Here is a 60948-nt window from a genome sequence, read left to right as displayed (position 1 = left end):
CATATATATATATATATATATAAATATGTATATATATATATATATACATATATATATATATATATATATTTATATATATATATATATATATGTATATATATATATATATATATATATATATATATATATATATATATATATGTATATTCACATTGCATCTGAATAAAGTCAAGATAAAAAATAAATTGCGGATAGCTCCTCCTCCTCCTTTCAATCTCAGCAAGAACGCAAAACTGTACAATGTCTTCCGGAAAAGGTAAAAAAATTAATATGTACAGCTGTAAAAAATGCTGGTATGAACTTGCTCTGCCGCTGTCTTGTTACAAAAGAGTATTTTTTTTTTAGAAATTTGCACAGTGTCGGTGGTGGCTGTGGATTCCACCTGAAAAAACACAGAGAGCCATAGGTGGGTCGCCTGGCAGGTTCACCTGGCGATATCATGGCGGCGACAGAGAGTCCAACTAACTCTAGCCGTCTTTCGCAGAGCTGCACGAGGGGGGTCGGCTTTCCGCTCTTCTGTTTTAATCAAAAATCGTTAGTGGGCCCGGATATTTGTGCGCGTGTTAACGAAAGACGTACATAGAAAAACTTTAAATTCTGACCTTAAGAAAAACAAAAAAAAGATCATTCTTGAAATGTGGCCCTGTGTAAGAAAGCAAGACTGGGGGTCGTGACCTCTGAGACTGTTCGCACAGGGATTTACAGAACATACAGTACAAGTCTTTGTACTGCAGATAACAACTCTCACTCGCGCGCGCACACACATACCCACTCACACACACACACACAGACAGTGTTTGAGTGACAGGTCTGTTGTCAAAAAGTCTCTTTTACTGGGTTTTTCTGAGTTTATCGTGGACTCTCGTCAGGTCAAGTTCCTTTTTAACTCAGTAGTTGGTCCTTAAAAAAAAAGAGAGACGAGAACAAAAAAAACAAAACGTTGCGGATCAGGTGAGCGTCAGTTGACGTAGTACAGCCAGTAGATGACGTTGAAAAGCGAGAAGGAGAAGGGGAATATTATCCGTGAATATCTGTCGATGGCGTTGACATCGGTCAGGTCTGGGATTTTAATCTTCAGCTGCGAGGAGCGTCGGCGCAGGCGGCTCCTCCTCACATGCGAGTTCCTGTCCACGCTGAGGCGGCCGACCTCCCGCGCCGAGCTGGACTTCCTGCACTGGAGCCCCGGCGCGTCGAACATCGTGGAGGAGGAGGAGTTGTGGCTGTCGCTCAGCGTGGTGGTCACCTCGTTGCCCGCCGTCTCGTTGTGGATCTCCAGGGTGGCCAGCAGGATGTTGCCCTGGGAGTCCACCTACACGCAGCCGACAGCGAAGGGGAGGAGTCAGAAAATAAAGGGCTTACAAAACTGGACCTGAGTAGGGGGACTGACAGCAGAGGTGTAGGTCAGTTTAATCAGAATTGGGCCACTTTTCTTGACTGCAGCATGTGAAAGGTCACACAAGACAATTTGGGCCGGTGAGAGAACCTAGAGATTCCCTCTCTGGAATCTATAGATTCTCATTTTCGGCTGTTTATTTTCAACGTCTAGACTTGAGGAATGTTTTCTGGGGGATTTTTCCAAGATGGACGTGAATACATGAAGAATTCCACCGAGTGAGGAATATCAACAAGAAATTCCACCAACTCATAGGTTACTCCCTGAAATAGTTTAGTGTTTAGGTTCTTTGCTCATCTAGAGTCATTTTTCAATCTAAAAAAGTAGAAATTATAATAAAGTTACAAAACTTACAGAAACATTTATTTCCTGAAAACTATTTACACATTAGGACTTTCACGTCTTCCTCTCCTCTCTTCCTGTAACAACATGGGGCAACCCACAAATATTGATTATCCTTGTACTGTGTGCGACGCCCCCTGGGGGCCACTTCTTAAAGAGGGATTACACGAAGCACCACGACACCTCTCCTCCTCCTGCCGCCTGCCCTCCCTCCAAAAAACTTCAATCATGGCTCATACATCAGCTCAAGGTTGGAGGTGAAGGTTTCAGTACCAGTCAGTCTCACACACACACACACACACACACACACACACACACACACACACACACACACACTGAAAGGTATAAATTAGAACAGAAAATAACAGCGGCAAAGCAGGACGTCAGTGAAGGAAGAATGCGGCGTGATGAATATTCACTTCCTGCTCTCAGTGAGACTCCCAGGATGGTGATGATGATGATCATGGTTTTGAAGGGGGAAGGGGTCAGCGTGTGTCAAGGCTGCGACCACAGAAGGGGCTGTTGCTGAGATGCGTCGGCGTTAAAGGGACAGTTCACCACAAACTGAAATCTCAGCTGTTTTTTCGAGCCCACCTGTGTGTCCCTACAGGCTTCTGATGCACCGAAGCCACTCCGGAGTTTCACGGAGGGAAGGAATTCCACACAACGAACACAGGCCATCGTAATGTTTTTTTTAACTACTAGAAAACGACTGTGGAAAACTGCTAGTGTGGAAACAGTCGGTTGCTAAACGGGTGAAAATCCAATTATGGGTGAACTCTCCTTTTTAAAAGCGCTAATTTTTCTATTATTATTTTTTTAAGCAATGGGACAAGACAAACACTCACCGCTTGTGAGTGACGGCGGCTCTGCACCTGATTGGACAGTTTCAAGGACGACGTCTTACAATTGTCGCCCTGCAGAGACGACTGGCCGGCAGAAAGAGAGCAAGATTGGAAATCAGGAAATGTTCACAGATTTGTCACCAGGCTCATAGAAAAAAAATGTAAAACTCAAACAGAGAATATTTCAATATGCTCTTTAGGGTGAAAACTTTTTTTGATTCACTGTCTGATTATTGAAATTTAAGATATTTACATTGTATGTTTGAATAGTCATTTCCCTGCAATATCTCTTGTGCAATAAAATATTTTGTATTTTGTAGTCCTCTCTTCTGTAATTATATTGTAAATGACGAATTGTGAATGTTGTGAAATAACATTTTGTTTATTTTATGCTATTTTATTATATTGCTTCATTATTGTATTTTTTTTCCTCTCCTACACCTTAAATACTGCTGTAATTAGGCAAATCGCCCCAGTGTGGGATTAATAAAGAAATCTTATTTTTATTAGTTACAGTTTATATTCTTTGTAGTTTATTAAAAATATAATGGTTTAATTAATTGAAACGCAGCATTGTGCCCACTGTTTTTTCTTACATGATATTCTATTTTTCAAAATTCAGTAAATAAATGCACTACGATTTTGAGGGCATGTGCTTACCTAAAGAGAGCTTAAAGAATATATATATATATTCTCCTCACCTTGGCTCTGTCAAACTTCTCCCGCTCCTCGATGGCCTTCTGCGCCTTCTCCGCCAGCTTCTTCTGCATCTGCGGCCCTCGGCCGAAGAAGATGTAGTTGACGAAGGCGTACTCCAGCAGCGCCAGGAAGACAAAGACGAAGCAGCCCATCAGGTACATGTCAATGGCCTTGACGTAGGGGATCTTGGGCAGCGTCTCCCTCAGGTGGGTGTTGATGGTGGTCATGGTCAGCACAGTGGTGATGCCTGGAAGAGGGACGAAGTGGGCAGAATCAAATAGCAAATCATAACAGAAAATACTCGGAATCAACTGACTCTGTGCGTCAAAAGCCGTATTCCCCAATGGCAACGAAGAGAAAGCTACAAAATTATTGTATAAACTATGAACATCATGTGAAAATCCAATAAAAAAGACCAACGATGACGGTAAAAAAAAAAAAAAAAAAAAAAAGTGCAGTCAGATTTATTGAAACCACAAATGAACTGTGAAGATTACAATCAGAGCAAAGCTGTAGGTGTCATTTCTCAACAAAACCAAATTCTTCCACACGACATCAGATTCTAAACTGGACGGCGGATCTGCTGTTTCTCCCCGGCATCGTCCGCCACTTTCGCTCTACCGCTAGATTTTAACAAGTGGACATGGTGTGCACACACAGGCTGATGGTAAATATAGCTCACACTTACCTCCATGCCGCTTTGGCTGCAGCTGAAAACAAAAAATCCTGACACCTTTATTTTTTTGTTTTTGCCCAGAAAACTCAGTTGACATGTGGAATTATTTCAAAACAACATTGTGGCCTTTTTTCATGCTCAATTCTGCAAAAATATAATAGAGATAGATCGCTAGTCTAACATGAACTCGCTAAGGTTGAAAGTCTTATTCAGTATATTAATAAATTATGTTATCTTTTATCCGTCCATCATGAAAATAATCTTGGACCGGACCTGCAGGTTGCCAGCTTTAATTCCTCAACACTAACTGTCTACTGATAAATATGGAGAGGATGGATGCTGGCCTCCGACTGTAAAAGTTCAGGTGATGAGCACAAACAGCTCGCGCAGCAGCTCAAAGGCTGAACGGCTACAGGTCAAAATAAGCTGAGCTGTGATTCTCTCTGCGCTGCAAACCATCAACACCTCGTGTGTTGTTCTCTGTGTTTCGCCAGCCGCGGACGCTCCGTCTATTTCTGTTGACTCATGCTTACATAATTGCGAAAAGAGAAACGTAGCGGCATTCGGCGGCTGCATCCGGCATCTGTGTGCGTGTGTGTGTGTGTGTGTGTGTAGGGGGTGCTAAGAGCGCCATCGACGCTGCATCGATCTCTGCAGAACAAAGAGAGCTGCAAGAATCCCAAATGTCTCTCTGGGCTCGGAGGAGAGCGTTACTCAACAAATCCCAGAAACGCTGTCAGTGCAGTGTGTACAAAGAAAAAAAAACAAGAAGAAGCAACAACAACAGGAAAGAAAAGAGAGACTCAGCCAAGGTAATAACAGGTGATGATTACAGGGAAAAACAGAGGCTGGTCTCAGCAAATTTGCCACTTGACCGGTTTCTTTTTTCTCTCGCTTTTCTTACAAGAGAAGCCTCGGCCTCCTCAGCCTACGAGCAGTTCAGAAGATTCTATGTTCATCTGCTGAGCATTTTTTAATCTGCGTGAAACACGTAGGGCTACGACTTAGCTAGCTGGCGAGCTGCAAACGAAAGATATCGTGGTTCATTGTCTGCTGTGCGTTTCCCTTGCAAAAAACAAAACAAAAAAAACAAACAAATCCAAACTGGGACTGATGGTGGCGCTGCAGCTGTAAAGGCAAACGTCCCTGCGTCATACCTAATGCAACTCTGGCAGCCGAGGCATCGTAGTTTATCCAGAAGGACACCCAGGACAAGATGGTGATGAGAATGGAGGGCATGTAGGTCTGCAGGATGAAGTAGCCGATGTTTCGCTTCAGCTTGAAGCTCAGCGAGAGTCGAGGGTAGGCACCTGGACCGGGGGAGGGGTGGAGAAAGACCACGTTAGCTCAGCAAAACAGTGCAGAGCTAATGAAAAAACATTCTGGACGATTTCAGATCTGTATTTTTTTTTTTTTTTTTTACTTTTATTTTTTACGTTTTATTTTTTTCATGAGTTCACCTGTGGAGAAGACCACATTCCTGGAAACCAGTTTATAGTCCACGATGGAAAACTGGGGGAGCTCGATGCGCGTCACTCCGGTCACAGCCGTGTCGCCTCCTTTCCAGTGGAACTCGATGTCGTCCGTGGTGTAGCCGTCTGCGCACAGGGACACACAGGCAGTGAGGCACAGCGACACAAGTCTGGAACTGCTTGTGGGGGAAACATGGTCCCAGCAGTGATTGAGACCGATAGTAAACATGCTTAAATAAAATATACGAGCACTTTGTTTTTGCTTTTTCATTTCTAGAATAACTTGATCAATTACAAATAAATTGGTTGTTTTGTTTCTAAATGCTCAACCTTTTTTTAAAACGGGTGAGGAGGATAATGGGGTGGGTGGTGGGGGGTGAACAGATTTTCAGTCATGGGGCCTAGAATTGCACGTGTCGCTGCTGATCTCACTGAGACGATTTACAAGAACCCGCGATTAATCGTACGGCCTCGGGCGGCTCTGGGTGCTGATTGCATGAGGTGGTAAATACTCATGGCAGGTTTATACGTCGCGCATGCAATGAATCCATAACCATCGGCGGGTTTTTAGAGCAGACGGCTTAAATACGTGCTCATGACCGGGGCAGGGCAGACGGTTTGCTCGTTAATGTGCGGCAAGATCTCTCCTGATAGAGCCCAAGTCGTCCGTGACGTACGACGTCTTCATAAACCCCCCACCCCCCAAAAAAGCAACTCAGCACTTTTCTCTCGGCTGCAGCCGCCAAGTGTGATCTTCTTCCTTTTTTTTTTTTTTTTTTACGAGAATCACACCGTTGCTCAGCTATATTTCAGCCAGCGAGAACGAGCAGCAGCCGCTTCTCTCAGGGCCGACGTCGGAGCCGCAACTTACAGCTCTCTATTTCCAGGGTGCAGTTCTGCTCGTCCAGCGGGTACCTCCTCAGGTCCATCATGCAGGCCGCCGTCGTGGTGATTCTGGGTCCACAGAAATAAAGGAGGGAGGAAGAGTGTTAGACAAAAAAAACAAATAAACAAAAAAACGTGAGGTTATGCAGCTGATGTGTAAATGTGGGGCCTCCTGCAGCTGCCGGTGCTTTCGGAGCTGCAGTGTCGCTGCACAGAGAAATAAAGCAGGACTGAGCTGATAACAGATCTGCTGCGTCGGCAGGCGGCATCCAGGAATTAAAGCTTCAGTAACCTCGACAGAAGAAACAAATCTTCAGGCCGCTTCGCGTGCACTGACTGGCTCTGCCTGAGCGAATGCAACACACGCAGCAGCAGCAGCAGCAGCAGCAGCAGCAGCAGCAGCGGGTGTTGGATTGTGCGGCATAATTTTTTCCCTATATATTATTACTATTATTTATTTATTTATTTTAAACAGTGGGAGTTAAAGTGAAAGGTTGTATAAATGCATGGTTGAACCAGATGCTTCCAGATTTTTATTCACAAAAGAAATCATTCAGTATAATAGTATTATTTGCTACTTATGTTGGTCTGGGCCCATCTTAGTAGGAGGCTGTAAACAGAGGGCTAAATATGCTGTTTCTTTCTGAAGACCCCTGGGGCGTTTTAATCATGATAATTAATCATATGATGCTGCTCCACTGGAGTCTGGGGCTAAAAAAAAGAAGATCCAAAAATAGTCTAAATATAATCTGGGACCTGTGAGTGAACATGACACAACAGATGTTATGTTCCCTAAAGCCGCTGGATTTATCTCACATGTTTATCTGGTGAAGATTAAAAAGTTATTCCCCTACCAAAAAAATAAAAAATACATTTAAAAACCCCTCTGTCGGTGACTGGCTCAGGCCACTGTTTATTTCACTCAAAATGGACCAATCACATTCCTGACCTCCCTGCAGCCACACCGGGAGTAACTTCCTGTCCGTGTCACAGATAAACCAAGACGCTGCGCCTCTCACTTTGAAAATTTTGATTTGATTGATTTCATACTTCTGCACTAAACCCACAAAACGCTGCTGACTTCCTGTGTTCCTTCAGAATACAGTTCCCTGTTTGTTGCCAAATTATTTTACTTAAGGTATTTTCATCACTGCATTCGCTGGAAGTTTCCGGAGCTTCCCGGCAGCAGCAGCAGCAGCAGCAGCAGCAGCAGCAGCAGCAGCGGCGGGACTCACCGCAGCCCGTAGAGAACGGTGCCGTCCGGGTGCAGGCGAATCATGCGGTTCTTGACGGTGACGCCGTGCACGAAGGACTTCTTGTCGTTGAGGAAGTAGGTGTCCGGAACCCAGAGCTGGTCGGCCACTCTGTTGTCCAGGGTCAGGTTGAGGGGGATCCCCACGTAGGCCAGCCGCTTGTCCCTCCAGTACTGCTGGAAGTACATCGTCAGCGTGTAGTCCTGCAGGTGGAGGAGGAGAAAGAAAACAGCATCATCAAAGTGATGTAAAGACGTTGCTTTGTGGCAAAAAGAATGTGAATTATAGATTCTCTCATCAAAAAAAGACTTCATGTTGTTCGTCCAAGCTGAAAACATAAATTGTCGTCTTAAAATTAGAAACATTCAAGGTCAAAGTGGCTTTAAAGTTTACTTTGAGGATATAAACTTCATCTCCCAGGTTCATTTGGTGAGACAACAACTTCTAGTTTCCACATCAGCAGAAGCTGAGAAACACACACTAAAAATCGCTAAGTTTTCACGAGTTGAGAAAAGCTATGAACCAAGTTAATGTAATAACCTGATGATGTTTGACGTTTATCAACCGTGTCACCCTAACAGAACCACACATGCTGTGGAGTCTGACACCTCTGAACTCGGCTGACGCTTCTGCACCTCACATTTCCAACTCCAGCAGCGCGCCGCGACAAAATCGCGCAAAGTCGGATGGATGAGATCATAATTCCAACATCACTTATCATAACCGGCATCCAGACACACGTGCAGCCGCAAGAAGCCACTTCAATAATTCATGGCTCCGTTTGCAGCCGAGACTGCTGAGGTGGACGACATCACGACACAGAAGCTTTTCTTTTCTTTTTCTTTTTCTCCAGCCCTTTAATGGAACACTTCAGCCGCTCACTCTGCATTTTCTTTCCATCCTGCTGACTAATGCGCTCTTAAATAAATAAGTAGCAAATAAACAAAAAAACAACAACTCCTGAAAACCGCCTGCCAATGTCACGTCTCCGATGGCTGCTTGCAATAAAGAAGTTGCCCAGGCACCGGAATCCCTTTAGATCCTCCGATCAATAGCACCGCTACCTCTCTCTCTCTCTCTCTCTCTCTCTCTCTCTCTCTCTCTCTCTCTCTCAGGCTGGACTTATTATTAACAGCGTGTACGTCTTCCTGATAAAGTGCTGATTTCACTCTAACGCGCAGAACAACAACAACAAGGCATTTTTTTCAGTTGATTCTGCCGTTACGTCGCACAGAGAAGCTGCGAAGCTGCGAGCCGTGTTTTGTGTTTGGCCTGAATTTCCACCATTTAAACCGACCAACTGTGTAACATAACGACCAATATCGACCCCAGAGTGGATGAGTGTGTTTCAGACCTTTTGGACAACTTTACCAACAACAACAAAAAAATCTAATCAATGATGAAAATTTCTCCCAAAAAACAAACTGAGAAGTTTTCATAATTACGGCAAAAATATAGGGCAAAGGGAATAAAAAATTTATTAATTAAAAATAAATTAAAAATAAATTAAATATTTATAGATTTCAAAAGGAAAAACAAGATCTTACATCTTATGGACAGTTGGATTATTTACAAATTATCTACATAAAACTGACATGTAAATAAGTGTTTTATAAAAGCCCCATCCACAAAGATCCAACACTGTTATTGAGTTTTCACAGGAAACTTAATTCATTTCTTCAGAGATGTATTCAGCCTCCTGAGTCCCCCCACACCGCTCCTCTTTTTCTTTTTTTTAGTCCCACCATGTGAACAGTAGATGCCCTCATTACCGTCCCACTCGCTGCCAGTGCAGGTGTAGGCTGGGTGAATCAGCTGCTTTACACAACAGCTCCATGTTGCCACCGAGGGACGCCACCCACCAGCCCTCTCACTCAGCGTCTGGGCCGACAACTATTTCCGTCTCGGTTAAACCCTCGGATCCCACCTAAGACGATCTAAAGGGCAGCTTGGCACCACGGAAGTCTCGTCTTGGCTGCGCACGCTGTCGTGCAGCGGCCCGTTGTTTGACGCCGGCGCCGGGGAGAGACCTGCTGCGCCCCACAGGGCTGTGTCCCGGGACCTGATGCACGACTCAACTAAAAATCATTAATGTCACTTTTGAAATGTGTCCCCAGAAGAATTGTTAAAAGTCTTTATTTTCCATCTTGGACAATTAAATAACATCCAAAAGTTTACCCCTCTGTTTACGGCCTTCTGCAAAAAAAAAAATGAAATCTCTAAAAAAAAGTCTAGCAAGATATAATTCTAAAATTTTAGAATATTAGGTGTTAAGGAACCTTGGCTGCATTCAAGGATTTTTCCAGACTCCAGTGGCACAGCCCTGTGTGACTCATCTCCAAAAAAACCCAGCACATTTAGCCCTCTGTTTACAGCATTTTGTGGAAGATGGTTCTCTCTAGCAGGACTTTAATCCAAAATATCAGACCATGAGCGAACTGAAAACTACTTCAAATTAAATGTGCCTGCATTCAAGGGCTCTTGTATTTGTGAAAAACTGAATTTTAATGGAACCAATGCAATTATTATAAACACCAGAGGGCTGCAGGGTTCACACCACTAGTCTCGAACTCTTTAGATAACAGTACAACGAGTCGAACTATAGCGGTCTGCATCTTTTCGGCATTTGAATTTTACACAACAGCGGAGCCGGAATTGAAAAAGCCACCAAGAAAACTCCTCGTTGAGATGCGCTGTGACAGCCAGGGATCTTGGCTGCAGCTGCTGCTGCTGCTGCGGCGGCGGCGGCGGCGTGTTGTCAGATATCTGCACCACAGGAGGCGGAGAGAGGGCTCGCTCTCAGCACCGGTGAGTAAATGAGTCCCAGTGGGAGGGAGTGGTGGAGGGGGTGGTTGGGAGTAGTAGGCGGGGGGAGGGGACGGGGAGGAGGAGACCGTCGTGTCATCCTCGGCTCGCTGGCGGCGCGTACCGTCTCATGTTCCGGATGCGGTTACGGCGTGCCAGTCAAACACGGCGTGCGTCAACTTAACACGGGCACGTCTGCTGGGAGTACAGGAATAGAGCAGCCGGCGCCGCTCGGCCCGTGCCAGCCAGGCCCCCTTTCATCACTCCGCCAGACAGCTAAACACTCCCAGCAGGATTCAAGAGTGCGTTTTACAAAGCGTGCATTTAATCACATCAGTTATCCTCCCACTCGCCGCATCGCCACATTCACCCACCGCAACTGTACCCCCCCCTCGCCCCCCCCCCCCCCCCCCCAGTGAAATATCAGCCACATGGCAGGAAGTGTTTTCTCCAGAGAAAGTTGCAGGTAAGGTTTTCATGCTTGCTTGGTGGTTACGGACAGGGTGTACGGTGCCTTTAACACATTTTACTGGCAGAACAAGTTGAGATTGAGAGCAACAGCAAATAAGTTTGTTTTTTTGTTTTTTAGAGATTTTTCAGAATTCTCACTTTGAATGGGCAAAAATTTGTTTAATATCGTCATAACCTGAGAAGAAAGGGACACACTGGCCAGAAAATGTTTTTTTTCTTTTGCCTTACTACAACTCAACTTGTGTTCCAATGAGATGCATGTTTTGATGGAACACTTCCTTAATCCTTTTGGCTCTCACATGTCCAGCTGGCAACAAGTTTGTAGAAAGTGTCTGTGAAAGGAGGACGTAAAACTTGGAGGGATTAAAATAACCCTCACATTTATTTAAAGAGGGCCAATAAGATTTTTTTTCTTAGCATTATTATTGATTTATTAAAAAAAAAAAAAAAAATCTTTTTTTTTTGTTGAAAAGCTGTGACAAGAAGACAGAAGGGTACGGACCTAAAACTGTGGTGCTGCGGGTGCATCAGCTGAGTTTATCGGGAAACTTGCAAACTCACCATCTTTCCAAGGGGGTGATGAAAAAAAAACCTACTTTCTGCAAGTTAAAAGGTCATCCCAACTTTTGCACCATAGTGAGCAATTTAAAAAAAAAAAATTTAATTATCTGACCGTAAAGAACATAAATCACGAGTGCTCTGCTACAATCAGCTCTGCCTGAGTGAGTGGCGAGTGCTGCGATTCTGCAGCGCCTGCGATTTGCAGAGTCGCAGCGTGGCGGCGGCGACATGCAACGCCCGACCTCAGCAGCGTTGTCGCTTTAGGAGTAGGAAACAATGTGTGTTGGCGTGCACAGAGAAGAGAACCGTGGCAGAACTTACATCAGTCAGTAATAATAATATCATACTGAGGAAAACCAAGTCGAAAGAACTTAGTTTGTATTTGGTCCTTGACGCCTAGTAGTTAGATTATTATTAGAACGTTATTTTGAGATGGACACTTGAGCGTCGCTTGTTGTTTTTCATTTTTTTTGTTGAATTGCCTGGGCCCTGCACCTCTTTAGTTTTTTATTTGACAGTGCGGGTTTTTCTACTGACTAGTATTTACAGCTGTACCTTGCGAGCTTTGGCAGCTCAGGTAATATTAAAACTATTGTAGGATAGTAGATACAGTAAAAAAAATACAGCTATAAGCACGACCAAGCAGCATTAAATGTGCAGATCTAAATGCTGCGTGTCTGCATATACGAAAAATAAAAACCTTCCCGACTCCAAAACGAAGCTGTTGGAGGCAGGTGAAGGAAGTGAAGGCAGAACAGCAGCCTTGAAACAGGCTGCCAGCAAGAATCAAAGGTCCTTTTTTTTTATTTTTATTTTTGGCAATCTTCACTATCCTCCTCAGTGATCAGGTGCAGGGTTATTTCGGCTACAGCCGGGAGCAGTGGCTGCTTTAAGCTCCGTGCATGAGGCTCTTCCAATCGATCCCATCGCACACATCACAACCAGCTCCTGCATCGCACTTAGTGACACCAGCAGAGTCTGATGAACTGGCTGGAAACCGCCGACTAATGGATTGGAGATGAGGGCGGTCGGTCTCTCATCGTCCGTCCCTGAGATGAAGCGGAGCGGCCAAAGTTGTGAGAGGAAATATATTAAGAATCAAATCAAACGAGCTCCGCAGCCCACTCAGGCTGCGCCAGGCCAGTTCCTGGTGCGGCTGTTTGACAGGACGTTTCAAAGGATGCCGCCAATACGTTTGCGCTCTCCTCCTTTGAGCGTGAGGAGAGGTTACGCAGGGCGTGCAGGCCGCTAGCAAGCGCCGACGTCTGCACCACACGCGCGACAAGACTGGTGTGAGTTTGAAAAAAAATTCATCACAAATATGTACATGTGTGCACAGGAACATGCGGCTTATCAGGAAATCTGTGTCCCAGCAGCGCCTTCTGATTATCTGGGTCTTCTTCTGTGTTTTTTTTGCAGCAGTCAGTTCCTGTGGATGGGTCATGGAGTACTAAGTCTAACTGAAAAGGCCTCCGATTGGTCTAAATCTCTGGTTTGAAATCTTAGCACTGTAGCGGCTCCTCGGACTCAGCACGCTATTTGCTGTTAGAAACCTGGGTACATGTGACAAAGGGAACTTGGAACATGATTGGATGAAACTCAGCCAGATAGCTGCTATTTCTTTTGCAAGAATCTTTAACAAGGTCAAAGCGAGGACGTGTCCAACCAAAAGTCAATGACTCTTCTTCTTCTTAGTCCTTCATTGTGAAAATTCCGATGAAAGTAGGGCTAAAAATGAGAAGCAGCTAGGAGTGTAGGTAGTGTAGTTCTGCGTTTTTGTGTATTCGTCTGTGGCGTTTAAGGGACTGTTTTGCAGCAGCTGCCTACCGACCACAAGGAAGCCGAGTTAAAACTAGGAGACAGGAGAAAAAAATATTTTCATTTGGAACTCAGCCAGACCGGATTTCAAATGTGAAATCTTGGCGATACGGCCGCGCAGGGCCAGAAGCACCACAGCAGATGGCTGCGATCCAAGAGACATTGATCATGGCTCAATAGTGGCTCCAGTTTCTGAAAGCGGCGAGTGGATGGATGGAGGAAAAAAAATTCCAAAGGGACACAGTTTCCCTGGCGGAGTACTTCATGTGGGAGAGTCGCACTATGAGCAGGACCACGGGGAGCGAAACCAGAAGAGACAAGACTGCACTGCAGATCCAGTCCGTCTCTTTACACACACACCTACGCACAGACACACACACCTACACACACTTAGACACACACACACCTCTTAAAGCGCAACTCTAAACTGGGCGCCGACACCTGACAGTGATTTACTAAATGTAGTCTCTGATCCTTTTAACAGATTAAAAGTTACTGCAAATAACACACACCAACATACATGCACGCCTACGCCTCCGCATACACACACACACACACACACACACACACACACACACACAGAAGGAGAGGCAACCAATCAGAGGCTGAGGACGTGAGGTCCGGCTGAGAAGTCGTTAAGTGCTCAGCAGTAATGGAGGATCGGCTCTTCGGGTGGAATAATTGAATTAAAAAAAAAAAAACACACACACACACAACGACTGTATCATGGTTTGTGTGGCTTTGTCTGCTACAGTGACCCAAGTGTTTTGCGTCAAGCCGAGAAGCAAATCACCAACAGTCAGAGTCAGTCATCAGACTCAGACAGCAAACGAGAGGTCTCCGCTCTCCACTGATCTCACAGGAAGAGGGAGTCGCCACTCAACTTGGGCCACCGTTCATCATATTTGATGACACAGTGACGTGGAAGCTGCTCCGCATGTGTCACCTTTTTATTACCAGATGTTCAACCACTATATAAATATGTACACACACACACACACACACACACACTACATTAACCGGAAGTGAAAGATAGATATTTACTAATGAGGCTGCTGAGTTGAGTTTCATTGAGGGTTTTTCTCATTTGTTTCTCTTGCTCTTCTGTCAGTTCTGTCAGATAGAAATGGATGGAGTGGAGTCACTATTATGAAGCTTTAATCCTGTTGTTTTTTGGGGGGTTTTTGGTTGTTTTTTTTTTTTATCACAATCTTCCATTTTGATGCATGCACCCTGTCGATGAGAGATTGTCCATAGGAGCCAGCGCCATAACTAAACCAGAATTGCTCTGACCACTAAGCCCCACATCTTTGTTTTGCATGTTATCATTTTGGCCTGACCCAGTTCTTGGAGAGGCAGCGGCAAAGGCTGAAGCTGAATGATGTTTTCCCAGAGCCGGGCTTCAAAAGATTTGTCAGCAAAAAATGCAGGTATTTCTGACATTAAAGGAAATTGAAAATTCAACCAAAGAGTTCTGTAATTGTTTGCACTCTTTCTTGGAGCAGTTTATCATTAAAGTATCTTTGGTGTTAGCACACTAATGATAAGACCACAATAGTCTTGAGTACGCTTGAAATTTATCAGCCAACTTTACAGAAAAGCGTATCACTTACAAGTGTTTGCGATAAACCTGAACTCTATTTACTCAACACCGACTGAATCCTAACAAGAAGTTACACCGTAACAAAACATATTCATTCACACCAGTTTCGCACTAGGGACTGTGTGCTAAATCTCAGTGGATGTGTGTATTTCCTGTGTGGGTCACACTCTGCCGCTCTGTGCGGAGGCGCATTAGAATGCTCTGCGTGTAAACGTCCTCACACATGCTTTTCAGGGACGATTCCCTCCGACTAGCATGTGATGGGGCTTCCAGCTCTGTCAGCACTTCGTCCCAATGACAGATGGCACCCAGGCAGCGGAACCCAGCGGACACCCCAAGAACCCACATGAATGCATGAAGGGACCAGCACGGAGAGTTTGGGGGGGGGGGGTTAGTGACCTTGTATTGTGAATATGATCGTCAGGTTGACCATCTCAGGTCGCAGGGTCACCGAAGGAAGGAAAGGAAAAAGGAAAAAAAAACTTTTGAATCGCTTTACTGCTTTTTGTAAAGAACGTAAAGAACATGTTCGCAGAACCAACAGCTCAAATAATTTCGTCAGAACTGCCGAATAAATAAAAGTGATGAAAGGTTTCCGAAGGTCATGGACCTCCTAATATGGTGGCTGTTCCAAAAACTGTTCGAAAACCAGAAAAACTTTGATAAAGGGAACAGAAAGTCAATTTTTTTTCGGTTTCAATTTCAATTTTTATTGTATCTATTTTATTTTGGTATTAGTATTTCTTATTGGTATTATTGATTTCAGCAGGAATATTGTTGTTATGGCACTAAAAAAAAAACCAACCAAATTGATATGAGAATTGCCCTGTACATCACTATACACTTTCAGTTTAGCTGAAAACTCTACTCTTGCCATTCTGTTCCATCAAGCAACACAACACCAAACAAGACATACACATGAGTGCATTTCGATGACACTCACCATGTTGACCTCTGACACCATGTCTATACTGGCCACATCTATGCTCATGCCAACTGCAACTGGTGGACCTTTAAACAAAACAAAACACAAAAAAAAATTGGTCATATTTGAGAACACACACATACACACACACAATCGCACCACACTTAAACACGGAATGTGTGAGTGTCCAGACTGACCTCCAAAGTCTGGCCGCAGCCGGATGTCGTATCCTTTCAGCAGTTTGTCCACAGTGTCCTTGACGAAAGACATGTTGCCAGGCTCGTTGACGCTGGAAGACACAGAGTGACACACACACGGGAGCGCGCCGTCAACACAACAAAACCCCAACAACACCAACTCACCCTGTCCCGCCTCGGACTCTCGTTACCTCTGCGCGCCGCACAGCAGCGCCACGAGCAGCGGCGCGAGGAGCCCCGCAGCCACGGAACCCCGCATCCCTTCAGGCGGGCTGTCCTCACGCGACACACAAGTGCTCACGCCACGCGGAAAGTGAACTACAGTGGCCCCTCCATGTGGACGCCGGCGCGCGCCACGCTCAAGGTGTCTTCACGTCACGTATTCACGCGGCGGCGGCGGCGAAGGCGCACGTCCGTAAAGGCGCGCGCGAGCCACCCCGTGGAGCCGACCCGCGTCACCCTTCTCATCCTCGCGCCCTCAGCTCCTCACGCGAATCCCCCCCCGCCCCAACTACCTGCTCTGCTCTTTTCCCGCCTCCTAGCTGAACGCGGTCGTTACGGCACGCGCGCGCGGCAGGATGAGGTGAGTGCGTGCATCAGGCTGGGGAGTAATGACGACAGTCAGACTGCGATATAGGTTACTAGTTTATCACCGCGGCTGCCCCCAAACTGAGCGGCTGCCTGGGCACGAGTTCAGAGTCCAAGCTATTATAACTCCTACGGAAGAGGATTAGGGCCACATGTGGGTTGTGTGTGCGCGCGCGCGAGTGTGTGTGTCTTTTTTTCCCTCATAAATCTGACCCTTTTCTGAAAATGTTTACTTTTCACCTCCTCCTCGCCTAAATTCTGATCCCAAACAGATTATTCGGGACACATAAAATGAAAAGGGAAAGTGCATGTGAGAAATAGCAGACACATCCTCTCAGTCAGTTCCCCAACTCTGATGATTTCTGATAAAACAGGAAAGGAAAGACCAAGATCCAGCTCTGGCCCCCAGCTCATTTTTTCCTAAAACAGTGGTGGGCACACTTTATGACTGGTGGGCCACACTGGGTTCTAAAATTTGACATAGGTGGTCGGACCAGGCGCAGATGGACGGAGTGTTTTGGTGACCAAACTCATAGGCAGTGTTGGCGAGTAATCCATTACTAAGTAATCCACTACTGTAATTCAACTACTTTTTAAATAACGGAGTACTGTAACGGGATTACTGTGGCAAAACTGTTAATTATATCATATTTACTTCATCAAGTAACAGAGTCCGTTACTTTTCCGAAATATTTTGCAAGCTAAAAATGTATTATTATCCACAAAATGTCTGAAATTTAGAAAGACAACCCAATACAACGATGTTGCAACAATATGGGCTGTGCAAAAGGCCCTACTGCTGTACATGAGTTTGTTCTGTGAAATGTGCATGTGTTTGTGTTCATAGAGCAAACATTCATTCATGTTAAGAGGACAGAGGCAATATTTGCAATTGCAAAATTAGCACTTTAATAAAGTTCATTCCAAAGCACTGAGCAACTGTCACTTTATCTTTTTTTTTTAAAAACTTAAGTAATTAGTAATTGATTACTTATGAAACAAAGTAGTTAAAGAAGTAATTATATTATATGACTTTTTAAGGAGTAATCAGTAGTTGGATTACTTTTATGGAGTAATCCCAACAACACTGCTCATAGGAGGAAAAAATATATCATGGGATGCGTAGAAATCATGCTTTAATGTCTATAGAAAAAGGAACAAAGGTGTTACAACAAAATATGTGTCTTTGAAGCCCCACTGTATTTAGCTCTTTATTGAAATTACTCTTAAAACTCCTCGACGGCCGCATATGGCCCCCGGGCCGTAGTTTGCCCATGCCTGGCCTAAAATATTATCTTCCTATTCAATCATTCGTTCATAGCCAGACTATTTTGTCGTGACAGAGGGACTGATTGTAATCACAGATCAGAGGCTGTCTGGCAGCAAAGCTCACTTCATGTGTGTGCTGCGTGTGTGGCACGCTCACCTCGTGTCGTAGATGGCGTACAGCTTTTTCATTCCATCCACCGCATTCCTGCAGAGAGAGAGAGAGAGAGAGAGAGAGAGCGAGAGCAGGGGGTTAGTCTGGTCAGCGCTGTTTGTGTGAGATTGCACTTTCGTACAGGTATTTTTCATCCTAGGCCCCGCTGGAATAACTCCTATTTTTCCAGAGATGTTTGCTCCAAGAAAACATCTCTGGAACATATTTAGCCCGCTGTTTGCAGCTCAAACTGATGCTTTAATTTTCAGGGTACAATGAGAAGGCAGTCCCAAAGGACGGAGCCAACACATTTAACTAAAAAAAAAAAAAAGAAAATCCTTGTGATCCAGTAATTTAAAAAAAAAGAAAATGCAAAAGTTTCCACCCAATTTGTCGTCTCGAAGTTTTCAAGCAAACTGAAAATGTTTCACTTCCTGCTAAATCTGATGCTTTGTTGCACATTTCAGAGGGTGGAGCCAACACCTGGCCCGGGGAGGCCCTTTGTGACATCATTAAGACTGCAAAGATAACAGAATTTCTTTTTTGTCATATTTTGCACATATAATTCAGCGCCAACAGTAGCGACGTCCGAGTTGACGTCGCACCTGTCACAGCCCGTGTGACTGAAAATGCAGGTGAGCCAGATCAGGAATGACCCTCCTGAACTGCATCAGAACCTCTTCAGCAGAACTCTGACCTCCTCCATCCTAATCTCCCCACACATCTCTCCACAGCATTCCTCCTCCTCCTCACCATCCACTTCCTTTTCATCTTCCTCCTCCATCCACTCATTGCTCTTCACTTCAATCCACCGCCAAAAGTCTCTTTGCACTTCCCTCCCATTATTTTTTCTTTTTTCCTTCTCTTTTCGAGTAACAGTATTGGATTTTCTGCAGAGACATCCACACTCCCCTTGGGAGCCGAGCGAAGGATGGTCAGTCAGCACAACTGTTGGGAAGCCTTTATTTTCCCCGCTGCCAACCTTTTAATATCCCCAGGGCCAAATAAAACCTCGCTGACAGAGAAATCACACCCCGCCTCCCCTCCCGCTCTCTCTCTCTCTCTCTCTCTCTCTCTCTCTCTCTCACTCACTCACACACCCTCCTCCCTCCCTCCCTCCTCCTCTCTCTTCCCTCTTCCTCTCTTTCTCCGCCTTGCTTCATTCGTGAGCATCGTGCGCAGATGGAGGTGACGTCCCTCAAACGGCGAGAGCTGCCATCTGCGTGAGAGAGAAGTTTGTCGGTCTCGCGTGGTGAGGAGCTGCTGCTGCTGCCGCTGTTGCTGCTGCTGCGGTGCCGTGTAGGCCAGCGTGGGAGGTGAGCACCAGAGGAGGGAACAGCCAACAGCCTGCTGTGCTGCGTGGAGGAGCTACTGTAGCTGCTGCTGCTGGAGGAGGAGGAGGAGGAGGAGGAGGAGAGGAACTGCACCAGGAGGACCGTAGACTCGGTGGAAGAGGGGTAATCACACTTCCACTCCGGCTGAAGAGAGAGAGAAGGAGCGAGAGAGAGAGGGAGGGAGGTTGCTGCAGGGAGCTATTAGAACCAGAACCAGCAGACAGGGTGAGAGAGGCTGCTGGTTTTACTGGTGGGATGAGGGGAGGGGGTGGTTCTGCTTGCGGAGTTGATGGGGTTTTACTGGGTTCCAGCGGTTACTGAGCTTGAGAAGACCGGAGGAGGAGGAGGCAGTGAGTGAAAGGGAGAGGGGAAGGAGGATGACCAGCGAAGGTGTTTGCAGGAACTTTGCAGCATCACTTTAGCGCTTGTGTGGAAGATCTGCTGCTGCTGCTGCTGCTGCTGCTGCTGCTGCTGCACACGTTGTCCCGTGGTACTCCGTGGAAGCGGACTCGCCGCAGTCCCCATGCTGGGCGGCTGCCTGCCATGTGCTGCAAAACATCATCTTGCAAGTGAAGTTCGCCAGTTGGAGAGCAGAATGTGTGCGGCGCTGGGCGATTAGCTGGCAGTTACAGCTCGCAAATTTGTAATACAAAAAAAGGATTTAGTCTATTTGGTCTTGAAGCCAATAAGGAGGAAGATAAGGGGGAGTCAGCTGTGAATGATTTGATGGTTTGGGGGGGGTGGTGATGATGGTGGTCTTCAGCTCGGGTCGGTGTCGTTTCCAGGGATGGGCGATGGAATGTGCCACAGCTTCGCAATGAGACGACTGTGGGTCTGCATCCTGCTTGTGAGCGTCACCTGCAGTCTGAGGTGAGGAACTGACACATCTTCTGATTTTCTTTGTCCCAGTTCTGTTTCTTTGAGCAACTCCCTTTCTTACAGTTATTTTCCTTCATTTCCTTCACTCACTGTTTTTCTTCCCAATACCTTCCTTCTTCTTCTGCAGCCTCTGCCAGGACGTAACCGGAACGCCCAAAGAGGCAGAGTTAAACGACAACATCACCATCTTCACACGCATCCTGGATGGGCTGCTGGATGGCTACGACAACAGACTCCGCCCCGGACTGGGAGGTAAAGCAAGCCGAGACGTTCAGGCGTTCATTCTGCCAATTTTCTTTGTTGGGAAAACGCCTTGAGGAGAGGTGTGGACAAAGGAATTTTTTTTTAGATTCTGACTATGGTGTTCAGCTCCACAGCCGAGACATCAAGGTGGAATCTGTCTATGTCAATAAAACTACAGCACAGACAGAGACAGAGAGATAAGCGGATGTTTGCAGCGCGATATCACACTTCTCACGGTGAAGGCGGGCCGAAGAGATCCGCGCGCTGCTGTGACCTTGGGGAGAACCACATCACCCTCCTCGCCAACAAGAAGCAGCAGCGGCAGCAGCTTTTTTTTTTTTTGTTCAGAACAGATGCAGGTCTAAGTAGCCAGCGGTGTGAAAAGTTCTTGCTGTGAAAGAAGCGAGAAGAATAAAAAGAATAAAAAGACAAGATACAAGAGAAAAATGCTGAGTTCAGAGTGTTTCTCCTCTACAGAAGAGTGATTTATGAGCAAAGAAGATCATTGTGTGTGTGTGTGTGTGTGTGTGTGTGTGTGTGTGTGTGTGTGTGTGTGAGTGTAGATGTAGCTCACATGATTCTAAAACCAAACCTCTTTTTTTGGCTTCTAAAAATCCCACATCTGATATGTGATGTCATGACAGCCTGTATTTCTTTTCTGTTTTTCTCTTTTTTTTTATCAACTGCGTTTACAGAGAAGGTGACGGAGATCAAAACCAACATCTTCGTCACGAGCTTCGGTCCAGTCTCGGACACAGAAATGGTAAGAAGCCCCTCCGATTTCCAGGCTGCAGCCTGAGAGAATCAGGATGGATCACACTGAGGCTGCAGTGCTGCGTCTCCACTCTACACATGACTGAGCCAGAGTGCACGTCACCAGAAAACAAGGCTGATAGTAAAAACGCAGCCCACTCACAATCAGCATGATGCAGTGAGGGCGTGTGGTGAAGGTATGTTAGGACAAGAGCATTCCATCAAAAAGGTTTGCCAACAACCTCATAAAAGGTGCTCCAGTTTCCAGAAATCTGCTCTAAAGCAACATATGGCCCTTTGTGGGTACTGGGTATTGGGGGGTACCAAAACCACTGTAAAGTCCCTGGTCTGCTGTTTGCTCTGCCTGCAAACATATTTAAGGTGAGACAAATCACCACTTTTAGCTGGAGGCTGTAAACAGAGGGCTAAATCTGCTGCTCTTCTGGAGATCTGTAGATTGGAGTCCAGGATAAAAAGTAGAATATTAAAACTTGTAACAACCATACCAGTGTAAAATTTAAGGCAGGGAAAAGAAAATGCGCCATGCACTCCCCCTACTGGCGAAAAGCTTTGTACAAAACTGAAACGTTTTCAATCTGCAGAACAAGTTTATGAAATGGGTGGAAACATAACTACCAAACTGGTGCAAAAAAAAAAAAAAGAAGTATGGTATAGTATTATACTGCTACGCTTGTTTTTCAAAAGCTTGTGTTTCCTCTGCGCAGGAATACACCATCGACGTGTTCTTCCGCCAGAGCTGGAAGGACGAGCGGCTCTGCTTTAAAGGCCCCATGGAGATGCTCCCCCTGAACAACCTGCTGGCCAGCAATATCTGGACGCCCGACACCTTCTTCCTCAACGGCAAGAAGTCCATCGCGCACAACATGACCACGCCCAACAAGCTGCTGCGGCTGAAGGACGACGGCACGCTGCTCTACACCATGAGGTACGGCAACGCATCGATCCAAATATCGATAATGTCGATATCAACGTTGGTATCGATCGATAGCAGCGTAATGACAACGATACTTTGGATTTGAATCTAGATAATGTGTTTGTATATGTTGATTGCTATATTTCGACTAGAAAAAAAAACAGGGCTGCCCAGTAGTTGGAATAAAACATTTTTAGTTCATATGAAATGATTGTGACAAAGCAAAATCTAAAACAGTGGAGGATAAACTACAACGTTTTGCCCAAATTCTATCCTGGTTATCAATGAATTAATAATTCACAAGGGAAAAAAACAATTAAAGGCCATGAAAATTCATTAAGATTGAGTAAATTTGATGAAGTCCGCCTTAATTCAAAAGTATTGGTATCTGCGACACTGCCACTGTATTTACTTGGTATTGGATCAATACCAAATCTTGCAGTATCACATGCCGCCGAGGTACAATACTGACGTTAAATTGCCGCCGCCAATCGACATTTTCCCTCCTTTTCATCTTCCTCCTCAAGCAAAAGCTGATGATGAGTGAGTTGTGTAATCCAGTTAGAGGAGGGGATGGGGGGGCATGAGGGGACGGAGGGAGGAGCCAACTAAAACATCGCATCAGCTTGTAATACTTCTTCGCTAATGGTTTTTGAGACCCCCGCTGCACTCACACAGCCCCCCCCCCCCCACACACACACACACCTCGGCGGCCCACCGGTGCGTAGCCGCGGAGGTCAGATGGGCCGCCGAGGTGTGTGTGTGTGTGTGTGTGTGTGTGTGTGTGTGTGTGTGTGTGTGTGTGTGTGTTGCCCTGTTTTCCCTCCTCCTCTGCGGCCAATGAGAGTCCCTTCACCAAGCAGACCTGCGCTGCTCTGACAACAGCAACAACCTGCTGCTGAAACTGTAGCCGCGATCTGCAGCACACCTGCTCCCGCAAGCAACGCATATGGAATGCATTATTAGAGAGTCAGCAGAAGAGTCTCGGTCGGTTGCAAAGTTGTAAAATAGGTGCCATGCTTGTGCAGAAAAGTTTTGTCTGCATGCGGATGTGAGGAATGATGAGGAACTTTGAGGTGGTAACTCTTCATGGCGGAAAAAGGCGATGTGTTGACGTTTCTGCAATTAGCAACAACTTTTCCTTAACCAACGATTTATTCTCACCTAAGGATGAGAGTCCTCAAAAACTCATCACATCTAAAAATTACTTTTGATATGATAACATCTGCCCTGTGATGAACTGGCGACTTGTCCAGGGTGTCACCCTGCCTTCGCCCAGAGACAGCTAGGATAGGCTCCAGCAGACCCCTGTGACCCTGAATAGGAATAAGCGGGTATAGAAGATGAATGAATGAATGTATGAATGAATGAATGAAAACATCTTCTGATTTATCAAGTCTTTCTTCAATAATATCATATCATGGAAAGCCAACGTAATGTGTCGTTTTCCGGTCAGTGAACTCATCAAAAATAATAATGATAATATTAATAATAACACATATTTAAAAATGTGTCTTACATATACAACAATAATAATAACACACGTCCCCAGCTGCTTTGTTATGTCCCCTTCCAGAGGATGTGGAAGGTCCCACAAAGCATCAGCTTTAACAGGAAAGTTATTTTGTTTTTTGGATTTTGTAAACAAAGGGCTGCATATGCTTCTTTTTGTGACTGTTTGGTTGTCGTTTTATAATTGTGCACACCTGCTCAAATGGAGTCTGGTATGAAAGTTTCAGATTTTATTATAAAACGGGCTGCATATTGGGCCGTGGACTGATGAATAAGCAATAGAGTTAGCCTCAATTTTCAAGCTGCTAATGTTTCTGTCGTATATACTGTATATTTACGGTGCATCTATATAGTCGCCATCTCCTGCCGTCAATGCAATAAATCCACCAAATTGAAGTTGGAGGAGAGAGAGGTGCATGTCAGAAATCATTACCAATCTGCTGACTTTGGATATTGCGGCTGATTCAGCAGCGAACACGACTTCAATCTTCAGCCTTTCGTGATCGCAAAAAAAAAAGAAGAAGATGAGAGCAGCATGATATTTGCTCTCCAAACAAGTCGCCGCCCTGGCTTGGTGGAGCATGGAAATATCTCTCAGAGGGAAGACTGTACAGGATCAAAATAAATCCCCATGAATGTTAAAAGGTACACGTGTGGGATAATGAGGTGGCGCTTTTATCGTCCCGCCTGGTAATTCATCTGCTTGCTGCATTGTCCTTTTTGGTCATTATGATTTATTAAAGAGCCGCTGCAAGATATATTTGACTTTTGCTAATTAAAGCAGTTCAACACAGCCCGTTAACTTTAAAGTCCCCATGTGCATATTAGTCACAGTGCTGCTGCTGCTGCTGCTGCTGCTGCTGTTGCTGCAAATCTATCTGAACCAGGCCAACATAGCAGGAATCACCTGAGCATCATAATGGTGAAGCAGAATTATGCACAACAAACAACATGATCGTTGTATAAAGAACTCACCACTCAATAAGATAAAAAAAAAAAATGCTGTTGTATACGCTTGTTTTCCAAAATAAAAGCCCGTGGGGGGTTTAACTCAGCTGCTCTCAGATACAAAAGAAGGCTGTGAGTGAAACCTGGTTGGCCAACTAGTGTGTGATAGGGACCTTTAAATAATTGTCAGCAATGGATAAACTGAGCATCTCCTCAACTTCACCACTGACTGAATTTACAGAGGAGGAAACTACTCAGTGATTTTCCAGGAATTAGAATAAGGTCCCCGGAGACGACGTTTAAATGTCTGTCAGTGGGTCACAGTCCGGTTCTGTCCGTCAGCGTCTACAAGAGCACTAGTGAGATATACATGTGTCCAGCAGAGGGCAGCATGTGACAAGGTTGTGCAGGCCCTGCAGCCTCTGTGTGTTTGTACACACCAGTATGAGGACCAGCGATTCTAACCAGCATTTTTGCAGCTTCTCACTTTTTATGGCAGCTTTATAATTAAAGCAGAGGCTGAAATCTCCAGATAAGAACTGAAGCTATGTGATGGTCAGAGTTGGGCCTCACAAAGACGTCTGCTTTTTTTGCAAGCCAGGATTTGCCCACCTACAGCGATTCTGCGGCCCACTTCTGCACATGAACAGTTATTGGTCGTCACTGTGGGGCCTCCTTGTGGCTCCGTTATGTAACTGCACTCTCTAACTCATCTGAATAGCACCAGTGAAGGAATCCATATCTTCCAGGCCTCAAAACAAAATGAAGGCCGACCTAAATGAAAGACACTGTTTCCAGCAGAGGGCTGCAGCGGGCGGGAGGTGGTTGGTGGGGGGGTCGGGTGTATTTCTAACAGCTGGTGATCAAGATTATGACAATAATATCTCATCTGGCACGGCTGTGTTCCCTCTCCTCTCGCAGGCTGACCATATCAGCAGAATGCCCCATGCAGCTGGAGGACTTCCCCATGGACACCCACGCCTGCCCTCTGAAATTCGGAAGCTGTGAGTAAACGCGCTCATGAGCCGGCGCCTGCTGTGCTGCAACATTTGCGCCGGCACACAGACTCTAAACATTACTGCACTCCAGATCGATGGCGCATCCTCTCCGGTGTCTTCACCTGTGTGGATGGATGCAGGGATGGAATTGGTTTGTGTGTGTGTGTGTGTGTGTGTTTGTGTGTGTGTGTGTGTGTGTGTGTGTGTGTGTGTGTGTGTGTGTGTGGGTGTGTTTGACGGGTTGTGTCCCGCAGGTGCAGTGCTGTTGTTGCTTGCCGGTGCAGTGCTGCAGACATTGACACACTGCTCCTGATTAAGCCATTAATCAACGTGTCAGAGCTCCTCTCCTGCATCCCTCCTCCATTTACTGGCAAATATTCCAAGCGCATGGAATCGAAAGAGCTAGAAATGAGAACACACATGCACACATGCACACATGCGCGGGCACACACACTCACTCACACACAGTCAGACAGTCGTGCTCACCGCCAAGGTAACCTCTAAAAATCCAGCCCCTACAGCTAGCACGCGCTAAACCGCGCTCGCGCCGAGACCTCTAAGCCATTTAGGCCGCCTCACACCCCTCTCGGAGCGCTCAGGACGACTGAAATATCTGGGGAGCTTCCGTCTAATGAGCTTAAGATTTGCCTCTCAGGTCTACCCTGCCGCTCCAGTGCGTGGGCCCCAGGAGTCACAGCCACAGCCGGGCCACTCCCACGCCTGCTTTGTTCACCTCAGACCTCTAGCGGGCCAGGGATAATGAGCGCGGCCGCCCAGGCCCTCGCTCCTCGCACCCTCGGCTGAAGGATGTCCGTTAGCTCGTCAGGTAGCCCAGAAAGGCCCAACCTGCCCTGAATTGACTTATTGGCAAAGTTTAAATACCGATCTTAACCCGGGTGTCCTTTTGATTCGCCGTGACTGAGATTACTGGGACGCTTAAATTCAATTAATTTCAGTCCAACTTTATTCATCCCTGCGAGGGTGACTGAGCACAACAGCTGGTAGCTGAGCAAATAAAGATGAAGATTTAAAGTACAAACAAATTTTGAAAACAAAAAAAAAACAAACACCAAACCTTCTGTTCAATTAAAGTGATGTAACACGTTACATAAACAGATAAAATATAATCATTTTCTTTTAATCCTGACATTAATTTGACTACTTTTCGAAAGCTCAACAAAAATAAAACTGCAGCAGAGTGAAAACTATATGCAATGAAAAAAATATGTTTATCAATAACTTAATATAATTTACATATTTTATTGATATTAACATGTATAATCTATGATAATCACAACTATAATAACACAAGGATTTTAAAAAGACCCCAAATTAAAAAGCATTTTAAAATTTTAGTCAGTTGATATGGAATTTCGTGTCACCCTTCCTGGTGAGCTCGCCTGTATTTCACTCTCAATAACGCACTGAGCACCACGCATCGCGTGCTGTTGAATGGTGTAGTACAGTATAACATGGCTCTAAAGATCTCTGTCCACCACAAAGTGTTTTCTGGACACATACAGTCGATGCAGAGCAGAGCCGTGTGAGCTGGACGAGCTGCTGGAGTTGCTGTGTATCCTGTTTCCCGGGGACTCCATTAACCCAAGCTAATCCTCTGAGCTAATGGACCCAGCAGCTGAAGGCTCTCAAAGCTACCTGTTCCTTTGCTCTTGCGTTAATCACCTCACATGGCCTGAACTTCACGAGCAGCAGGGCTGTAAAGGCACAGTCGCATCCTGAGGAGATCCTGCGATAAGTCTGACTGGGACGTGAGCTTTGAGAGGAACAGTTCAGATGCTGTCAGCTGCTTGGGTGCTCACCAATGTAGCTGCTCACTGCATGAAAGTTTGACGGAAGAAAAAAACAAAACAAAACACAATGGCACACGTAGATTGACGTTAAAGCCTCTTTCTTTTAAGATTGTTTTAAAAGGACACACATACTAGGATTTACATCCTCTGCATTTCCATTTTTGGCATTTTAATGTTCAGCCTGTAGCAGCTGTGAAGTTTTTCTGCAGTTGTTCTGACCTTTCAGCAGAGAAAGCTTGTCAAGTTGATGGGTGAAAATGCAAATTGAAAGGCAAATGAACAAAGAAAAGACGCCTAAACATCAAAAGCCTGTCTGTTCACGATTCATGCACAGTTTGGCGGTGAAGCAAATTCCGAGAATGTGAGCGAGAGTCACGTCTTGACAGAAACAAAAAACAATTCAACAAAATTGCATAAATATAACACATTTTGGGGAAAAAAGAAAGTGGAAGAATTACCGACAACTGGGGAAAAGGTATATTTAATAACGATCCGCATGTGAAAATATCAGCCAATGTTTTGGTTTTTAAAAAAATAAAAAGTTTAGAGCTTTATTCCCTTGTTGTCCAGCTAATGCTGCTGAAAAAGCACTGGGACGCTACACTTTTTAATTAGACCACCGTTGACTTTTTGTAAGAGCAGCAGCAGGCCATCATTCTAGAGAACAAAACAACAATGTTATTTTTCCTCAGCTGGGAGCATAAAACAGTGGCTTTATTCTGTGTGTGTTTTTCTGTGTGTGTGTGTGTGTGTGTGTGTATGTGTAAAGATTCAGCGACGGAGCACAGGGCTTTGAAAAGCAAACAGTTGTGTTGCTGCCACTGATTTTGTTAATTTAATGCAACATAACCTGTGCAGCCAACATAAGCATCAAAATGAGAATATATTCTCTGTATATATTCCATTATCGTCCCTTTTCATCTCCACATCTGCATGTCTGCAGAGATAACAAAATGGTCACATGCACAAAAGACAAAATCAAACATTGATGCAGCTACAGCTGGACACCGCAGTGTCACAGTAATAATACTCACACATGCTTGTGATGGATTCCCGTTTCTACCTCCAGTGTTGTGCGGTATCTTAGAAAGATTCTTGAGTATCTTGTGTCTTTAACTGTACGCAGCACACGTGATACCAAGACAAATTTCCCGATGGGGCAATAAAGTAAATTGTTCCATATTGTGTCGTATCATGTCTTCAAGGTCAAGGACCAATTAAATCAGCCTGAAGTAACTTTTTATTTTCAAAAACCTGTTAATGGGTATTTTAAATGTTCTAAAAACAGGCAGCCAGAAAAGACTGTATAAAAAAGGGGGAAGGGCTTAGTGGGGCTTGGGTGATTGACCAGTGAATCCAAGCACCAGGTTCAAACGGTAGCATCAGCTCCACTATAAAGAGATTGAGGGCAACGAAAATGTCGAATCAGCCCTTTAAATAACAGAGAGACTAAAAACACTTTTCCACAGTCCACATCTCCAGCTGGCAGGCGGGGGGAAACACTGAAAACAGCTGGACAAAGGGGGAGGAATTTAACCAGCAAACGATTATTTGAACCCTCTGTCTGTCAAACCCAAGCGGACCAATCAGAGAGAAGCAGTGCAGAGCAAAGCAGAGCAGTGCAGTGCGGCGTTTAGCTAAAATCTGGCCAAAACATCTTTTAGCTTCTTCCGCTTTGTGTTTTTAATTAAAGTCAGTGACGCAACTGAGATTAAACTGATCCCTCCGGCCCTCTATATTATTTCACTCACCAAGAGGCGATGTAATACACATTCTACCTGCCTAAAGCCTTTCACCAGCTGAATAGTCTGGACAGACACTGACTGGCTGCCTGGTTGCTTCGTCCGTTGCTGCTGCTGCTGCTGCTGCTGCTGCTGCTGCTGCTGCTGCTGCTGCTGCTGCTGCCGCTGCTGCTGCGGAGGGGGAGAAACAAGCTACAAATCCACGCGGCCGTGCGACGTGGCTCGACAGGGACTGCTTGGAGACAATGTTGCGCGTCTTTGAGATGATAATCCGCAGACTGCTTGACTGGGGTCACACTAAATTGCTGCGAAGACTTCTAACACCACAGTCGCTGGATTAGTGCAATACTGTCGGATTGGGCCGCCGCGCTCTGCAGCACAATCGAGCGGAGCAGAAAGAGACGCACAAGCACGCACCACATCGGTACACAATCGCAGATTTTAGGTTGTCTGTTTGCGTCAGTATCGAGTTTTGTGTTGTTGTTATCGTTGTTGTTGTTGGACTTTGCAGGAGTAGCTTGATTGCAGAGCGAAAAATGCATCGCCACAGCCAAGAATTTCACCCTTCACACACACACACACACACACAAAGACATTGAATTATCATATTTCAAAGCAGCTGGAACCGGGACCCATCGGCGCCACCTATCCAGCTGCTCCCAACACGTCGGCATACACGGAACCATTAGCAACATCTGCACGGCGTGGCACGCTCGCATGCCGTGATTACATCAGCTCCCAACACGAGCCTCTCGCCACTGACACCAAGTTAATCTCTGCGTAATGAAGCAAAAGTGGGTGAAGGGTCAAGTGTTGTGTCACACGGCCGCGCGACGTCTTCCGTCTCAAGGCCCGGACGTGGCGACGGCGACGTGTTTTCACGCAGCGTGACCTTCCGTGCACGACTTCTAGAGAAGGAAGTGACCGTCGTGTTCGCGCGTGTCAATCTCCTAGCTCAAGTATCAGATTTAGCAGCAGGCTGTAAACAGAGGGATAAATATGCTGTTTGCTGTATTTTTTTTTTGGGGGGGGGGTGGATTCCTCGAGAGGTTTTCAGAAAAATTAAATATGTGAGGCTGTTCCACTGGAGTCCAAAATGAAAAAAAAATAAATAAATAAAGACCTAAAAGAGGATCTAATATGGGAACTTTAAAAGTCACTTTGGATTAGTCTTTAAGCCATTTAAAAGTTATTACAACATGAATAGTCGGACCAAAACATAAACACATCAAATTACTTCCTGGACAGCATGAAACCGGAAAATCTGGTCACTCTGCATGCAACCTCTTGTTTTTTTTGTGAGCTTGTTTGGGTGGTTTCTGCTGTCCTTAATATATTAATAAGTAACATATTTAAAATATGACATTTTACATGATTTTTAAATGATGTAACATTTTAGTCACGCTTGTTTTCCTGACCTGGTCATGTGCAATGTTTTCTGCCAGAGGACTTGGAGATAATAAAACCACTGACATGGACTCCCATTTGAGATTATGAACTCACATAGTTTTCTTTTTAGTCCTATTGTGATCTTTTGAACTTTTTCCCTCTCTCTGCTGCACATAGAAGGAAATGTACCCTAAATTTCTGAGCGTGCTCACAACATCAACATCTGACCTTATTCTTGAACTGCAGCTTTAGCAAAAACAAAACATAAAGGTTCAACATCTATCGTTCTCAACCTGTAGTCGCATGAAGCAGTCATGTACAAACAAAACAAGACCTCCAAGAAAAAGCTCACAGATCTCATAGATGTCATCCCCAACCCCAAGCTGAGGGTGCGGTAACAAACGTGGAGAGGTACCAGTGCCCTTTATGACATCACAGAGAGCTGATTTTTAATAATTTTGCCTTAGGACACACTTTCTGCAAAGTGAATTTGGCAAAAGGGTAAAGGATGGACATTCAGTTTAAACACAGGCTAATGTCCAAAGGCAGTGTGAATGAATCAACCTCCTTCCTCTCAAAGCGGTTGATCTCTTGTTTGCGTCATGTTTGTGACTTGAATTCCATTTCAAAAAACCAACCAAACCGTTCTGCTATCTTGCCATGGCAGATGCCTATCCGGTCTCGGAGGTGGTCTACACGTGGACGCAGGAAGCCGCCAAGTCAGTGGTGGTGGCGGAGGAGGGCTCCCGCCTCAACCAGTACCACCTGATTGGTCAGACGGCGGGAACGGAGGACATCTACACCAGCCGAGGTAGCGACGCGTGACCAGGCCTGGGATTAAAGCCAGCGTGCACTATCAATCCATCCACACCTCAGCTACAATGCCTGCAGCTTAATCCCGGCGTTATCTTATATGCTCATTTACCACACCACTGGTATGCTAGCTTGATGGGAGTGGGGGAGGGGGAGTAGGAGAGGGTAGAGAGGGTGGGCGGGGTTTAAGCCCAACCAGCTACGTCCACCATGCTAGCCCACCAATCCACCATGCTACGTTGTTATTATTATAGTAACGGTCTGAAAGACGCTGTGAGAAGGTTATTCTGTTATTTTTGGGACCAAATCAAGCAGGATAGAGACAATGAATGAATTGCAGGGATTTGAGGATGCCTCCCACACATAGCCAGCTGTCTCTGGGGCAGCCTGGGAAGAGAAGGAGGGGCAGAGGGGGCAAAAAAAAAAAAAATCACTTATCCTCCGTGGTCTGAGCCATTGGGTCTGGAGGGTTAATCCGCATGCAGGCCCATCAGTTGTGCTTTTACCGAGTGACGTCACAGCTCAGGCACAGGCTGCTGCCACGGAGACACCGGGAGAGGTGGGCGGGGCTTAGGAGGGAGGGGGGGTAGGGGTGGGACCAGGGAGCGGCATCTGCTTAATTCTGTTATGTAAAAGAAGTATGATAAAACATTTTCTGCGGCTTGTTGCTGCAGAGAGTTTATTGGCGGTGGAGGGATGTTCCGGCTCAATCTGCTCCAGCCGGCCGTGTCGTGTGTCCGACGTTTGCTTATTACAACAAGCCTCTCGCTAGAAACACTCAGCGAGCTTGCGTCAACGCAGCACATAGCTGAATTATTATTGTTGTTGTTGTTTTTATTATTAATAATATTTTTTCACCCACCCACTGCCGTCCGGGAAGTCTTTCCCAAACAGTTTGGACCACAGACACACCGACCCAACATGGCCCTGATTAGCATGTCTAATCTGAGGCAGAAACCCTGTTTAACTTGCCAAGAATAGCTCGGCAAAGAGCTCACGCTGGACACAGGTGACCTCTGACCCCGCAGGTTAAGCCGCAAGCGGATAAAAATACGGCCGCAGGAATTGAATTGATGACCGGCGGAGCTTGTAATATCAGCGTGTTTGACATCAGATCAACACACAGGAAGCGTCAAAGCTCAACAGATGGTTGGCCTCCCCTCCCCTCCTTCCCTCCCACCCAGACCTCCCTCAGCTTTCCAGATCTCCCCCCCCCACACACACACACACACACACACACCCGACACACACACACACACACACACACACACACACGACCATCTAGACTCACCAGTTGACCATCATCGCAGCATTGTTCTCCGCTATGAACGGCAACTCGCCGCAAACGCTCCAGAATCCAACGAGTAGAATCCACCACAGCCGCATTTTCACACTTTATCAGGAGACGTGCGGCCTCGTCTGGGCCCCGGCGGGCGGTCAGATCAGAGTGTGGCTGGCCCGGCGGCGGTGCCGGCACCGGCACAGAGCGATGTTGCTGGCCAGTGGTCCTCGGCCAGCGGAGAAGGCAACCCAGGTGCCCTTTTCTTCAGAGGCATGGTGCTTTCCGCCGCATTGCACGGAAAGAAAACCTTCCCAAACTTTTTTTTTCTTCCTTTTCCTCCCCTTGTTCTGCTCCAGTCCCTCTCAGCCAGCCTCTGCCTCGGTCATGTGTGCTGTTGTGCCCCGGTAGGCTGGTAATCACCGCTGATCCAGGTCCGTTTTAGCGGCGGAGCTCAGGCAGCCAGGCAAGGAAAGGAAGGATGTCCCCAATCAAGAGTGGCCCGGCCCGACAGAATGGGATGGACTGTCTGTCACCCTCCCGCATACACACACTCAGTCTCGCGCGCAAACATACACGCACACAGACACACACACATGCACACGCGCATGCACACTCACGTAGAAAGAGAGTGGCAGAGAGCGAGGGAGAGAGAGAGAGAGAGAGGCCGAGAGAGGGAGAGAGAGAGAGAGAGACAGAGCGAGAGAGATATACAGGATGCAGATTGTGACAAGGGATTAGTGAGACAGAAAAATCCGATTTTGCCAGGAGAAAGCAGCAGTCATCTGTGGATTTTCTATAGTTTATCAGACTCTCCGCCTCGACAGGATTTTTCTCTCTTTTTTTTAGAAAGAAATCTTGCAAATGCAATCTTCACTTGATTAATAGGATGTGATGATTTTCCCACCATCCTATTTTTTTCCTTTTTCACTCCATTTTTTTTTATTTCTATTCAGAGGTGGTTCTCTAATCTGGAGGTTTTCAATTTTAAGTTCATTTGAAAATCCCTTAATCACACCTTCTAGGGACGACACAGCAAAACCCAGTGACTGAACATAACACACAGGGTTTTTTATGATGGAGAAAAGACCTAGACAGAGAAAATTCCTCTGGCCAAAGATTGAATTTATTTATTGCAGTTACTTATGCAAACGGTGTTATAAAAGTAACAAAAGTGCATGATCTGCGTGGAGTGTAATTTGGATCTTTTTTTTATTTTGGCATTCGGTTTCAGTCAAATCCATAATGACACTTTATAAATAGACACCTTCAAGTTGGAGACACCTTCCTGCAGTTGACAGTTGGGTTAAGTTAAACCCAAACCTTGTTGTTTTGAGCAACTGATAATAATTTGACGCTAAATTTAAAAGGTTGTGTTGAATTAAGATGCACATCATTGTTCATTTTCACAATTTTTCTAAGCACATCTTTCCATTTTGTCCCTCTGTGCCTAATCTAGGTCAGTACACGGTGATGAAAGCTCACTTCTACCTGAAGAGGAAGATCGGCTACTTTGTCATCCAGACCTACATGCCCTGCTTCATGACAGTGATCCTCTCCCAGGTTTCCTTCTGGCTTAACCGAGAGTCTGTGCCGGCGCGAACTGTCTTTGGTGAGGCTACAGGACCCCCATGCAACCCAATGGAGGTTTATCCAGTTCGGCCCTTCCAGTAGTGACTTGACTCTCTGTGCCTGCCAGGTGTGACCACTGTGCTTACCATGACTACACTCAGCATCAGCGCCCGGAACTCGCTGCCCAAGGTGGCCTACGCCACTGCTATGGACTGGTTCATCGCCGTGTGCTACGCCTTCGTCTTCTCCGCCCTCATTGAATTTGCCACGGTCAACTACTTCACCAAGAGGAGCTGGGCCTGGGATGGAAAGAAGGCCATGGAGGCCCAGCAGCCCAAGGTGTGTTCTCACGATGGTATAAACTTAAGAGATCACTCAAATCTGTGTGTGTGTGTTCATGCTAAGCACTTAAAGTAAGTCTTCACAAGTCTCTTATGATTATGGTGTAGTCCATCCAACTGGTTCGGTAACAAATACCAATTGTTTCTTTTTAGTTTAGTCTTTTACTTGAAGAGCAATACCTAGTTGTGAATTGTGTGCCAAAATGTAAACAATTTCCAAAACACACATAAGGGTGATTCTGGGAAACAAGCCAAAGTCTGTCGCTTTTCTTAGCAATGATGCCTGTGTCTCCCGTGCAGAAGAAAGACCCGCTGGCTCTGTCCAAGAAGTCCAACAACACCTGTTCCACCGGGGTCAACTACACAACCAACCTGACCAAGGACGCGTCCATTGCCACCATTTCAAACAGCACGGCCGTGCAGCTCAAGCCAGCCGAGGCTAAGGCTCCGGACCCCAAAAAGACTTACAATAGTGTGAGCAAGATCGACAAGATGGCCAGGATAGTTTTCCCGGTACTCTTTGGGACCTTCAACCTGGTGTACTGGGCCACGTATCTCAACAGGGAACCCAAGATTGAGGGAGCGGTGTAGTTTCCAGCGTTAGATCTCCAGCTCTCCTCCCAACGACACCTTCAGGATTTTGTTACTGAAGTGCAGTCAGAACCAATGCCAAGCACCTATTTCTTGTTTTATAGCCTTTTTTGGAGGAGGTTATTTTTGGCTCATGAAAAATCACACTGCATGTCTCACTGAAGTCAAACATTACCATGTTTACTTTGACTTTTCTACAACAAACAACCATTACTTCGTCCCCATTTCAAAATACAGCCGTCAATGAGTTTTGCGCCATGATCTGACACGTCAAAAACTTTATGGCATTTGGCATTTAGCATATTTTTTCCTCTCGAGTCAACAGTAGACAATGGTAAGGTGAGGCCAAATGCTATGCAAGACAAGATTTTTTACTGGGCGCATCACTCAAAAGAAACGGCTTTTACCTTTATAACTCCTTGCTTTGTATGAATGGCCGTGGACTCCAGGCGTGTGCAGCCGGGGCCGGGCAGCACACTGGTGGGGACTTTGCTTTCTTGTCATAAGCAGATGAATTAAATAGCCATGCTAAATGTGATGCCTTCAGAGTGTGACACTCATGACGAATGCACTGAAATCTGCAGTTACTTTTTTTTTTTTTCGGAAAGCCATGCGGCGAACCGTCAACAAAATAATCTTGTTCCTTTTTTCGAGTGTTGATCTGTTTTTGTGCTATTTTTCTGAATGGCCTGATTTTCATAAATTCAATTCCTGTGTTTTTCTTTTCTTTTCTGTAAGTTCAGGTTAAAAGTGACTGTGGCAGCTTCAGTTTCACGCCACAATGATGAGAACCCTATGTGTAGTTTAAAGGAACATGTGCGCATTTATAACATATATAACCTGCTTTTAGAAAAGCCTCACTGAGCCAGTGAGGTTTAGCTTCTATGTTATGCTACAGTGTTAGCTTGAGCTTTAGCAGACTAGGTACAGTATAATTTGAAAATGAAATCTAAATATAGTTTCTTTTGGTTTTAGTTTACTCTTTCTTAAGGTTTTGACAATATGACTTGAAAGTATTATTGGTTCATATGTTGACGCTCTGAGCGCCGGACACTTTCTTGTCAGAACTTGTCAAAGCTAGCGGCCATATCTGATCTGTAGTGTTCAATTTAAGCTCAGCAGGCAAAACTGATAATAAGCAGTGACCGGGTTTTAACAGGAGTTTCTATGATTATCCAGAAAGTGCAATGAGTGTGCTGAGATGATTAATACCATTTTCCTGACTGCAGGCTGTCCTTGACATAGACCTTCTTCTCCTTTTTGAAAATAATAATAACAACACATATGAATTTACAATTTTCACAAGGGATTGTTTATTTGCAAAAGCACAGCAAATATGTCCAACACTGTAGCTGGAATGAAGATGAAACTAGACCTTTATCATTCAGCAGTTTGTGATCCCGATTTGTTGCTTACTTTGTTTATATCTCAGTTTTGAACACATAACAGTGGTTGCGCCAATTTGAGTTAGAAGTTTCCCTTCGCAAGCTTTTTCTGATTGTTTCTCTTTCCAGATTCAAATGTGCCATCCGGTGTGGCACCCACCATAACAAACAATACTCCGTTTTTTGTTTTTTTAGAAAGTATGAGAATGGTCTCAATCGTCTCATCCACTTTTGTAACAGGTAAATCAAATTGTTTTTCTTTCCTTTTTCTGAGGGCACTGCACTTGCTCAGCAGAGTCAGTCCGCAGGTGAGGAACCTCCTTCTGAATGTGAGCCTGTTGTCTGTTGGAGTCACGGATCAACTAAATGAATGTGTTTCACTCGTGCAGCGTTTTGCCTTGTGTGCGGCGAGCGCAACGGCTGTGTTGTGTTATTATACTTAAGTGACTTCTTGGTATGAGCTGTTCTTTAAATGCAATTATATATAAAGCAATAAACAATGCTTGTATGATTTTTTTTGTTGTTGTTGTTGTTGCAAAAACACATTTTAAACTTCTTTTGATTGTCTTTTTAACCTAGACTTTGACAAAGAGACTTTTTCTATGTACAGTTTGGCAGTTCTCCTGATTTATCTCCTATTTGGAAGCACAGCCCTCACCGACCACGTTAATGAACTGGATCTGTTTATTTTATTGTCTTGCTTCATATTGTAGACCTGTGCAGCCAACAAATAGAAGAATCTGTGCCATGTTGGAAAACTTTTTTGTTTGTTTGGTTGTTTGTTTTTTGGGGGTCTTTTTAAAATGATTATGCTGATTACAAATAAAGCTTCACTGACTGCAAGTCTCTGTTGCTTGTCTATCAAAATTGTCAACATCAGTTAAAATAAAACATTGAAACACCGTTGTAATTATCGAGGTGGTAGTGCAATATAAGTTGATATTTAGATTAAAATGAGAATAATTAACAAAGGTGGACAGTGGAACAACCTAGCTTTTTTTTTTTTTTCCAAACAATCTAAAGTGTCCCACGTCAAGCAGCGACAAAAACAAAAACGCTCCAGCAAAACAGTCGAGTGCACATGAAAAACGTCTGACATAGACGCTGCATATTTAGATGCATTAATGCAAGCGACGTGATAAAATGCGCCTTTAATCTCAGTTGATGGAACAACAGGTCGGCATGTTCAGTCCGCCGCGGCTTTGATTATACACGCGCGCCGGCGTGCGGCTCATGTCCCCGCACTGGTAAATCCATCTTGGGGTTCTCTGTGGCGGCAACATCTGGCTCACATCTGCTTGTCAAGGATTTAGCTTCATTTAAGTTGCTTTTTCCCCAAGCCACCGTTCAGCCAGGGCCCGTAGCTACGGCTCCACGGCAAATTAAGCCGCCACTGATGGCGCCAAATGACATCAGTCATCGGTCGCCATAGACTGAGATGGGAGACGTGGCGCGTGCACTATGAATTTGCGCCGCGCTCATGCCTCGCGACCTTTATACACACATTTTAGTGGACACGCTCCGATTTGCCCGAGCCGTCAAGTTTTATTTAAGGCAGCTCATAAAAAAAGCAGATCAGCAGCTACAAATCGATGTTTCTACTTTTCTTGCTCTTGTTTGTGTTGTTGCTCAAGTGTGTGTGTGTGTGTGTGTAACCAGTATTCTATCTTCTACACACCTTCACGTCTTAAAGTTTGGCCTTGGACAATTAAATGTCAATCAATAAATAGAAAACCACAGATCTCCAGCAAATTCAGCCCTGTTAACGGCCTTCTGCTAAAACGCCAGATTTAACCTCCTGCTAAGGGTGACATCTTGTTGGTGGCCGTGTCACTAAAAGTTTTAAATCGCCAGCAAGTGGATATAAAAGTGATGAAGGAAACAGAGACAAGGCATTCAAACACACTAGCATGGCTGTAATCACCGGTGCAAAAACTTGTGCTGCACCAGGTTAAAATGGTAAAAAAAAATGTTCTGATCAGGATGTATTGACACTAGTTTGCATTGTTTGTTTGCTTCACAATCACCTTCTTTTGAGCTGTGGAAACTTCATGACCTTTGAGCTCTAAAGACTGCAAATAGTAAAACAATGAACTACGACCAATTATTTTTGAATGTACATATACAGTATATATATACCTGTATATCTTATCTCAGAATCCTTTTCAAATGTCGTTCCAGTGTAGCAACATTTGCAACAGAGGGAAAGTGTAGCTTCCCTGCGCGCACACAGTCAGTGTGTTTGTAGACCAAACACACCACTAACAGCAGCAGCAGATATGAGACAAACTGCAGATCAGTGCAAATAAATACAAAGTGCTGCAGTCCTGCGGGGTGGGAAATCCTAATATAAGAGGAAGGATTCATGTGGACACTTTATATCCACAAATGTGCTTTGTCAGTAGATCCGAGAGGACGTACAGCTCATTTCTGGGGATCCTGCAGCTGTTTAATCACCATACTAAATGTATGTGGCTACTGCAGCGCACCTCAGCAAACGGAATGTGAGTGCTGATGGAGCACTGACTGGAGAAGTCGCCTCTCGTCAGAGGATTTTTGTTAACAAAAATATACGTATATATTTGGTTTTGCTATGTTTCTTAACACTATGTAATTTCCTAAAACTTTAGGTTACCAAACTCTTTCTCAAGGTGATATGGCCTTTGAGGATTCTATAGTTGGAAATTAAGTTTAATATATGTGTTGCAAAAACAAAAGTTTATAATGTCAGCTTTTATTAGATTTTTATTCATCAGAGTTTTACAATAGAGAATTAGTGCATCTTCCTTCATTATAAGCACAATTTTCTGACCAGTCAAGAACGTGCAGCGCTGTTGCGTTAGGTGCATTAGAACGTGTGCACTGCTGATGACATTCTGAATGTACCATGCATGTGTCCATTATCCATGTGCGCCGATGCAAACAGTTAATTAAATGGCTCTTCAAAAGGTCACTCAGGCTTTTCATAATCGTTGGTCATTTGTATGCGGCGGAATTTCCCCCACATAATTGCAGCATTTTGCAACATCTTCTGATAATTACACATTGCTGCAAAGTACTATTTCAGGTGAAGAACTGGAGGTAACCTCACTCACATTAGTCATATTTTACTGCCAAGCTGATTTATGTGTTCCCTGTTGCCTTCAAACGATAAGAATTTTAGTCGTGGGTATAATAGTTGACGCCCGCATTTTAACTGTTCAGCCAGCAGAGGGCGACATTGACATGGGTAGGTTTGACCAGCGCCACTGCGGGCAGGAGGGATGTCGGCGGATCAAGAAGCTGCCTGGCCAACAAAACACTGGGCGAGCCTCTGTCCTTTGTGTTGACTGTGTTTTGCTGAGCGTCATGCAAGATCAACTGCGGCAAGAGCTCAAGTGAGCTAAGGCTGGGAGGGAGGTCGAACACTGCACTTCTTGTGAGACGTTGATCTACAAGACCTGCACCAGCCAGGTGACAACAGGACGTCAGTCTCCATATTATACACCCACCCAGTAGGTATCTTTTGTGCAGCAACGTGTGCTGCCACAGAGAGAGAGAGAGAGAGAGAGAGAGAGAGAGAGAGAGAGAGAGAGAGAGAGAGAGAGAGAGAGAGAGAGAGACAAAAACACAGTGGAAACAATTGCTGCGGCTAAATAGATTAAATACGCTAATCAGAAATGGATGTTTTTGCTTTGTTTTGTTTTTTCACAATGGCAGTGAAGGCACTTTGTGGGATCGGAAAAAAACATTTTGCACTTACCTGCGCCCGGCTTCGACTTAGTGTAACACCAGGGGGCACCACCAAATTATTAGCTTGGTAAGGGAAAAAAATAGTTCTTCCAGCTTTGACTTGAAAGCAGACGATTCCTCCAATCAACTTCCATGCCCCCCACCCCGGTTTTTTTTTTTTTTTTTTTTTTTTTTTTAATGACTTGACTGAGTAACACAGCGAAAATGATGTGCCTATATATAAAATGTACTTTTTCTGTATGTTCAAAAATAAATAAATAAATAAATAAATAAATAAATAAATAAATGGAAGTGGCAGCGCTAGCCGCTGTGCTCTCCTGTTGCCATCGAGGAACCATTAACCTCAGCACTTCACTCCTGCCACTCGGAGACGCAGCGGCGGGAACAAGCTAGCTTTCCTCTTATCCTCTGAAGGCAACCCGACAATTACACTTCATAAAGGCGGCTGGGAGGTCCAGACTCGCTGCTCACAGACGCTCCCCGTCACAGCGTGTGCTCGTCCCTGTTGCCTGTTATGTGCCTGTTCTCTCCCCTCACCTCCGGATTTCTATAAATGCATGATTATCTTCTCCTCGGCACCGCTTTCATTTAATGGGCAGTTTTTTTTTGTTTTTTTTTTCATTATTATTTATTTATTTATTTATTTATTTATTTATTTATTCACGTTTTGCTGCAGTTTTCAGGTAGAAAACCTTTTATATTTATGTCCTGGTGACGTCGTCAAACTGTAGGAAGCGAGGGAACAGACACTATGCACTCTGCATCTAGCTACGGAATAACTTCACAACAATCAAGTTAAATTTCCCAATGTCACCTGACAATATTTTTTTGTTTGCTTGTTTGCTCGTTTGTTTGTTTGCTTGGTTAAAAAACGCTAAATATGACTTACAGAACTTGTATTAGGATTTTTTTTTTTTTTATTTTATTTTTTTAATGTTTAATTTCCATTCTGGACTCCAGCGGAACAATTTTGCACAGATCTCTAGAATAAAAAAAATAAAAAATAATTAGCCCTCTAGAGCCTCCTACTAAAGACATTGTGTTACTTTCAACAGATGCTTCGTTTGACCTACAGCATATTTGGAAGGAGACAAAAAAAAAAGGCGGACTCAGAGGGCGGAGCCAACACCTGGCTGGGAGGTGTGGTAACATGGGAGAGGAATCTGTGCCCATTGTGACATCACAAAGGGCTGATTAGTAAAGGTAAAGGTTGGACTAATTATTGCTGAGGAATTTGGTGATTCCATAGACACAAATTCAAAAAGAGTATTCATTTAGAGCAGGGTTTTCAAAAGCAGCAAGGGGAGAACAGCGGCAACCGTTTCAGACCTCCATAGTTGTAATTTACGTTGTAATAAGAGGAGGTGGTCCGCAGATGTTTCAGGAAAACTCTGTTGGGGGGAACATGTAGAAATATTCGAGGCTGGCTGGTGCTCTGACTGGAGAGCAGGAGCTTCAGATGCTGGAATGACGCAGACTTTCCACACATGCAGGAGTTTTGGGGGATGTCGCTCGCACTGGACGCGGTGAGTGTGCGCACCTGCGCGAGAGCCACGCACACTCTGCCTCCGCGCGAGGACGAGCGTTAGGAATTCTCTTTCCTCTTCTCCCCCCTCCCAGTTTCCCCTGACGATGACCGAATTCCCTGCTGGGAGCTGAGGGCAGCTCCTCTTCCCCCTTTCTCCTCCTCCTCTTTCTCCGGCCGACTGTGACCGCCGCGTCCGCACGCAGACTCGCACGCACGGAGCCCCGGACGTACAAACACCGCACTTGTTGTCAGCCAGGAACATGTCAGCCAGATTACCTGCGTGTGTGGCTCTCCTGTCCGTCCTCTACACCTGGTGAGTGACGCACTCTGCTGCCAAATTGCTCCACATGATTTGTAGCCGATCAACTTTGCGCGCATCCGCAACTTTAAAGGACCCGCTGCAGCTCTGGCTGCAGATGTATTACAGTTGCATGCGTGCGTGCAGTCTGCATGTTCTTTGCTCAGGAAAAAATTAAATAAAAGCAGACACAAGTCGCCTGTTTTGTTTTTTGTTTTTGTTTTTTTTATATTCATTATTATTTTTATTTAAACCTGTTCGTCCACCTGCGCAGCTCTCTAACAATGGAGTACGAGGAGGAATACGAGGACGTCACCGTCAACCAAATGCTGGCTCCTAAATCACAGGACAGCGACACCACGGAGATACTCAACAATTTGTTGAAAGAATATGACAAGAAGCTGCGGCCGGATATCGGAGGTAAGGAGGCCACTTCGTGTGTCCCACCCCCTGTGGGGAAAATTAACGGCAACTCTGAGACCATCAGCCCGGCCAGGTGATGTCACACTGGAGGCAGGCAGGGATGTCTGGTGGCTGTCACAATGCGTTCCTCACGCATTTTAGTGCGTGCAGCATTGTGCACCTGCATGCAGGTGCAGCAGGGGGGAGGAAGTGTTTACAGTAGGTCATATGTCACAGGTGCCCCCATCTGACAGGTGAATGGTTGTGTCATCTGCACGTGTGCTTGCACAAAAGATGGACTGATGTCCTGGCAAAAATCCACCAATTATTCCCTGTAGACAAGAACCACTTGCTTCTCAGGTCTGCGTTGGCCTGCTCTCTGCCTGCAGTTTAAATAATTCATCACCAAACTGTTTTTTTTTGTTTTTTTTTGTGCGTCTCTTTCGTTCCAAGAAACAAGAGAGTACGGTGCAAAAGATTCACAGGTTTTTCTTGCGTGTTGCATTTTTTTTTTTTTTTTTTTGGAGACAACTTTTTTTTTTTTTTGCTCCTCCTTTGTTCACACTTATTTTCAGCTCTCCCAACGAGTGGTGGTCAAGGAAGCCGCCGGTCTTGGAAACAAAAATGGCTTTTTTTTATGTCTGTGATTTCCATCGCCCAGAGTGCTGAAGGTTGGCTGTTTATTTTTGTGAATTCTTTTGGTTTTTTGTTTGTTTGTTTTTTTCAAAAATGACTTATGGCAACAAAGAAATCAGCGACTTGCTGTAAGAAGACGTCCGGCTGACTCTTCAGATTCCAGAATCCTGATTTATGATCGCACTGTCAGACAAGGCCTGTGGAGGAACACCCCCCCTGCCCCAAACACACACACACACACACACACACACACACACCTCCCCAGCTCGTCCTCATTCTGGCATTTGTTTCGTTGTGATTCTCAGACACGGCGCTCGACAGTTTTGCTCAGCCGCTCCTGCGTTTATAATTAGTGCTCTTTGTGCATCAGACTGGTGCCTTTAAAGCTGTTGTTGTCAGACAAACAATGCCTCAGACATCGCCAGACGTTGTACAGAGTCTGGTGGTGGTGGTGGTGGTGGCGGTGTGGGAGGGGGGCCGGAAGCCGTCTCCACGTTTCCCGAAGCGCCGCCGCATCTCTAATCTGCATGTGAATGAAAAGCTAAACAATCACAGCCATTTGCAGATGACTCGCGTCTCGTCTCTCAAGCCATCTCGAGTGTTTGTGCAGTTACCTCGCAGGCCAGAGGGGGGAGACAAAAGTTGAGCACCTCGTTTTTTGTTTTTTGGGGGGGTTTTTTTTGAAAGTGAGCATCGATTCCCGGCCTCATTCTTGATTCTTGGGGCTGTTTTTTCGTCCGTTTATTCGAGCATGAACTGCTCCCTGATGGATTTTCTTGCCCCGACTCCGACCTGCTTACCACTCTTACAACCTGGCCGCCAACACGCAAGCACATTAAGCAGCGGTACAGTCGGATATTTCCCCCAGGAGCTGCAGACTAAAATGAGCTAAAAGCAGACCCGATATCAGGCTGTTTCATTTCCCACGTTGGATTTTTATTCATTTATTTATTTATTTATTTTCAAATCCAATTCTCTCTTCCACTGGAAGTTGCTCCTTTTCACTATCCCGGTTTCTTGCCGTCCCAGAGCTCTTATTTTCTTGCTGTGAAGATCGCGGTGGGATCGGCGAGGAGCCCGTGGGCGAGGACACGCGAGAGCGTTCTTCACAGAAGCCTTTTTATTACTGCTAATGGATGTGGAAACTAAGCGGACTCATCAGTTGGGTCATAACAACAACCGGAGTGGAACGTGAGGAGGAAAACGTGGGTACATCTTGTCGCTATTAAAGGTCCAAAACTCCACCCACTTAAAGAAAAAGAAGAAGAAGAAAAACAAAAAACGACCTCCAGTCAAGCAGCCATGCATGATTAATCAATCAGAAGACAGGAGAATTAGCCTTATGTTTACATCCCCCTGCTAAAATGTGTGTATTTAACTTCAAGCTAAAACTAAACAATTTTTTAAATGGCCTTTGTACTCAGTCAGGCATTACAAGGCATGATCATTATTTTCCCTCCCGCACTCCAGTGAAGCAGCCTTGCAAGCTGAATTATCTGAAAAAACATCTGTAAATTTCCAAGAAAAAACAGCATGTTTAGCTCCCTGTTTACAGCCTGCCTCTAAAATGCTGGATTTTAGCCTACTGCTAAAACACCTTGTTGTTGCTTCCAAATGTTTGGGAGGAGACAAAATCAAAGGCCGGTCTCAGAGGGCGGGGCCAAGACTTGGCTGGAGGTGGTGTCACTAACCTCGGACGGGGCCCTCTGTGACATCACAAAGAGCAGATGAGCCAGGACTCAAAAGCCATCCTCAGGAGAAGGATGGATTTTCCTCATTTCTGGAGCGTTCACTGACAGGATAGAGATGTAGATTATTGATAGGAAACGACAGTGAAGAGAATTTGCAGAGGCGCAGTATTCGGTTTTGACAGGTGTGCGGAATTGATTTCTCGTTTTTGAGGCATCACTACACCAAGTTAATCACTCGCCTTCCTGACTTTCTGCATTTTTCTCACTTCTGGTGGTGGTCAGGGAAAATCAGCAACAATATTTCTTCACTTGACTCTTAGAATGTTGGTATCACAAAAGTTATGTGTTTTCCAGTTTATCGCCTGGCAAATATGCAGTAAATCACACAAATAGCCTCAGAACCAACCCACTGGTTCCTCGGCGTCCTCGGGGTCCTCGCCTTGCTTCGGCAATTAATTCAGCAATTAGAGCAACTTTTCAAGGCCCTACAAATGTGCCGGCGCATTGAGCGGCCAGCCATTGATTTACAGCAGGCACTTAAAAGTGATTTGTCCATGTTTATTGTAGTGAAACGGGCTTTGGATAAAGTCTGTCATATGACCTGGTAATTGTAGACGTAGCGCTGCATTCGCTGCAATGCTTCATCTTCTGCAGAGTTTCTTCCCTGTTAAAGGCCCCTGTGCACCTTTGGCTCCCATAAGGGTCATAAAGCTGTTTGTTTTTTTTTGTTGTGCTTCATGGCAGCATTAAAATATTTTTGGTGATATATTGAAGGGGTTTTTACATTAACCATATTTTCAGTGCAATCCAAATTTGTGTGAGGCTTCTGGAATTTCACCAAACAGCATACAAACTTGCTGCAACTAAACAACACAAATTGTTAAAATTGATGCAGAACAAATTATGCAGAAATTATGCTTTGCATATATTCAAGTCTAAAACTTTCTGAGTACTAAAACTTGTTGGACATGTAAATGAAGAAACTCTTAAGGGGCTGAGTGCTGGTCTCCTGGTTATGATGATTGACAAACATTTTATGAACACAAAAAAGCCATAAAAAAAAAGAAAAAAAAAAAAAAGCTTTTGCCTGCTCTCACCTGATGACTGAAATGCAGCCCAACTTGTTTTTTCATTGCTTGCGGCTCTGCCTGCCTGGTGTCTCGGCTGCTCCTTGGTGGCAGTCGGTCAAAGTGACAGACGGGAGGATGAAGAGCGCCTGCTCCCCCTCCTGGCACACCGTAAAGCTTTTGGTTCAGTTTGTTTGTATGCAGGTAGAGTTGCTGCCCCCCAGCTCCACGCCCCTCCCCAACCCTCCGACAGACTGCAGAAAACGCTGAATGTTTTCAACATTTCGAGCGAGATCTTTTCTTTTCAGAAGCTGCATTTCCATTACCCCTAGAATTGCGTGAAACCTAAATATCACATTAAAAAACTGGTTATGGAAACACCTAAACTTTGAAAAACCTCTCAAATATCGCTATTAAAACACTTTTTGTGCATTTACACGTCACCGGACGTGGCGTACGAGTTCACGTGACAAGTTCATTTCAAGTAAAAAAAAAACGAGTTATGTTGGGACAGAGGAGGAGACGGAATATTTTTGCAAGTAATCAAAGAGAAAAATATAACAATGACTCTTGACAGCAAACAACATCGAAATGCAGATTTATACAAGGAATTAGAAAGGGAAATGAGGGAGGAAGGCTTTGAAAAGCCGTTGACTCGCCGGATTAGATTTTACGAGAATTACGCCTTGTGCGCTTCACACCTTTCAATGGAAACACCTGCAAATCCCAATTATACTTTGTCGAAATGTTATGGAAAGGCAACTATTGGGGGGCTAAATTTAATGAAAAGAATAACCAAATGGTAACCAAAAAAGGAAAATTGCCTATCTCACCTTAAGGAACAAACAAACAACCCTTGCAAAACATGGACACACGTCTTCCTTAGACTTAGATTGAGCATTTTGAGCGCTGCAGATTCACTATCATGTTTGACCAACCTTTAAGGTCTCCTCCTGGATTTTTCATTGTCCAATCCACGGGGTGGCGCTGTCACAAAAACCACAGTCCTGCGTCTTGTGCGATGAAACGGCTGCCTTCCAAAGTCTGCCGAGAGAAAACTCAAATGAAAACATGCAGGTGTGTGAGCATGGATGTACAAGAGCATGATGGCGGACTTTCAGTATAGCAGTTGACACCAATGTTTTTTTTAAAAAAAAAAAATCTATTTGGCTGCAGTACCAGCGTTTTTATAGCAAAGCGCAATACAAAAATAAATGCTTTGAAACGCAGTTCATAACAAATCTTTCCATTGTATTTTTTTGTCATGGACTTTTAATCTTTGTGAAACTGTAAAAAAGACCAGAAAATCCCCTGAAAAGACTTTATTCTGGACATGACGTTATTTCCTCGGCTAAAGCATGCAGTTGCCATGTCTCGGCCCCTTCTGAGTGGCCAATGCAATCGGACAAATGGTGGGAGTTACAGTTCTGACAATACATCCATGTGTGAGCAACAAACACAGTGACCTTTTCACGACACAGACCAGCGGATGGCCTCCCTCCTCCCTCATCCAAATCTTCATTCTCCTCCCTCTCTTTTTTCTCCTCCTTCCCCCTCCGCTTCTTCCTCCCGCCTCTCCACATCCCTCCTCTGTGGCCAATTCCAAAGAAATAACCATAATTACAAAAAAAGATCCCTCCACTTCCTCCCTGCGCAGCAAAACAGAGATAAGTGAATTACAGCGTCATTTGTTGTGATGCCGGCCCTCTGATGGCAGATGGTGCATCAAAGTACTTTGACCTTGTCCGCTTTAGCATTAATGAACGTGACTGTTTAAAAGCCCATAATGGCCTGCAGTTTAAAAATAAAACAACAGCAGTGCGCCGGCCTTTTCACCGCCCGAATGTTAAACCACACCTGCAGTGAGAAATGCAAGAGAGACGACATAAACACGGTCGGTCAAAGCTCCTCATGGATTCCAAATGGAAGAGTAAACAGAATCTTTATTTCTTTATTTTCATCTCACAGAAAAACAGTATGTCTCTTATTTTGGAGGTGGAAGATGCGGCCGTTCACCAACTGACCTTCGTCAAAATGCATGGTTCCATCTTTCCTTTGTGCACGAGAAACCATGAAGGAATTTTGTGATCCAATTATTTAATATTATTTTAAACAGGACAAGTCAATAGAGTAAAAAGAAAGGTACAAAAAAAACAAATGAAAAAGCAACAACAGCAATAAAAATAAAATAAAATAAGGGACACGAAAACAATACTATAACACAATATAGAGAGTAAACTATTGAGGAACTTGAGTTTTAGCCCAATAAAAAATGTTTTAGCACCTTGAAACCAGGTCCAGGAACCATTTAAAGCCTCGTCGATGGTGCGGATTAATGCACAAACCTCCTGACCCTAATGCCCTGACAGCCCAACCTCAGCAGGGCCCCCCCCCCCTGGATTGGTTGAACTATTTCAAATTATGCAAATTTACTAAGGGAATAGTGTATTAATATGGTATTGTACCATCACCAATTATTTAAAAAATACTGAGCACCTGTTTAGGCAAAAGCTTAAATAAGTATTTAATTGATTTTGGCCAAACCAAGCCACTCACCAGTCATCCTCCTGAGGCCAGATTGGTTATGGCAGCTGCACAGTAACTGAAGCAACAGAGAGACCAGGAAGTACTGAAAAAGAATTCAGAACTTTTCTGAAGCTTTACAGTTTCAATCAAAGGCGCACGTAAGTGTGAATGTAGCACTCTGGACTAATGGTTCTTCTCACGGCTGGGCACAATAATGATTAAAATGAATGGCTTTGTTTGAAAATGACCTTGACCAGAGGTAGATGTGGATGCGTAGTAGGATCATGAGTAAGTGGAGGTCAACAGGAAGTCAACACATGGAACGACGCTAAAGATTTTTAATGGATCTCGGTGGGGGGAAACAACGCACCGTGTCTATCCTCAGTCTTTTCTTCCCTTTCTGCTCGTTTAACACCTACTATTCCCCCGGAGAAGAGAGTCAAGGGTGGCGATGCATCCCAGTGATTGGCTGCAGTCACGGCTAACCCGCGGCTCCCTCCATCGTTCTGACAAAACGACCAATCGTTTCAAGTGTTCCCATATCGACGAGCGGGGGCTTTTAACTTGACTGGTGGATCTCGCTGCCGCTGATTAAAACCAGCGTGAGGATGAATGGTGTCGACGAAAAAAAAAGACGCAAAGACTTTAAAGATTGAAGCCTTGAACTGGCCACCCGTTATTTCAGTGGCGCCGAAGTTCAGCGAGTCCACCAGTGGCTCTCTAATGGACTTTGATTAACAGTGCAGGTTATTTGTCTCCATTGTGCGTCATACCAATCACGGCGGTTAAAAGCTGAAATCTATTACGGGTGGAGAAGAAAATAATGGAGTAGGACAAAAAAAAAAAAAAAACTTTTGAAGCTTCTACGGCAGAGAATCGAGGCTTTTGTTCAAACCGTCACCCCGGGAACTGAGGGAGGAGGTGACAAAGGATTCTGTCGGGAGGCGTCAGACTGAGTTTAACACATGACAGTGAGTGATCGATTTGCCTTAAAACCTCAGTTGTCAGAAAGCGGTCGGAGTAGCACGTCTTACTGCTGCAGAGACGGGAAAATAGATCGGCTCCACGAGCGCCTCGGAATCAAACCATCGGGTGGCATTGCGCTTGCTGTTGTGTGCGCTGCAAGGAGAGCCCCCTGCTGGACCCCGGAGGCACTTGACACTAACGTTCCTTGGCGGAGCATGTCTGTGATGCAACAGGATTTTACCCCGCCCACCAGCTTGTCAAATCATTTCTGCGAGACTGTGTACGCCTCACTGATAACGTGAAGCCACACCCCTTCAAGCTTCTGATTTTCAAAATGAAAGCTTTTTGATCCTTGTCCTGTTCCGGTTAAAGGGACATTGAGCGTTTGGTGCGCACAGCATGCTTTTAAAAAATACAAAAAACAAACAAAGAAGCGCACCTTATCCTATTTTAGAAGAACAACTACTCTACAACCATCAGGGTTGCCACAGTCCCGAGCAGATATTTGTGCAAAAATGTACACCCTTTATCTGGACATGGTTTGAGCAATTTTCCTGAGCGTCAAGTGAAGAGCTGATCTTCCAAAAGGAGCTCTGGTGTCTCTCGCTGCTTTCCGGGTGACAGATGATCGCCGCGACACACTTAGCCAGGGGGAGCTAATCTGTTCTGCTTTCTGAATATTTCAGAGCCTTTTGGCACCTCGGCTCGTAATGAGGCCGGACGGTGCAGGAGGGAAGTTGAGTCCTTGCACCATAAGTCTTCGCGGCAAGGCCTCGGAATGTGACGCCGTCGAGCCAGAGCAGGACGAGACTTTCCCACATCGCACTTATGTCATCGGGAGTTCCTGCGAATCAGAGTTAACCACGAAAAAAATGTCCAAATACATTTGTCCATTCACCAAAAGCCCAAAACTTCTTCTAAGTGTTTCACTGACTCCGACCATTTCGCCCACCACAGTTTAACCCTCAAAGATGCGAGTCAATCCTGTTTGATTCATCCGCCCACATGAACATATAAGGCGGCGGGCGGCGTCCTCCAGCAGGAATTAATGAAAATCAAAGATGGATCGTCACCCTGCCAGGAGGAGGCACTCGGGGGGGATTTGGCGGGGAGATGAAACCCACTCAGGGAAACATTGGGGCCCACAGAGGTCAGAAGAATTGATTGGTTTGACGCTTTCACATTAGCCGAGGTCTAATCAGCTCGTTAAAAACTACTCCACTGAGTTAGCAGGGCCAGATATCCTTTGTGAAGGGCAGAGTCAAGATGTGCTAATCAAGGAAGGCCATTATTTCTCATCAAAGATAAATAATAAAAGTACCTTGCACTTTTGCTCCCTTCTTGTCTTTTCAGGAGCAATTGTCTTTAAAATTTCCTGTTTACTTTCTTTCTCTTTTATCTCTTGATTGTATGACTGGATTGTGTCTCCTAGCAAAGACATCTTTATATTTATTACGCACCCTGAAAATAAAATAAAACAAAAATCCAACATTTTTTGTTTTGTCATTATCACTGTCTAGACAAACAACAAATACAATGTGAATTGTCCTTGTTGTTCAGTGACAGTGACTCGTTAAATAACTCAAAACTAAATGATCTTTAAAATTAATGTTCATTCTTCAGAAGTTAAACCAACATTTTACATTACATTTTAAAACCTGCATTCTATCATTTGGTCAGCACAGACCACCAAAAATGGTTGCAAAAGGACTAAAATTACGTGTCAAAAATGCAAATACAAAAGCGAGACCTAATTTCAGACAAATTTGTTACAAACTGTTTTTTTCTTTTCTTGGACTAAATTGCAAATGAAAAAAAATGGAGGAAAGGCCATGATGTCTCCTTCTGAATAAAATGGCCAGTGCGCTGGCTCACGGTCCAATCATTGCTCACCTCCGAAGGCGACCACACATACAAAAATGGAATCTTCCAGTTAAAAAAAGAAAAGAAAAGGAAGACTGAAAAATCAAGATGGCATTGACCATGAAACCAATCTTTCTAGGCTTCAGAACGGGTCAATCGCAAAACTAATGGGTGATGTCACGCTGGGTCTACCCTACTGTATGTATGAAGTCAATGGTGGCTGGCTAAAAAAGCCAAAAATATTGCTTTTGCTGGCCGGCATCATGGCTGATGCTCATCCTCTCATCAGGGCAGAGATTAGCGGCCACTCCAAACACTCGTTGACATCACAGAGGCTGATTATGGGCCCCTTGTGAGGCGTCAGCCTCTGCTATTTTCTCTTGTTCTTCAGAAACAACATCCCGTCAACATCCCGTCCTCAGTGTCTGAGAGAAGTGGGAATGAACCACTCACACAACCGCTTATTAATCTCTAGTTGATATTATCCCGCCCTCCCCCCCGAACATAATGAGTTGTCTCCGTTTTACTGAATGACTAGTTGCAGACAAACTGCTGGTTAGTTGGCACCGTCGACAGGTGCACGATTATAGCCTGCAATGCAATTACAGCACAATGAAGATACTAATTCAGTGACCCTTTCATCTTTTTTTTTTCATCCAAAAGCAGTGTTTGTTTTTTTCCAAAACTGTGTAATCATCAATTGAGTTCCTCCTTCCTTCTTTCCCCTTCTTTTGTTTGTGTAGCTCTTCATTTTTTTCAGTCTGTTTCTGCTTCATAGGCTTCGCTGTCATTGACCCAAAACTAAAATGTGTCCCTCTGCATTTTCAGTTAATGGCACTTAAGGTGTTAGCGTTCAGCGTTTAGCTTGCGTCGTAGCCAAGTCTGTCTCGTTTAGCGACGTAAAAGCCGTTTGTTTCAAATTCCGACAGGCTGAAAAACAATTGTGGTCGAAGCTTTTTTTTAAAAAGACAAGATGATAAGATGATTTTACATCGTCGTCATCGTCGTCGTCATCATCATCATCATCATCATCATCAACATCATCATCACACCGGCTCAAGCCGCAAATGGATATTCTCCACAGGTGTCTGTACTTTCCACGGTCACCTGATGTCCATTCAAGTCTCCACACAGCTGGGTGGCGCTCCGAGGTAATAATAGCGGCAGCCAATTACAGCTGCACTGTTGCCGAGGTAGAAAAGCAGCGCTCCTTCTCTTATGAGCGAAGTTGGCGGGAGGCACAATTTGGGAACCTGCACAAAAGAGGAGAACAATGGCGCCTAATTACTGTAAATAATACGGACGCAGTTCAGCAAGAAGCCAGTCAGAACGCCGAGCTGCGGAAAACGTTTCTCCCCCCCTAAAAACGTGACGGCGAATCGTTGAACTGCACTTTTGCGGCGACTCTTGTCAAACTGTTGCTGACGCGGTTTGTTCCGCGTGACGCATGAGCTCTGGACCAGTGCTGCAATGGAATCTAATCGATGCAACGTGCATCCGTCCATCCACCCATCACCGCCGCCCTCATCCTTATTCCTCACTAGACGTCACTTCCTGCTGAAAATGCACTATCCACGGGGAAGTGTCACGTGCAAGCCTGATTGATAGGAAACGGGGTGACTTATGCAAGTCCATGAAAAAAAAGCGACCTGAATTGCTCAGAAGACTCCAGAGCATCTTAAGTTCAGTGCATGCGAGTCCCTTGATCTGATTTTTGCCTTGAGATGGAGCGTTGCCATGGGTGGACAGGAGACACAGACGTGAAGGACGTGCGAGGGCAGAGAAGTCCGTTTCTCTTTCTCTCTCGCTCTTTGTGTGGCGGCTACACGGGTCAAACTACTACCTGTTATGGGAGCAGGCATTATTCGCTTTGGCAACAATGGGCTCTTCACAGTCTGCCAGCGGAGGCAGTGTCGGGTGCTCGTTATGCCGTGTTTTGCAGGAAACAGTTTTTCCTTTCCCTGCCTCCTCCGACATCGTCTTGTCCTCCTCATCTTCTTCATCTTCCTCCTTCCTCCTCTTCCTTTTCTCCCTCCTGCTCCCCCTCGTCCTCTCTATCAAGGCATGACGGTGTCAGATCTTAATTCCAGAGTTTAATACGGAGGAATTGCGGGCTGTTCACCAGGTGTTGCTCCGTTCATGAATAGCTCCTGAGTGATGGCGCCACAGCAGGGTGCCTGCCTGCCTGCCGGCAGTGAAGTGCTTCTGGTGGGTAAAAGTAAAAAGACCCCCCTCCTGTCCCGCCCCCTCCTCGCCATAGACTTAATTGGCTCAGACACCAGGAGGGAACCACACGCAGGTAGGGCAAAAATGACGAGAAGGCCACGCTGCGTGTCACAGCCCTCAGCCAGTCCAAGGGTTCAGAGGTTCCAGCTTCAACTAGTGGTGGAATCCTCCAGCACGGCAAAGCTGGAAGGAATTTAGGAATTCACTTCTCTCACACTTAAAAATGAGCCAATGGGGACAGTCGATGATATTGAGAACAGCAGTGGCTTCGGCGCTCTGTGGCGTCAGACAGCAAACATGGTGCGAGGTCTTTCACATCTCCGCAAGAGTAGAAGACAACTGGATGGTCATGGCTTTACCGAAATGTCAGCTTCAGTGGAAGCGAACCAATCAGATCATCTCACAATTTGAGCAGGGCGCTTACAGATTAAGATATACAGAGCAGGCCGATTAGATTTCTTGTAGGTAGGTAAGAGACAAGAGGAGGCCACCCATTGGTCAATCCGGCGAGCCTCCATACACGTTTAACTGGACTGTGTCCAAAGCATCACCTTCATTTTTATTATATCTGAAATATTTGACATGAGAACATTACAGTGTCTAACAATCACTTCATTTTATTCCATCATTATCAGAACATATTTTGCGGGGCCTTTGTAAATCTCATGCATGAAGGTCAAAACAACGTTCATGTCCTTTTGTGTCGACACCTGCTTCAGTGTATTGAATGTCTGATGCTGCTGCTGCTGCTGCTGCTGCTACTCTCCAGGTGTTTGTCCAAGTTCCAATCATTTCCCACCTGTGGAACTGCTTCTCAGCCCCGTGGTTGAGTTGGGAACGCTGGCGCTGTTCAATCAGGCACAGAAGTGCTACTGGTTTCGTGGCTTAATTGTCTTCATCTGGCGCTACAGATGTAATTTGCTCCATGATTAGCTGCCGAAGTGAAACCAACCCAGCAGGAGATTGATTGAGAACTCCAAGAGCGGGAGGACATTTTTCATCCTCTTCTGGGAGTTATTGGTATTTTTTCCTTCAGTTTCTTGATCTTTTTTCTTCTGGTGAAACTTTCTTTCGGCGACACGATGGTGCAGTGGTTAGCGCTGCCGCCTCACAGCAAGAAGGTTGTGGGTTCGATTTCCGAGCCTGGGACCTTTCTGTGTGGAGTTTGCATGTTCTCCCTGTGTCTGAGTGGGTTCTCTCCGGGTTCTCTGGCTTCCTCCCACACTCCAAAAACATGTGTGACAGTGGCGGTCCTGTCACTATGCCTCCAAGGGATATCCCTCACACATGCGTGTGAGGTCAATTGAACACTCTGAATTGTCCGTAGGTGTGAGTGTGAATGGTTTTTTGTCTCTATGTGGCTCTGCGATGAACTGGCGACTTGTCCAGGGTGTCACCCTGCCTTCGCCCTAAGACAGCTGGGATCGGCTCCAGCAGGCCCCCGTGACCCTAATCTCAGGAAGAAGCAGGTATAGAAAATGAATGCAACTTTCTTTCTCCAATGCAGCTACTTGCAACCCCACAAACCTCCCAACAACATTGCGTGTCGTGAATTGCACACTTCACCCCCTCAACACATAGCAGGAGTTAGTAGCTAGCCAGTTTGGTTTGGATGGTTTGGATGTGAATTCTTATCTCTGCTGTCTTTACCGCCTCTTTGCAACCCAACAAAAAGCAAAAAAAAAAAAAAGTGACGATAAAGGAAAAAAATGTTGCCACTTTTGGTGCACTGCCTGGAAACATAAAAACTGAGATTAAAGACACAGCTAAAGTGTCATGTATCTGTCAACAGTTTCAAATGAAAAATAAATCTCATCCATTAATTTTTCTATCTGTCTCTCTCTTTTTCTCCTCCCCTCACACAGTCAAACCAACAGTGATAGACGTGGACATATTTGTCAACAGCATTGGACCAGTGTCGTCCATAAACATGGTGAGTTTGTCAGCTTAGGTTGAAATAATTGATTCTTTCATTCATTTTTTGTCATGTAATAAACAAACTCATTTGCTCAAACGTGTACGGTCAGACAAGTCCAGGATATAAAAGCCAGGCTTTTGGCCCCTGAACATGCAACAGTCTGCAACAAATTGCTTTGTCAGTTTTGGGGGGGTTTTCCGCTCCTGTTACGGAGCAAAGCGCCTCTGTGTGACAAGCTTATTTTAGGCAGCGTTGTCGGAGAAGTCAAAGTGAAATCCAGCCCCAGCTGTCATGCTCTCATTGTTTCTAATTGCTATGCAGCACATAACTCTGGGTGTCATGACTTTTCCCGGAGACAGCCCTCTGATTAATTTTTTTTATTGTGGGGAGAAACTCTAGAGACGTCGGACTGGAAAAAAAAATCACTTACTTTAATGTCCGAATAGCTGTTACTTTTGTGACGCATTCAAGCAAAAACAGCTTTCGTAACACAACAACGAGACTCTGGGGTGTTTCTGCACCTGGATTCCTTCGTAGTTCATAAAAAAAAGATCACTTTGCCGCAGTTTTCTAACAACAATCAGTGTTGTCCTCAGAGACAACATAACAGATTCCATACTCCACTTCTTCTGCTTGCTCCAATTCTGTTTAGAACGTAACACAGTAAAACACAGCACTCTGTGATGTCACAAAGGGTGCTGCTACCTCTATTGAGGAAGTGACAAAACCCCCAGATCCTGTCGGCTCCGTCCTCTGAGACAGCCTTGTTTTGGACCCTAGCAGGCAGCTAAAACAAATTAGCCAGAGGCTGTGAACAGAGGGCTGAAAATACATTTTTCTATTGATTGTAGAAGTTTTGATTGGTTTCCAACTCCACACTTTTTTTCCATTTGAATTCCGACCCGTGGTGCTGTGCTGTCAACCTCTGGCTGCGACGGGAAAACCGTCCGCTTGTCTCCTCAGTGTCTTTCTTCCACACGGCGGTGATGAAACTGTGAACGAGCCATTCACAAACAAACAAGCAGGCAGTTTTAGTAACCAATGAGAGCAACACGTGCCACACTGGAGGAGGAGAGGAAGCTTTTCTTTGTGCTTCTCGCAGAGGCTATTTTTAAGCTGGCGTTTAACGCTGTGTCCAAGGCAACCACGAGCCGACCAGGAATTCCTGCAGAGGCAAAACGGTAGAGGCGGCGGCCGCTGGCGTCCCCATGGCTATTTCGGGCCCCTCTCGCGGGGCCATCACGCTCCGGGGACCGGCCGACAAATAAGAAATAAATAAGCTGCTGGCTGAGCTGCCTCTGCAACGCAGGTGGCGCCGAGGGTTTGTCTCCCGCTCGCAGCAAATTATCGGCGAGCAATGATGCGGAAATTTGCAGCTAAGAGCAGGTGGAGAGGGAGAATTACCTACAGATTTTTTTTTATGTTATGATCCCTGTAAAAAAAAGAAATAAAAAAAATCCTGGCCCCAGTACGATTCGAAACAAAACAAGTGGAAAAGTCTGTTTTCTGTTACATGAGAAGCCTGAGCGATGCGCCTCCTTTTCTTTTTTTATAATCTTTTCTGGCTGGAGGATTTTGGTAATGAAGTCATCAGCACGAGGATCGTCCTGGATAATGAGGCTCTTGGCGATGCCATAAACTCAACGGATCCCGGTGGAATATTAACGCGCCCCTCGTGCGTCTCAATCACTCAGTGCGGAATAATGAACTCACAGAAATATCTTCTCGCCGCTTCTCCAGCCTGCTCGAGTCTCGTGTCGAGTCTCGTCGAGCCACTTTTCATTTTGCAAAAAAAAAAAGAAGGGAGATGCGTGCAAAAATTGCAATTGATTTCCATCAGAGTCGAGTCTGGAGTAGAAAGTGAAGTCACAGGGGTGTGCAAGTCTGTAAACAGCAATGACACCGCCACGCTAACTGCTAATACAGCTAAATTGGGGATGTCCACAGTCATTTGTAGCAAAACATAACAAATACAGAAGAAAAGCCTGGAGTGCCACCCAGTAGCTGTAGTAATATGTTCTTTATTTCTCACTTGACATTGTTTTACTCGCGATGTCCCTGTTTGCTCGGGGGAGGTCCAGCGCTGCTGCAGGACACCGGTTTGTTTTGGAGCGGGTTTTGCAGTGGGAAACAACGACATCTAGTGGCAAAATTATTTAACAAAGAGCTCATTTAGACATTGAGAAGCACACATGCAGTGATGCCCCCCTCGAACTGTGACCAACCATACCCACAGGCTACATTGGCTGGCCACCTCAACTATGGATTTGCGCTGCAAGCAGATTTGGAAAACATTCCACTGTCAGGGCTGGTTATCACTTTCCTGGAGTAGTTTGCAGTTTGTCAGCTTTGCTTCATGATTCTATAGAGTGGCAGCAGTAGTCGGTTGGAAGGTGAATTAATGGGACATTGCTCTCTGTCACATTTCACTGGCAAAGCGAGCCCGGAAAAGGCTTGATTGCCAGTTAAGAGGAAGAAGGTGCAATCAAGTGGCAATGAAGACACGGTGTCCCATGGTCACGAATGACCTTTAGCCACCCGCCACTGATGAGGACTCACAGAGAGAACAAACAGAGAGACACGGACGTAATGAATAAGAGGAAGAAGAAGTTTTGGATTGGAACCGTGCACGCCTCACCCCAGGTTTACAGCTTCTGGCAGAGGCGTTGATCAAACCCCAGAACACAACAAGCTCAGGCAGAGAACCTCGACCTCGCTGCTGTTAAAGGTCACCTATTATACTAATTTTCGGGCCTTTGTATTTGATGTCTGGCCCCTCCAGAGCAGCAACACACGGTTACCCGCACTGAAAGCTTTGTAGATCTGTGTCTCTCGCTGCTCGTTTCCTCGTATTTCCTGCATCCCGCGAAAACGCTCTCTTTCACTTCACTCCACCCCCGGCCTCCTCCGTGTACGCCTCCCGCCTGGCCCACTCCGCTGTGATTGGTCACACTCTTCGTCGCTGCTGAGACTCGCTTCCTCAGTGTGCCGGTGCGGGAGTTGAGAGTAAACGGCAAACTTTACGAAACAGGCACAATTTAAACACTTACCGTCGTGAAGGCTTCACCCTTTAGCAGCTGTTTAGCGGCTAATCCAGCTTCGTACGGACCCAGCGTGGGCGGAGTTATGGCCGCAAGGCGGACCGAAGGTCCCTGGACGTTTTTTGTGCATTCCGTGTCCCTGGAAATATATTTTGCTTTGTGTGCTGACCGTGTTTTTGTTTTGTATTTTTGCCAGACATTTTAATAGGGCTTAGAATGATTTGGTTTCATACTGTTGACTTGTATCAAAACACTGTCCTAGCAGAGAAAATATGTACGCTGAAACGATCACTTCAGTCATAGAGTCGTTTATTATTAGACAAGAATATCTGCACAACTTAAGTGCACACAAAGCAGGAAGAGCTCTATACAACCCATGTTACCATGCTGGCAGCGTGAAGGAGCGAAACTTGCGAGTCAAAATCGCTGCCTCTTCAGTTTCGCTGCCAGCGAACACAACACACATAAGTGTTAGCGGTGGTGGCTAACAGTTCATCAACGCGATGCAGCGGTTGTACGTTGCAAGTAGTCTTAAAACTAATGTTGCTTGAGGTCACAATACACTTACAAATACATGTTTTCAAATATCGTCGTGGCTGACCATTCTCTCGTCGTCCACCGGGGGGCTGAGTCGAGCCCGTCTCACTCCCGTTGCCGACCGGACCGGTGTTCCATCGCATCCGCATTAGGCTGAACAAACCTCCAACATTTTCTCTGTTCGTTCCACTCCAACGGTTGTGGTCCTTGCTGCTTCGGCAGTCGTTGGGTATTTTATTCGGGACTGAGCCTCAGCGAAGACGGTTTATTCTTATTATTATTTACAAAACATGCTCCAAAAGTCACCAAATTCGGCACGGAGGTAGAAACTGGAACACAATAAAAGAAAATGAAGAGAAAAAGGCAAAATTCCACTTCTAGCGCCCCCTAGAGGCGTCCAACTACAGAAGTCCAAGAATTACAAATGGCGCTAGCTTCCACTAGGAAGGTCGAAAAAACATGGGGGAAAATTCCACGCGTTCGTCTCTTCAAGCCCGACATTTTGTACGCTCTAACTTTTGTCGCCCGACAAACAGGAAGTGACTTATTTCCACTTTTTGTTTTCACATTAAAAATATAAGGCTCAGAAAGCGCAAGTCCGACAGGCTTGAAAATTCGGTATGTTTTCGTGCAACAGCCCTCCAAAGTCGGCGCACATTGAAAATTGACCAAAAAATCGCACTGCTAAAATTAAAACCTCTCTAGCGCCAGCACGGGGGTCAATTGCAGGCGTCGGCAGAGGTCGGGGGTCATCGGGGGTCGCATCGGCCACGGCGGCTCAGTCCCGCAAACGCTGCTTGCAGCTTTAATTTTATTTATTTTTATTTATTTATTTTTAAAAACATTTTCTTGGAGCAGCACATTGCGACATCACTTCCGGGGCAGAGCGGGGGCGGGCGGAACCAGTCCGAAAGTGTGCCTGAGCTTGGCCATGAAAGGAGATCTGGAACGCATTCCCGTCAATGCTTTCCCAGTGTTAAAAAAAAAAACTCCGTGAACAGAGCATTTAGAACCATGCCCAACAACTTGCAGGGCTCACGTCCAAACGCATGGACCTCATTATTTGACAATTTCGGATCGTTTGACGATAGGGTTCAACATTGTAACAGTTTTTAGAGCTCAGAAAAGTGGAAAAGCATCATAGGTGCCCTTTAAGTACTTGAAAATGAGTTTAAGTTTTAAAGTGCAGGGAGAGGAGACGGTGCAGCGAGGAGGACGAGGAGGAAAAGAAAAGACCAGGGGAAAAAAAGAAAGGAAAAAAAAAAAGAATCGGAAGTGTCAAGCAGCTGCTGGAGTTTAACAGTAGGCTTCAATACAAAGGTTAGAATCACCAGACTGAATGACGAGACACAGCTGCAAAAGCCAAGGTCCAAAATAAATGAGGCCACACTGGAATCAGTCTTGTCTATAAAATTATCTTATAATTAAAATATTTTTAAAATATGTGATATTAAGATGACCAATTAGTTCATTGCAAAGTAATTTAGCTAGATAATAACTAATAGTCTTTTTTTTTTTTTTTTAATCTCTTTAAACCACTCAAAGCCCATAGCATGTGCATGTACAGAGCACACACGTGCACGCACACCATACTGCAACGCATTGTGCACAGTAAGGAATCCCACAATCTGAAGTCTCGTCTGTTTAGTAGCTTTTGATCCTCCCACTGCAACCCTCACCTGGTTTTACAGCCTCGCTCACTGTTTTTTGCTTCTTTTTCTTCGTCAACATTGTCATTAGTACTTTCATTTCTCGCCACGCCGTTTTCAAGCTCAAACATGAAACAAACAGCTGGACTGAAGGCACAAAGGCGAGTCGCTCTGTCTCTTCCTTCTCTCTGTTGTCTTGAGTTTTATTGATTTTATTTTAATGTCTTTTTTAAGTGCTCAGATATTCAAGAATGATGCCAGTCGTTTACCTGATGGCGGGGAGGAGGGTGGAGGTGGAGAAACTGTCTCGACACTTCCCCACTGCTGCTAAGCAACAGGCTTCATTTACTAGACCACTTTACCAGGGGTCAGGATCTTGTAATGTTCAAAA

The 60948-nt window shown here is 45.2% G+C and overlaps 3 protein-coding genes across 5 annotated transcripts in view; 2 read left to right on the top strand and 1 right to left on the bottom strand.

Moving 5' to 3' along the window:
• Positions 1-226: 226 nt before the first annotated feature.
• Positions 227-33608, bottom strand: gabrb3 (gamma-aminobutyric acid type A receptor subunit beta3). 2 transcript variants are annotated; one of them, XM_076045512.1, is made up of 11 exons: positions 32601-33608; positions 17960-18007; positions 15946-16037; positions 15767-15834; positions 7548-7768; positions 6299-6381; positions 5416-5553; positions 5113-5265; positions 3282-3526; positions 2584-2664; positions 227-1309 (listed from the first exon to the last, which is right to left on the bottom strand). In XM_076045512.1, exons 1-11 carry the CDS (start codon positions 32693-32695, stop codon positions 959-961), a joined length of 1575 nt encoding a protein of 524 aa, XP_075901627.1. In that variant the 5' UTR covers positions 32696-33608; the 3' UTR covers positions 227-958. The 2 variants fall into 2 exon arrangements, with proteins under 2 accessions (XP_075901627.1, XP_075901628.1); XM_076045513.1 differs by lacking the exons at positions 17960-18007; positions 32601-33608 and adding an exon at positions 16137-16425.
• gabra5 (gamma-aminobutyric acid type A receptor subunit alpha5) lies at positions 18703-37006 on the top strand. Of its 2 annotated transcripts, XM_076045514.1 has the most exons (11): positions 18703-18887; positions 19136-19410; positions 20073-20157; positions 20294-20418; positions 21105-21172; positions 21888-22108; positions 25478-25560; positions 31164-31307; positions 34048-34200; positions 34288-34499; positions 34802-37006. In XM_076045514.1, the coding sequence occupies exons 3-11, from the start codon at positions 20075-20077 to the stop codon at positions 35090-35092; spliced, it is 1380 nt and encodes a 459-aa protein (XP_075901629.1). In that variant the 5' UTR covers positions 18703-18887; positions 19136-19410; positions 20073-20074; the 3' UTR covers positions 35093-37006. The 2 variants fall into 2 exon arrangements, with proteins under 2 accessions (XP_075901629.1, XP_075901630.1); XM_076045515.1 differs by lacking the exon at positions 18703-18887 and having other exon boundaries at positions 19012-19410.
• A 4606-nt stretch (positions 37007-41612) lies between these two features.
• Positions 41613-60948, top strand: part of gabrg3 (gamma-aminobutyric acid type A receptor subunit gamma3) — a 32404-nt gene continuing 13068 nt past the window's right edge. The window contains exons 1-3 of the mRNA XM_076045591.1: positions 41613-42050; positions 42310-42455; positions 55278-55345. Of these exons, the coding sequence (XP_075901706.1) occupies positions 41998-42050; positions 42310-42455; positions 55278-55345 (267 nt within the window). The 5' untranslated portion in view covers positions 41613-41997. The remainder of the gene's footprint in view (positions 42051-42309; positions 42456-55277; positions 55346-60948) is intronic.

The sequence above is a fragment of the Nelusetta ayraudi genome, unplaced genomic scaffold, assembly GCF_046127955.1.
Source record: "Nelusetta ayraudi isolate G7.1 ecotype Tasmania unplaced genomic scaffold, CSIRO-AGI_Nayr_v1 ptg000084l, whole genome shotgun sequence".
Lineage (NCBI taxonomy): Eukaryota > Metazoa > Chordata > Actinopteri > Tetraodontiformes > Monacanthidae > Nelusetta > Nelusetta ayraudi.
This window is presented reverse-complemented; position numbering and strand designations above follow the sequence as displayed.

Excerpts from the sequence above, each read along its gene's own strand:
- gabrb3 (XM_076045512.1), bottom strand. The coding sequence starts at position 32,695 with ATGCGGCTGTGGTGGATTCTACTCGTTGGATTCTGGAGCGTTTGCGGC. Across the intron at positions 7,769-15,766 it reads TGGTGTCAGAGGTCAACATG|GACTACACGCTGACGATGTA; the intron begins GTGAGTGTCATC and ends CTCCACCTGCAG. Across the intron at positions 1,310-2,583 it reads GCCGCCGTCACTCACAAGCG|GTGGACTCCCAGGGCAACAT; the intron begins GTGAGTGTTTGT and ends GGCTGCGTGTAG.
- gabra5 (XM_076045514.1), top strand. The coding sequence starts at position 20,075 with ATGGGCGATGGAATGTGCCACAGCTTCGCAATGAGACGACTGTGGGTC. Across the intron at positions 20,158-20,293 it reads AGCGTCACCTGCAGTCTGAG|CCTCTGCCAGGACGTAACCG; the intron begins GTGAGGAACTGA and ends CTTCTTCTGCAG. Across the intron at positions 25,561-31,163 it reads CCCTCTGAAATTCGGAAGCT|ATGCCTATCCGGTCTCGGAG; the intron begins GTGAGTAAACGC and ends TTGCCATGGCAG.